The sequence below is a fragment of the Manis pentadactyla genome, chromosome 4 (genome assembly GCF_030020395.1).
Source record: "Manis pentadactyla isolate mManPen7 chromosome 4, mManPen7.hap1, whole genome shotgun sequence".
NCBI classification, from domain to species: Eukaryota; Metazoa; Chordata; class Mammalia; order Pholidota; family Manidae; genus Manis; species Manis pentadactyla.
This window is the reverse complement of record NC_080022.1, coordinates 6,714,994-6,786,209: the sequence shown is the minus strand read 5'-3', so window position 1 is coordinate 6,786,209 and position 71,216 is coordinate 6,714,994. Positions and strand designations below refer to the sequence as shown.

At 49.6% G+C, this 71,216-nt stretch overlaps 3 long non-coding RNA genes across 3 annotated transcripts; 1 reads left to right on the top strand and 2 right to left on the bottom strand.

The window, feature by feature from the left end:
• Positions 1-23,623: 23,623 nt before the first annotated feature.
• On the bottom strand, positions 23,624-28,308 carry LOC130683299 (uncharacterized). The gene is made up of 3 exons (XR_008996879.1): positions 28,231-28,308; positions 27,613-27,816; positions 23,624-25,904 (listed from the first exon to the last, which is right to left on the bottom strand). It is a non-coding gene; the product is annotated as an uncharacterized LOC130683299 (long non-coding RNA).
• Positions 28,309-30,786: 2,478 nt separating this feature from the next.
• Positions 30,787-34,785, top strand: LOC130683297 (uncharacterized). Its single transcript, XR_008996877.1, has 3 exons — positions 30,787-30,900; positions 31,478-31,638; positions 31,829-34,785. It is a non-coding gene; the product is annotated as an uncharacterized LOC130683297 (long non-coding RNA).
• A 3,226-nt stretch (positions 34,786-38,011) lies between these two features.
• On the bottom strand, positions 38,012-51,914 carry LOC130683298 (uncharacterized). Its single transcript, XR_008996878.1, has 3 exons — positions 51,557-51,914; positions 41,638-41,809; positions 38,012-41,163 (listed from the first exon to the last, which is right to left on the bottom strand). It is a non-coding gene; the product is annotated as an uncharacterized LOC130683298 (long non-coding RNA).
• Positions 51,915-71,216: the final 19,302 nt, after the last annotated feature.

The window sequence follows — 71,216 nt, the reverse complement described above, 5'->3', positions numbered from 1 at the left end:
AACGCCTTGTTCTTGAAAATAGTTAACGTTTAATTCTTTAAAATAGTCTGTGAATTTTAGGGCAGGTCTCCCTTCAGAATGCGGGTGTCAGTGTCCCAGTCTTGTTTCAAACGGAGGTTCGGTCTGGGTGTGCGTGGGGCCGGCGTGGTGCTGTTTCTCCTCCTTCTGCGTGCCCGTCCCTGGGAGATGGCTTGGCCTGGCAGGGCCCCTGGGAACTTGCGTACTGAGGGAGCACTGAGATGTCTCCTTTGTCTTGCTCCTTCTACTTCAAGGGCTTTCCCTGGGGGGAGGATGGGGTCCAGCTGATGCTCTGGGACAAGCCGGGGTTGCCAGCACTGCTCAGGCAACTACAGGGAGAGGCCAATCCTTCAACCGAGGAGCCTAGCTGACACTTCCACCCTGGTTGTTAAGGACACTGTACAGGGACTTGGCCCCATCTATGTCCTCACAGGCAGCCCCGACTGTCACAGATCACATTTCCATTCCCGGAACTTTTTAGAAGCTTTTGTTCCTGAACAGCAGATTCAATTATAAGTCACAAGTCTTGAGCAAGGCGTAAACTTGGAAGGGGACTCTGAGTGGGTGTTTTCATTCCAGGATCAACTCCCCAGGAGTGGCTCAAAGGGGGGGACGTCTCCCTTGCAGACAACCCCATCTCAACCTTAATTTTCACAGCTCACGTTTGACATCAGGAATCTTATCTGCCAGCAAGGAGTGAAACAAAGAAAAACCGATGAATCAGTTAAACTCAGGGTTGTTTTATTATAACTCTGGCTTGGTGGATTTTTTTTTTTGGAATAAGAATCATCAAACCACAGCCTGTAGACCTGCTTGTAGGTGGCCTGGAAGGTAAGAATGGTTTTTACATTTTTTAGTAGTTGGGAAAAAAGTACAAGAACAGTTGTGTTCTTGACATGTGAGAAGTCCCGAAATTCTAATTTCTGTGTCCTTAAATAAATTGTATTGGGGCACAGCCATGCCTATTCGTTTACATAGTGTCTGTGGCTGCATTCCCTACACAGGCAGAGCTGAGTGCTATAGACTGAGATCAGATGGCTGCAAAGCTGAAAAATAGTTACTGCTCGGTGCTTTACGGGAAGTAAAGCCTTGGATTAGAATGTTGGTGATAAAGCAGTTAATGATGCCACCCGTTTGCAGCACCTGGCAAAATGCTGGCCAATTCCATACATATCTGATAAACGAATGAATGAAGTGAACAAGGTCACTTGGCCTGACACGGAAGTTTAAATGCTATTGTTCTCAGATCCAGGCTGCACCAATGCTAAGGCCTGAAAGGGGAGGTGGTGGTCATGGATGGCCCCTGTAAACCTGATGTGATGAGACTTGGGGCATCACGAAACTGCTCCCTGGACAGCCACCTGGCTGGCTCTGCTCAGGAACACACCTGTCCCAGGTGTAAATGCCGTTCCCTTGTCTCAGAGCTAGGAATATCTGGTCACCTAATGTCTCAATTTACTCAGGCTGCCTTACAAAGGACCACAGACTGAGTGGCTTAAACCACAGAAATTTATTGTTTCACAGTCTGGAGGCCGGAAGTCTGCGATCAAGGTGGTGGCCAGGCTGGTTGCTGCTGAGGCCTGTCCCCTGGGTTTGCAGACGGCTGTCTTCTCCCGTGTCCTCACATGCTCTTCTCTCTGTGTGCACATCCCTGGTGTCTCTCTCTTCTTAGCAGGACATCAGTCCTATTGGATTAGGGCCCTGCCCTTATGACCTCAGTCATTTATTTGTACCAGTATGGACTCATGTATATTTATTTTACACTGAGTTGTTACCAAATACTACATCATTTATTTTGTTGTTCAAATTGTCCCAACATTAGTCACTGGGGGGCTCTTTCCACTGGCTTTGCTTTCCTCTGACAGCCCCATCATTTTGTTTTCCAAGCGCTTCCTTACTTTCTGGATTTACAAGATCCTTCAGGCACCTCTGGTGAATTGCCTCCCCCAGGCTGGAATCAGCCATTTCCTCAGGGAGCCGTGGTCCTGAGGAGCCGTGTTACGAAGACAGCAGCATCAGGGACGCAGACCTGAGCACTGCGCTAGCTTGTCTCCCCTTGGGTGTCGTTTCTTCTGGCCTCTCCCGGGACAAAACTGGGAATATATGTGTAAATACAACCAACCTGTGGATAACAAATGCGTGATTTCTATAGTCATCCATATGTATTTACATTAAGCTAAACATGAATGCATGCCGATATCTCCAACTCTGAACCAGTATCAATCACATGGTTCATCCCAACCTGCATGCTTTGCTCACCTGTAAATCCCCTCTCTGCATGAGAAACCTGGCTCCTGTCGCCCACCAGCAACTCACTTGTTATTCAGTCCCAGTGTACATATGGCGTAGTTCAGAACTGTGGTTCAGAACTGTGGGCCCAAAGACTCTGCCTTTAGTTACAGTCTCGGCTCACTGCCCAAGTTGCTCAGGCACCAAGAGATCAGCACGTTTTCTCGCCGCCTCCTTCCGTGGGGTCATGTCACACATCTATAATACGGCTAGGTTCTTCGGTCACAGTCTGCATCCCATCCTGGGAACCCCCAACCTCCTAAGTGATTTTTTAAAATGTGCCCCCATTAAGGCTCACTCTTTGAGCCAGAAAGCTCTAGGGATTTTGAAACGCACAATGTCACACAGAACAGTTTCGCGGCCCCCCAAAATGCCCCGCGCGTCAACAACTCAGCCCCTCTTCCAACCCTTGGTGACTGCGGATCTGTTTTCCATCTCCCTTTTCTGCATTTTAGCTGAGTTTGACCTTCTCCATGGGCTCCTGCACGCCAGCATTAGCATCTTTTGGAGACCTTGGACTTTGGGTGTCCCTCACACCGCTGTCACACGGCTTTTCCCTTTCATAGCCGCACCCTGTATTTGTCCTCAGCCCGACTTTGCCACTGAAACGGCTCCTGCCAAGGTCACCAACGGCTTCCTTGTTGCGAAACCCAGAGGGCCCTCGTCCCCAGCGCGGCCCCCTCCTGCTGCCAGAAGCCTGGGAGCTCCCTTCTCACACCCAGTGCTTCTCCTGGTGACTCCCTCCCTCCCGGGGCGTTAATAAGCACGTGGACACCTCCCGCACAGACTCGTTTGGAAGGCCGGCTCCTTCTGATTTCCGCATGTTCCCACAGTGACTCTAACTCAACAGGACTCAACTGACCTCCTTCTCGTAGTGCCGACGGCAAACTGCAAAGAAGTCATCACAAAGTGGAGAAAGTGAAAACATAAACATTTATAAACATCCAGAAATAAAAAAATATTAAAAAATGAATCAGCTGCTTGGCAGGGTTCTCACGTTCTTTTTCCTACCTTTGGCCTTGCACTGCCCTGGCCACATGGTGAGCTGGGGTGAGCAGCAGAAGCCTTTCTGGAAGTCTTTTCTACAGTAACTTAACAAACACAGACTTGGCTATGAGCCATCTACATATATTCTGCAAAACCCCACTGACCTTCCTTTTACCAGATCCCAAGACATGGCCTGCAGCCACTGGAATGTCCCCTGCCAGCAGGGGCAGTGAGCTGGAGGGGCAGTCAGAATGGCAAGAAGCAATATTCGGCTGATTGCAGTTATCTCACTTCTGCGAGTTTTGCAAAAACATTTAACCACGATGGAACCATTGTTAGGGTCCCTGATGCTTAAGCTGCACCCACCTGGAGTCACAGCCCAAGCTCTCCCAGGGGTGCAGTGTGCACAGTTCTCTTGAGGATGTCTGTACATTTCTGGCTGGTGATTCTGAGGAAAAGCAATTATTTTAAAACTCGCTTATCAGAATATTCCTAACAGCATTATTCATAATAGCTAAACAGCATAACAACCCGAATGTCCATCAACTGATGAATGGATAAACAAAATGTGCTCCATCCACATGATGGAAAATTACTCAGCATAAACAAAGCAAGGAACATACCACAGCACAGATGCACCTTGAAAACATCTCATGAAGTCAAAGAAGCCAGACACAAAAGGACACATACACAATACCACTTGTATGAAATGTCCAGAATAGGTAAATCTATAGAGACAGGAAGAAAGTAGATCAATGGTAGTTAGGGGCTGAGGGGAGGCAGAATTTGGGGTTGATGGCTAAGGGGCATGGGGTTTCTTTTTGGGGTAAAAATGTTCTAAAATTGTTTGTGGTAGTGGTTGCACCTTTCTGTGAATATCCTAAAAGCAAATTGTACACTTTAAACAGGTGAATTGTATGGTATGTGAATTACAGCTCAAGAAAGCAGAAATCAAACCAAACCAGACCCTTACCAATGCTTTAAGGCAGTATTGTATTCATTTAGATTAGTAACACTCACAAATGGGAGGCGTCACTGTGTGAATTCCCAGGTTGATTCAGACTTTCAGAGTTGCTTCAGACCCACTCAGGACCAGACAAGAGGCTTATTCAAAGGTGTGCAAAACTGCATTACACGGGGAGTTGGCCATGCACATCTGTGAGGTTTCTTGGGCTGTGTGGTCCTGGAAGTTGAGCCCAAATAAAAAGGAATCAGGTCATGTACTCAGGAAAAATAGTCATGCTCTTTTCAGCTCCCCATTGTTCTCTCTCTACTCTAGGACACCAGTGTGGGATTGGAACCTGGGACAGTTTTGCAAGTGACAGAATTTTAGCCCCGTCTATAGGGCTGTCGCCCTGCCTCAGAGGGAGGCCACTTTCTGATGCCAGATCAAATGCAGACGTGATGACAGCAGCAGAGTTAGGAAATAGCTGCAAAGCAACCAAAGAAATTGATTCCAGAAGCTAATCTGAAAACGAGTCACACGCAGTCTTGTGTCCGTCGTTCTCATCAAGAGTGGCTGTCAAAGGGGGATGCAGAGGAAGGCCAGGTGGGTGTTCAAAGCAGTTAAAGGAGAATTCACTTCCTCTCAAGTTCCAGCTGTCCCTGCAGAACTCTGGACCCTCAGCACGTTGGTGGTGAATCTGGACATGCCATGGTTCCTGGTGCCTGGTTCTCCCTGTCTGCCCCTCGTGGATGCCCAAGGAGCTGGTTTCAGCTTCACCATTAACTCACCAGGGCATTGGGCCCTGCACTGGATTGAAAGGTGGCCCCCCAAAATATGTCTACTCAGAAGCTATGAATGTGACCCTATCGGGAAAAAGGGTCTTTGTAGATATAGTTAAGGATTTTTAGATAAGATCATCTGGGATTAACCAGGTGGCGCTAAACCTAGTGACTGGTGTCCTTATAAAAGAACAGAACAGAATGCACACACGGAAGAGCAGCCATGTGACGACAGGCGGGGGCTGGAGAGGGGCTGCCCCACTGCAGGCCAAGACGCTGGAGGAAGTGCAGAAGGGTCCTCTCCTCAGAGACTCCGGAAGAACCAGGCCCTGCCCATGCCTGGCTTTCTGATTTCTGGCCTCTTAATTGTGAGGAAGTACATTTCTGTTTTTTTTTTATTTTGGTATCATTAATCTACAATTACATGAAGAACATTATGTTTATTAGGCTCCCCCCTTCACCAAGTCCCCCCCGACATACCTTCACATTTCTGTTGTTGTAAGACTCCTGGTTGGTGGTCATTTGTTATGGCAACTCCAGGAAATTAATACAGCCCTTGTGAGACTCTGTGCCTCATCTATAATACATATTTTAAATTAAAACAGCAGGCACTGTATGCCAGGAAGCATGTAGGCTAATCATTACCCTACTTAGACCACAGAATCCTTGGAACACCGGCACGGTGGATGCTGTAATATCCCCATTTTGCTGGTGTGGGCGGGAGGAGCAGCCTGGTGGGGAGAGTTGGCTGCCTGGGCCGGGCCCTGCTGTGCTGGCCCTCCAAGGGCTCTTGCCCTTGACCATCTCATACTGGAGCACAGGGTTCTAAAGCCTACAGCTGCTGCCTGAGATCTTTGATCTTGGATTCTTTGCACCAGCTAGCAGGGACCTGAAGGGCCATAGGGGGATTAAAGGGCCAAGTCCAAGCCCTAAATGGCTAGGCCTGGAAATGACCCTGGGGATCTCCTACTGTCCTGCCCAGAAGGGACCCCAGAGAGCACCCTCTCCTCATACAGGCGAGATGCTGAGTCTGACTGAGAAGGAAGATGCCCCTTGGCCCACACAGTGTTTGGTTCGTGTAGGCAGGAGGGGTGGCAGAGTCAATTGAAGGCTTGGCAGGGCACAGACAGAGCCCTGACAGAAGCGACAGTGGTCACGAACAGTGTATGGGGGTGAGCGGGCTCACCGAGGAACCCAGAGTGGGGACCCCTTGTCCCTGCACACAGCCCCAGTGTTTAAGGGCGGTTGGCTCTCAGGCAGCCCAGGTGCACCCTCATCTCTTATCTTTTTGCCTGAGAAGAAAGCAGCATTGCTTGTTAAAAAACATTTAATGATAAAGTAAACAAGTTCCTGGGGCAGGTCTCACAGGGACACTCATTGGAGGCAAGTGACATTAGCCCTGTGACCTTTCCCACACTGCCAGGAGCTCGTCCATTGGTTAGGCCAGAGCAAGAGCACCCACCAAAGTTATCCGAGCCGCCGTCCCCCCTTCCTCCCTCCAAGCTGCCTCCTCCCCTTGCAGCAAACAACAGCCGCTGATGCCGTGGGGGACGCTGATGCCAAGGGGGACACTGTGCCGCGGCCGAACTGTGCACATGAGCTCCTCTGGGGCCAGGCACAGCGTGGTTATTTATAAGCCCCGGCTGCTGGCAGCGCTCCTGGATCAGACCGGTTTGTTTGATTCTCCGGTGCCAAGTTTCCCCCCCACCACCCCAATTCAGAGTCCGAATCTGAACACAGCTGGTTAACCCAGAATCAATTCACTGGATCAATACTTGCTCACTACCTGCCTTCAAGGCCTGGGAGGTTCAAATGTGCAGTTTGTCATCCACTCTTCCCGGGGAACTAATCCTTTCATGGTGGGAAGGAAACAGTCGGGCTGTGGGGGGTCGGGGAGGGTGTTCCCCCAAGAGCTTTGGCCTAGAATCTGTCCTTGACTGTGTCCTTCACAGAGAGGGACATATCAGAACATCATTGTTATTTACAATGTAGACTGAAGTCCCCAGAGAGATGTATGCTGTAGGGCTCAGGGCTGTGCTGTGACTTCCACGGGCCCTGGGCTCTTCTGCTTTTTGGGTCTTTTCCTCCATAAAAAAATAATAAAAATTACATTTTATAACTGTTGGTATAAAGACAACCATAATTCAGGTTGGACTGGCTATTATATATTTATTATTAATATTTTCATTTTCCCTTCTGATTTTATAAAGTGATTATAACATCTCTGAGGGCTCCTGAAAGTATCAGGGCCTGGTGCTTCCCGGGCCCCAAGGCCGAGTCCATCCTGGGGCTGCTGGGGCCTCCCTCCCTCTGTTCTTTTATTCTTTTAACGGTTGCCCAGTAGCCAGGTTTACTGTACTAAGCAATTTACATGCAAAGTCATATTTCTTCTTCACAACAGGCTATGGGATGGGCACTCTTGCTACCCCCAACCCGCAGATCTGGAAGCTGAGAAATTAGGTAACTTGTCCGAGGTCACGCACAGCCAGGGCTGAACGTGTGGCTTGTCACTCTCCACAAACCTGTTCTTAACCTCTAGGCTAGATGCCCTGTACCCCACATTTGACTTTGAAAAGTTTACATGCCCACAGTTCATTGCAGAAACCATACACAATTGCCTGGAGGCCTCTGTTAATCAGGAGCTGCTTGCACCTGGCCCAGTGGGCATTACCAGGAACAGAAAGTACAGAGAGGATGATGGGGCTGCGGCTGCATCTGGAGCCACGCTCTGTCCACCCACCTCCCTCACCCTCGCAGGGCCCAGCATCCTCAGTGTTGTCCAGGGCACCAGGCAGCTGGTTCCCTCCAGCGTCAGCTATCTCAGGTCCAGGGCCATCGCCCTATGAGGATCAGTGAGGGCATCCCTTCCTCAAGACACCTGACTGTCAGGAAAGTAGGGCAATAAACATATACATCTATAATGTTCACCATGTCCACGATGTGCTCCCTTTGATGTGTGTTCCCCCCAAAGCGCCCCAGTGCCACTGCCTGCTTTCAAGGAGTTTCTAATCTAAGTGATGATAGGCCAGTCCTAGGAAAGGGCTGGCAATTGAAGTGTTCACAGCAGAAAGGAGGGGCACAGTGGGAAAATTCTCAAGTGGGCACCAGAGGGAGGACTGGGGTGGATGCAGCTGGAGCTGAAAACAGAAACCCAGGCTGCCTGGTGGGACTTGGTGGCCACACAGGGACACTAGGGACCAGCAATACACCATTCCAGGGAGTTGTACTTGGGGTCAGGAACATCCAGCACAGTGTGCACTGAAGGTGTGGCTTGGAACTTGCACCAAGTGCTGCAAAAGCAAAGATGAAAAGGTCATTTATTCTGCTTGGGTGGAAGAACATAACCAAGGAAGGTTTCATGGAAGAGGGAACATATGAGCTGGGCTTTGCAGGATGAATAGAAGTTTGCTGTGCCAAGAATCCAGGAAGAACCTTTTAAAAGGAGTATAGAAGAAAAGGAACAGAGAGGCCAGAGACCACAGAGCTTCCAAGGCAAATGTGCCACCCTATTCTGGCACTGACTCCCCTGTGTTAACAGTGATTTTGTGAGTGTGTTTACTCACATCTCTTCCCCACTGCATCGTAGGTTCCTGAGGGCAGAGATGAGGTCCAGTTTGCCTTTATCCAGAACCAGGTTTAGGGTCTGGACAAAGGGTTCTCAGTAAATATTTGCAGGATGAATGAACCACCTTGATTTGTTGTCTGTTGTAGCCAGAGTTCAAGGGGTTAGGAGCTGGAGTGAGGAGGTTAGAGGAAGTGTCTGAAAGGCCAGCTGGAGATGTTGTGTGGACCTGGGGGCTCTTCCACAGAGCCTGGGTTTCACCATGTGGGGAATGTAGAGTAAACAGAAGGGTGATCCGGATCTGCCTAGGGCCACGCTCTGTTGCATAAGGTCTGGGGTGGCCCCAACTTCAGTGGGCAGAACCCTGAGATAGCAGAGGAGAGAGGAAGAAAGTGTTAGTATTGTGGGTGCCCAGCCATGTCTACCTGTTCTGAAATGATGGAAACAGTCCCACTGAGGGGAGGAGGGAGTTCTTCAAATTAGAGGCCTGAGTCAAGAAGAGCATCACCATCTCCTGGGTCAGTTTTGTTGGGGATGGGTGAGTGTGGCATATGGGACATACGGGACATAACCTGTCACAGGGCTAGTGCATACAGTCATTCACTCAGCACCATGACCACATGGGATTTATCTCAAGTATGTAAAGCTAGTTCAACATTCAAAAATCAATGAATGTAATCCATTGCATCAACAGGCTAAGGAAGAAAAATCACAAGAATGTATCAATAGATGCAGGAAAAGCATTTGACAAGGTCCAATACTCTCAAGATGGAACTCTCAGCAAACTAGGAATAGAGAGGAACTCTTCAACTTAATAAAAAACATCTATAAAAAAAACTGTAGCTTACATTATGCTTATTAGTGAGAAACTTGAAGGTTTTTTGCTAAGATCAGGAATAAGGCTAGGATGTAGCCCCTCACTGCTCCTGGCTACCAGAAGAAGATAAGAAAAAGAAATAAAATGCATACACACTGGGAAGGAATAAATAAAACTGTCTTTATTCACAGATGACATGATAGTCTATGTAGAAAATCTGAAATGATCAACAAAAAAGCTTCTGGAACCAATAAACAATTTAAGTAAGGTTGCAGGATACAGAGTAAGTATACAAAAGTCAATTGCTTTTCTGTATACCAGCAATGAACAAGTAGAATTTGAAATTAAAAACATAGTACCATTTACATTAGCACCCCCCAAAAAAACCCACTTAGGTATAAATCAAACCCAGACCCATGTGAGGAGAACTACAAAACTCTGAGGAAAGAAACCAAAGAACCTAATAAATGGAGAGATTTCCATGTTCATGAACAGGGAAACTCAATATTGTGAAGATGTCAGTTATTCTCAACTTAATCTATAGATTCAATGCAATCCCAATAAAAATTCCACTAGTTATTTTGCAGATATGGATAAGCTGATTCTAAAGTTTACATGGAGAGGCAAAAGACCCAGAAAAGCCCACTCAATATCAAAGCAGAAAAACAAAATTGGAGGACTAACACTATCTGATTTTAAGATTTACTATAAAGATATAGTAATCAAGGCAGTGCAGTATTGGTGAAAGAAAAGAAAAACGGATCAATGGAACAGAATATAGAGCCCAGATATAGACCCACATAAAAATAGTTAACTGATCTTTGACAAAGGAACAAAGGCAATACAATGGAACAAAATCGTTTCAACAAATGGTGCTGGAACTGAACATCCACATGCAAAATAAATAAATACAAGAATCTAGACACAGATCTTATACTCTTCCAAAAATTAACTCAAGATGGACAAAAGACCTAAATGTAAAATGCAAAACTATAAAACCCCTAGAAGACAACACAGAAGAAAAATCTAGGTGACCTTGGGTATAGTGATTACTTTTTAGATATAATGCCAAAGGCATTATCCATGAAAGAATTGATAAGCTCGACTTCATTAAAATCGAAAACTTATGCTCTGTGAAAAATGATAATGTCAATAGAATGAGGAGACAAGCCACAAACTGGGAGGAAATGTTTGCAAAAGACATACCTGATAAAGGATTGTTATCCAAAACATACAAAGAACTCTTAAAATGCAACAGTAAGAAAACAAACAACTTGATTAAAAGCTGGCCAAGAGATTTGAGCAAATGCCTCACCGAAGGAGATATACATATGGCAAATAATTGTATGATAACATGTTCAATGTCATATATCATTTGGGGTTTGCCAATTAAAATGACAAGACGAAACTGCACAGGTACTGGAATGGTCAAAATCCAGACCACTGACACCACCAAATGCTGGTGAGAATGTACAGCAGGAACTCCCTCATTGCTGGTGGGGTGCAACATGGTTCGGCCACTTTGGAAGACAGTTTGGCAGTTTCTTACAAAACTAAACATACTCTTGACACACAATCCAGCAATTGTACTCCTTGTCCACATAATGTCCGCACAAAAACCTGCACACAGATGTTCACAGCAGCTCTATTCATAACTGCCAAAACTTGGAAGCAACCAAGATATCCTTCAGTGGGTGAATGGATAAAACTGTGGAACATCCAGACATTGGAATGTTACTCAGAGTTAAAAGAAATGAGCTATGAAGCCATGAAAAGACATAGAAGAAACTTAAATGCATATTACTAAGTGAAAGAAGGTAATGTGAAGAGGTTACACACTATATGATTCCAGCTATATGACATCCTGGAAAAGGCAAGACTATGGAGAGAGTAAAAGCATCAGTGTTTGCCAGGGGTTAGTGGGGAGCAAGGGATGAAGAGGCCAAGCACAGAGGATTTTTAGGGCAGTGAAACTGCTCTATATGATATACTGTGGATACATGACATTATTTATTTGTCTAAACCCATAGAATGCACCACACCAAGTGAACCCCAATGTGAAGTAAGGACTTGGGGTGGCGATGTGTCCATGTAGGTTCACTGATTGCAACAAAGGTCCCACTCTGGTGGGGCATGCGCACAGTGAGGGAGGCTAGTGCAGGCAGGCAGGGGGTCCATGGAAAATCTCTGTACCTTCTGCTTGATTTTGTTGTGAACCTAAACTGCTCTAAAAAATACTTTTGATTAAAAAATATTAATCACTCAATCAAAAATCCTTCCGTGAGTCCCGCGTTCCCCCATCAGCCCCAGAGCTGGGAGTGCAAGGCAGGTGGGGTTCCCAGGGCTCCTGGGCCTCTGGGAGCAGCTGCCTAAAGAGGCAGAGGACCACAGCTGTCCCACATCCAGGCCTGCTCGGGTCGTCCTCACATCCCCAGGCCTCGTCAGCCTGGAAGGGGGCCCGTAGTGACTGAAGAGCAAGGCCTGAGTGAGCTCTGTCCTCTGAGCAGACTACATCTGGCGCTTCCATCCTGCTTCCGCCACCTTCCAGCTGGGAAACTGGGCAAGTTAGTGGCCGTGTGAAGTGGGGTAGTTATTACATGTCCCTTGGGCGCGGGGGAAGGTTGTCCTGGTGACACAGAGGGATGGCTCAGAGTGGATGGCTGGGTAGTGGTCCCTGGAGCGAGTTGTGCCCCCCACCCCGCGTTCCTGCTGCCGCCGCTGCGCCCCCTGGTGGCCGCCTGGGCCGGCTGCGGCGGGCTGGGCCACCCTCTCCCTGCAGGTGCCTCCGAGGGCTTTGCCAGGGGTGGGCACTACAATCTCCTATTCAGGGGACCGCAAAAGGGACCATGCTGTTTTCTGCCAGGCTCCTCTCTCTCGGTCCTGGCCATCCCCAGGACAGGGCTGGTGGATGCTTGGGGGTCAACATGCAGGACTGGGCTCCAAACCCCTTCACCCACCAGCCTTACCTGAGCTGAAGACCCCTTCCCCTTGTCCCCTATCTCCCTCCACCCCATGTCCCAGGTTGGGGGGCTTTCCCAGGATATATCTCCAGAGGAGGGAACCAATTCCCCTCCCCTCTGGAAAGCCCACTTGGGCCTGGGCAGCCCACCCCACTAAGCCAGACTGCTAGGTTGAGAATACAGAGGGTCCTCTCTGGGGTCCCACCCTCAAGGGTCAGGGAAGGGCCCTGACAACCTGGTTTTTGAGGGAGGCTGAGTGCCAAGACTTGGAAGGTGAGGCCAAGGAGAGACTAGTGGGGCTCTATGCACCCCCATCTCCAGCAACCTCAAATAACGATAAAAAAGTTGCCAATGTGTTTCAAATTCCCAATTGATGATACTACCAATGAGTTCATGAAAAGAAGAAATTAAGAGAAAACAATGATCTACTGGTCAAATAATTGACCATTAAGGGAAAACTCTAGATTCCATTAAAAAAAAAACCCCCAAACCAATCCATTAGCTAAGCTTGTTTGTGAGAATATTTATTAATAACATTTTTCTGGATTATTTTCTGATGCTGTCCTCAGATGGCTGATGACATCTTTCATGTAAATACGCCCTCAACCCCAGCCCAGCTAAACAGGCACCTGGAGCCCTCTGCTGAGGGAGCCCTGGAGCCTGCCCACCCACCCAGGCTTTGATCTTATTTAGGGTATAATCTCAGGACATCCGGAGTGTCACTGGATTCTGGAGGAAACTGGCAAATGGCACAGGTCTGCTGACTAGAGCCAATGCCCGCAGATCGGAGGGCAGAGTGGGAACCATGGGGCGGTGGACAGGAAGGAGGCATTGTGTGTCTGGGCTTTCAGTCTAGCCCTGAGCTGGTTGTGAAATAGGGCATTTGAGCCAAGTTTGTTTAAATTTCAAAGGGCCAACTTGGCCCAAAGCAGCATCACAGTCAGTCACCATATCTAATATCATTGATGTCGCCTTGGGAGTTGAGGAGCTGCCAGCCCACAGGCAATACGATGACACCATCGGGGCTTGCAGATGGCAGACTGTTCTGGAAGGAGAGGAGGGCATACGAGTAGGGAAGAGGGGCAGCTGAGAGAGAGGGGTCAAGGGCTCCTCGTGTAGACTGTAGGCAAGCTAGGGAGCCTAGTGGGGCCTCACCTGCTCAAGCTTGCGCTGAGCTCTCATAGTTCCTGACATAGTTCACACCACCTTCTTCAGAGACAGAATCATTCTCCTTCACATGCTCACGAATCTCAGAAGGACTTCAACAAATTTTAGGTCCTGGACATTTGAAAGAGATCCATCCTGCAGTTGTTTTCAGTTTTTCCTGACAGTGTCTCTGGTGCATTTGCTGTTTTAAAAATAGCTTTTCTACGATAAAAGTAATAGAACCACAGAATGCTGGGGAAACTAGGAGAAAGGCAAGTAAAACCCATGTAGCCCCAATCACAAAACACGGCTAGCATGTGCTTGGCTTCCTCTGTGTGTTAACAGAGTTGCAATGCCAGGCCACTTGCAGATCTAAATTCTGTGTTAAAATAGGAAACACAAATAGAGTAGATCTTAAGTGTTCTTACTGCAGACCCCCAACACACACACACAAAGGCAACTATGTGAAGTGGTGGATGTATTAATTATCTAGATTGTGGTAATCATTTCTCAATGTATACATATCTCAAATCTTCACATTGTACACTTTAAATATATGCAATTTTTGTCAATTATACTTCAATAAAGCTGGAAAAAATAAATTTTCTTACACCTAAAATTTAAATGCATTTTAAACAGGAGGAACAAACATAGCAAGCATCATGTTAAACCTCATACAAACCAAGTGATGAATATTTGAAATCTCTGAATTTCAAGCCATTTGATATAGGAAAAAATAATTTCCTCAACAATCAAATTGCAAGATGAACAGGGAACCTATAGATAAAAAGAATTTAAATGGAAGATCAACTAATCTCATAGATCTTGACTCAAACTATCAAAAAAAAAACATCGTTGGCACTGATGAGACTATTAATAACATGGCACTGATAATTTAAGGATGCTGGAGAATTTATTTTTAGGTGTGATTATAGTATTATGGGGATGTTAGAAAGAGTTCTTATTTTTTATGCATTTGTAAATATTTACATATGGAATAATACGCTAGCTGGGATTTGCACGGATGGATGTCAGGATGAAATGGGAATGAGACTGGCCACAGGTTGGTAATTGTTGAAGCAGAGTGGTGAGGACGTGGAGAGGGGGTGTCATTAGACTATTTCTCTATTTTTTTATATGTTTGACATTCTCCATAATAAATGCCCCATAATAAAAATGTTTTAAAAATTAAAAAGGGAGCCACACTGGGGCTGGGACTGACCTTCTTTGGGTGCAAAGGAACGTGGTCACTGAGTAGCACCCCTGTGGGTTGGGAGAGAGCGCCAGGCTAGCCAGTCTGGTCCAGCCACCAGCTCCCTCCAGATGCTCCTGCAATGGCTCTGTCCCCAGTGCCCGCCAGGGGGCGGCCGAGACCACACTAACGGACCCAGGGCCGGAGGGCTGGCCAGGGCCTATCCGCCCACTCTGAAATCTTGAGATGTCAAACTCCTGCACTTGGGAAGTCTGGGCACAAACCTAAGGGATGTGTGTGAGGTGAGCGCAAGGGCCAAGGTGGCAGGAATGGTGCTGAAAACTTGCAGATGAAAGCTGGATTTTCCTACCCTTTTCTTACCCTGGTATCATTTTGGGGAACGTTATTTCTTTGGTTTCTACCCCAGAGTTTCTCTAGTCTCCCCTTTTTTATTTTTCTTTAATGTTTTCAGGGGCTATAACTCACATTATCCTACAATTTACCCATTTAAAGTGTTCAATCATTTTTAGTATAATCACAGTTATGAAACTATCACCTCCATCAAGGTTACAATTTTTTATCCCCTCAAAAGGAGGCTGTCCTGCGCTCATCACCTATCTATCTTCCTGCCCCCTACCCGAGCCTTAAGTAACCAAAAATCTACATTTTGTCTCTGGACTTCTGGACATCCCCAGCGGTTTCAGGGAGCAGGCATCTTTCTCTCCCATCTGGGAAGTGAGAGCATTATGGAAGCCCCCTGTGCCTCCTGCCCCTTTCCCCAGTGAACTGGGTCCAGAACACACAAGTTGCAGATTGCCATGATCACCTCCAGGTTGTCTGATGTAACTGGCTTTTCCAAAATTAGAGTCTAAGGAATTGCGGTCCTCGGCAGTGGGTCACAGCCTCCCAGTGCACATACATGCACACATACGCACACACACAAGGAAGGAGTCCAGGGTGAGGAACAGTTAACAGTTCAAAAAGGCCCCAACCACCGTCATACATGGTTGGGAGGATTATAAAATGGTGCACCTGCTATGAAGAACAGTCTGGCCTTTCCTGTCTACTATAGCATTACATGGGTCACTTTCAACAACATGTGTGTTTGTTCCTTAGTTGCCATGTTCTTGGAGGGGAGAAGGTGGTCTCTGATGGCCAAGGCCAGGTACTACAGGTAAGCCTCAAAACACAGCATTTAAAGCCTGATTTGCACATGCACACAGAAAAGACTGGGAAAGATGGAGCAAAAACACGAGCAGAGGTGGTCTCCAGGTGGTGGGATTGTAGATGACTGCTACAGTCCTAACTTTTCTACATTGTCAACATTTTCTACAGAAACTTAAAAAATACCATGTTCATTTTTTATTATAAAAAATGTAAGCATATACCAAAGTGGGCAGAATATGATAGCCCATCTCTATGTCCCTGTCAGCCAGCTCCCATGGTGACCAGCTCACAGCCAGTCTTGCTTCACCTGCATCCCCGCCCACTCCCCTATGCCCCCTTCCTGGTATTATTTTGAGGCGTAGCTCGGACATCATACTCTCCACAAATGCCAGGACCCCCTGGTCTAACTCCATTTCGTTCCAAACGCCAAGTTTCCATCATATCCTGCAGGGCAAGATGGGCAGTGGGCTGGGTGAGTCCACATAGGGTTCCCTCCCAGCCATGTCACCCAGGAAGGGTGGCTGAGGTGTTGCATCAGCCTAGGAGGGGTCTGCAAGGACTGACTGGAGCCCTATTTAATTTTTTTTAAATTGTGGTAAAATGCCCATTACATAAAACTTACCACTTTATTTTAGAGTGTACACTTCAGTGGCATTAAGTACACTCACAACATGGTGCAACCATCACTATTTTGTTCCAGAACTTTTTTATCATTCCAAAAGGAAACCCCCACCCATTAAGCAGTCACTTCCCACTCCTTCTTCCCCCACCCCCAAGGCCCTGCAAATCAATCACCAGTCTGCTTTCTACCTCAAGGGATTTGCCTATTCTGGACATTTCATGGAATAAAAAAACATGCAACCTTTTGCATTTGACCTCTTTCACTCAGTGTAATGTTTTCAAGGCTCCTCCATGTTGTAGCATGGGTCAGAATTCCATTCCTTTTTGTGGCTGGGTAATATTCCATCATATGGATATGTCACATTGTGTTTATTCCTTTATCTATCTATGGAAAGTTGGGCTATTTCCTTTTTGTGAATAGTGCCGTTATTTTGTTTTCTTTGACATACTTCATTTTAAAGGGTTCCATGTAAAATCCTACCTGGAAAAACAAACTATCAATTGGCCACGTCTAGGATAGGGAAGCTCTGGGACCACAGTCTGGAACTTTTGGTCATTCTCATCCCATCTTAGCAGAACCATGGTGAGATGCAGCCCCTGGGGGAGGAGATAAAAGAATGTAGTCAATGGAGTATAATTTGCTCAGCTTGGACCAGAGACCAGAACCCCACTGGCTGCTTACTGCTGGAGGTAGGGGAGATTGGAGTGGAGGTCCCTCATTACCAGAAGTATCGGCCCCATGTGTCCTGTGATGTTCAGGCATGAGCACTGGAACGTGCAGTCCCATGGGAAAGGCAAGGGCCTGGGGTCCAGCCCCAGGCCTGCTACTGCCTGACAGCACCGCTGTGTTTGGTCACCTAACCTGCCCAGACCAGGCATCTTCTCCCTGCAATGGGAACCATGCAGCCTCCTGGGGTGATCGTTTCACATGGAACAAGACGGCGTGGCACAACCCTCTGGTAGTACCTGGCACATGGAAGATGCTCCACTGATGTCTGCAGGGCCCTGGGATGCTGGAATAACCAGCAGAGGTGGGCAGCATGGGCCCGAGGCGCAGGCATTATGCTGCGCCCCATGGCTTTGCTCCTCATGCTGAAGACACTTTAGGCAGAAATGGAGACTGTGATGTTAAGCAGTTTCCTCTCATGAGTGGGTGAGGAGGGTCCAGGAAAGGAGAAAGGCAGGCCAGGAGAGGGGAGCACCCCACACTCAGCAGAAAACCATACACATCCCCAAAACACCCAATCCTGCAAAACTCATGCCTGTAGTCAGGCTGATAAGTACTTGCACCAAAATAGCACCTTTGGAAATAAGAGGATGTTTCTCTCTTCTTTTGGAGCTTCACATACAGAGTTCAGTTTGTAGACTTTGGAGGGAATTTTTGAGAAGAAAAGGCAATAAAAGTGATGAAGGGGCTGGCGGCCTGACGAGGGAGAAGGAAGGGGCACCTTGGCTGCACACAGGTTCTGGGAGACGGGGCCTCTGTCCGGCAGGTGTTAAGGGTCCCAGATGGAAGGAAAAGTTCGGGAGCATCTGAGAGGATGTGAGGAGGTGTAAAGACATATTATGAAAAGGAAGTGATAAGCTGAGGATCCAGACCATGTCTGGGCAAAAAGCCCGTTTAGAGATAATGTCACCCCTGGGGCCGTGGACGTGCTCCATGGCCTGATATTGCTAAGAATAAAGTCTTAGGAACTGTTCCCGGTGGGGGAGCCACCTCCTTTCAACTTGATGTTTCATCCCAGGCTTCTTGCCTTTCACAGGCTTGACTGGAAACGCCATTGCCAGTTTGCAGCCCAGCTCTTAGGGCTGTGGACGGGGCTCTGGCCCACGAACCAGGGCTGGGAGGAGAGCTTGGTAACGCGGAGTCACTGGATGGAGCAGCTTCATCCCCCAGAGGAAGGGGTGCTCCCTGAAGACGGCCTCTGGCTTCTGGTCTGAGCAGAGCAAACATTCGCTGCTTCCTTCCAGACCAGACTCGTGGACTTCTGCGCCCCCTCTGTCCACTGGGCCGTGGCCCTCAGTATTTCCGGCTGACAAGACAGTTCCATGCCCATTGCCTCCTTCAGCTACTCATCGTTACTCGCTGAAGCTGACCTTAACAGGGCACAAACATTCACTTCATCTTCTCTGGCCCCCCGTTTGTTGGAGAGGAAGCTGAAGCCCCTGAAGGACAGGTGACTTGGCCGAAGGCAGCCAGCATGTCAGACCTCATGTGTGGGACACTGGACCGCAGTGGGGATGCCGTGCCTCCGACACATGCTAGGGCAGCACTTCAGCAGCTCAAAGGTGTCCGGAGTCACTAGGGGAATGGACGAGGTGCAGATTTTGATAGAGGAGAGCCTGAGATGCTGGGTTTCCAACAGGTTTCTGCGTGTTTCCAGCACAGCAGGTCCGTGGGCCCCGCTGTGAGAGGCCAGGGTGTGGGCCCTGTGCTGCCCACTCTGGAGCAGGCAGAACTGACAGCAGTCGCAGAGCGAAACCTTACTAAAGCCCCCTGTGCTGCAGGCTCCCTTTCATGGCTGCTACCTGGTGCTGCTGGGAGCTGGTGAGACTAGAGGGATGAAGACAGAGGGAACTCCTCGAGCCTCCTGGAGCGGGAGACCCTGCAGGGCCCCTCAGCAGCCAGCCGCCCTTCTGGACTCCTGTGCATCAGAATCACCTGGGCCGGGCGGCGTTTTTAAAGCCCAAAGATGCTCAGGCTTCACTCCCTAGAGAGAAGGCTTCAGTTGGTTTGGGGCAGGGCCCAGTCCCCTTGTTTTCAGAAGCTCCCAGCGGACTCTCAAGTGCTGCCAGGGTGAGAACCACTGCTCTTGGCAGTAGGTTTTGTTAACCTTAAACATGAAACAGTTATTTTACCAGGAGAGATGGGGTTATTCAGGAGTAGCAGAGAATTACAATCTGGGACATGCAAGCTATGGAGAAACCACAGGCCTGCCTAGAGAAGGAAGAAGATGAAGCTCTTTCTATAGAGGTTGATTGACTTGGGAGGGCTGTTTTAAGCAAAAAGTCCACTGGAGGAAACTGGGATGTCCACGTATTGTGGCTTCTCATTGGTTGAGTTGTGACCATCTCTCATTGGCTGGGTTGTTGCTGGGGGGAGGAGGAAACCTTCCTTTTTCCTGTAGGCCTAAAAGAGCTAAAACAATATGGCAGCTGGATCTGAGATTTAGGAACAGTGGGCATGAGAGCTCCCCCTGCAGACCTCCTGAGGCTTCCCTTTACTGATTTTCACAGTTTGATACTTAGCATTCATTCCTTCATATCGTTAACATTTTACTCCTCCCCAGTATTTACTGAGCTCCTACTAAGTGTCAAGCACTGATTCAGGCCCTGCGGATACAACTGTGAATAAAACTAGCCTCTGAACAGGAAGTGATAAGAGCCACGGAGAAGATAAGGTAGGGAAGGGAATCAGATTTGGGGGGGATTCTTTTATATGTGGGCAGGGGCAGTTCTCTAAAAAGGTGACCTTTGAGCTGAGACCAAAGAAGGTGAGTGAGGGAGCCATGGGTATGTCCAGAAGAACAGAGACAGATGTGTGCAAAGGGCCTGAGGTACAGTGTGCCTGGTGTGTTCAAAAGGCAAGGGGAGAAAAAGATACATAGCTTAGCAAAGTGCAGAGCAGTGCATTCTAAACTTGGCATGTGCTCTCTCTCTCTCTCAATTTATATCTATTGTGTGACCTTGTGTAGCTTGACATATATTCCTATTTTTAAATGAACTCTGAAGGTTGCCTCTGGGAGAAGTGGGTGGCTGGGGACCGGTTGGAGAGACTTACCATAATCTTCTTGCATACCTTTTAAATTCCTGGCCATATGCATGTATTACTTATTTAAAAATAAATATGATTTAAAAGAAAGAAAGAAACAAGGAGGGGACTAGCGTGCCTGGAAAAGGGGGCAATTCTCGTGTGGAGGAGAGGTCGGTGTGTGATCGGGCAGTCTGCTGTAAGGAAATCGAGCTTCATCGCTGCTAGCTGTGTGACCTTGGGCAAGCTACCTAACCTCTCTGTGCCTCTGGTTCTCAGACCCTAGCCCACGTCTATTGTGAGGGGTATTAAGTGCTTCAGAGTAACCTGGCAAGAGACTCGGAGCGCCTGCTTTTCTTAAGATGCTGAGCTTCTCCATGTGAGATGGGAGCCACACACAGCTGAGGTGTGACTTGATCTGGAGATTATGCTTAACAGTCCTTCAGGCCGCTGTGTGAAGAGATGTGGGGGGAGAAGCAGAGACCCACATACAGAGGACCAGTTAAGAAGCCTCTGCATCCCTCTGGGTGAGAGGCTGGTGGCTGGGGCCAGCGGGAGAGTGAAGGTGCTGAATCTGCTTTGCAAGTGGGGCTGATAGGGTTTCCTAAAGGATCAGATCAGGGCTGTGAGGGGAAGAGAGGGCTCCAGGGACTTTGCCTCAGGGCCCGGGTGCTGAAGCCTGCAATGCGCAGGTGTGGGACGTGGAAGGCTCAAGATACTTGGTCCTTATCCACGTGGAGAAGGGAGTGGGCAGCTGGGTGTCTGGATCTGGGGTCCATGGAAAAGCCAGGACTGGGGACAGACACAGACGGCCTTGAAGCCCTACGCGGGGTGAGCTCAGGTAGGATGAGAGTGTGGGTGGAGTGAAGAAGACCCCAGGCCTGAGCCCTGGGGTCCACTAACTTTAGGGGCTGGGAGAGGACGGGGAGGAACCCGAGGGAGGAAGGATAAATTATCCCTCAAGTGTTTGTTGAGCACCTACCTTGTTCCAAGCACAGGGATAGGGGATGAAACACCCAGGCCTTCGGCTCAGCGAGCTTCCCAGCTGACGACGAGGCGGAGGAGCAAACTGCGGTCATCAGACCCGGCCACCAGCGCACGCAGGCCTGGTTTTTGGGCTGGAGCATGTTAACCTTAAAAATAAAGCTGTCAGTTATTTTACCAGCAAAATGGGTTTATTGGGGAACCGCAGAGAATTGCAACTCAGGACAAGCAAACTATGACGAAAGCCTGGCAAGCCCAGAGAACAAAGGGAGGAGGATCCCTTATACAGAAGGGAGCGTTTTGGGGTATTGTTCTAAGCAAAAAGGTCCGCAGGAGGAAACCGGGCGTACCGCGTGCTGTGCCTGCTCCTTGGCTGAGCCCTAACAATCGGACTGTTGCTGGGCTGTTGCTGAGGGAGGCGGAAACTCTTCCCTCCTCCTACCGGGGGGTAAAGTAGCCAAAATAGTGCAGTAGCCAAAACGTGCCCGTCATTCCTGCGGCGTCTGCAATTGACCAGGAGTGGTGGGTGAGAGCGCCCCCTGCAGGCCTCCCTCTGCCATGTCAGAGAGGCTTCTCTAACCAATTTTCACATTCAAACCCAGCAGAGTATCAAGAGAGGCAGTGGGACCCTTGAACTGAGTCTTAAAAAACAAGTGTTGCAAAGGGAGGAAGAATGTTTCGGAAGAACCCGCAAGAGTGGCATGAACTGAGAACTGCAGAGGTTGGGTGGGGGCCTGCGGAGCCCTGGGGACCCTGGTGGGTGGCGCGTGAGGAGCCTCATGTCTGGATTTGGTCCCAGCGCTGCGGCCACCACATCGGCCAGTGACAGCCCGCAGGGCAAATACTGCCCGCTGCTTGTTTTTGTACAGTCTGCAAGCTAAGAATGTTTTTCACGTTTTTAAATAGAGGAAGAAAGTCAAAAGAAAAATAATATTTTATGACATCTGAAGATGATATGGAATTAAAATTTCGGCGTCCATAAATACAATGTGAGTGGGACGAGCCATGCCATTCCTTCCATACGGAATTAGGCTGCCTTCCCTCGGCCATGGCAGCGTGGAGCAGGCTCGATGGGGGCGTGTGGCCTGCAGACTTACTCTGCTGACTATGCCCTTTAAAGGAAAACCGTGGAGCTCTGTGACACGGTGTGTTAGGCAGACACAGCAGCGGCTGAGATGGAAATGGGGGCCGTGCAGAGTTCCATTCTGCTGGGGGTGCCCTGCTCCAAAGTTGCCTCTTTCTGAGGGCAGAGACCATTTGGAACGTGATCTCCTCCTGCTTCTAGAATCTCACCAGTTCTTGTCCCAGCAGCAGAGTCGGCTGTCTCGAGGGAGCCAGTGGCCTCCAAGGGCTCCCCTCGACCTGGGCTGTGGGCCAGGGGGCCCTCCAGACTGTTCTCCCTGGCATGGTGCTGATGACGTCATTCCTCAAGAAGCTGCCCTTCCCTGCAGTGCTCCCCGTTTCCCTGGGAGAATGAGAGCAACCTTAGCCAGAATCAGGTTTCAGAGTTTTGTTTTTCCTTCAGAAACAAACTATTCATTCAAGGCAAGTGTATAATCTACTTTTCTGGAGCAGGGAGGCCACCGCTGGCTGCTCCATTGCAGGGACCCGTGTGGCTGCTGGAGTTCACCCCTGAAGGCTTGAGGACAGACAGAGCTGTCCAGCCAGGGAGTCCCACAGCTCCCCTCGGAGCCCCTCGGCCCACCTGACCTCTGACCTCAGAGTTGGCTGGATGAGCAGGGTGGGCCCCTGGCTCCCAGTGTAATTTTAGATGGAAAAATGTGACTGTGCCTGGCCAACAGAGCAGGAAAGGCATTTGCTCCCCAAGCGGCTGGCAGCTGGTGTAAGCTTGCCCAGAGACCCCCTGCATTAGCAGAGGCAGCCTGAACAGTGGCTCAGGGCTGGGACCTGGAGCCAGACCGCTGAGGTACAAGTGACTCTCTGCCACTAGTAGCTGTGTGACATTGGGCAGCTTACTCAGCCTCTCTGTGCCCCTGTTTCCCCAGTTTCTGTAAAATGTGGTAATAACAGTATCCATGTCATAAAGCTGTTACGAGAATTAATTGGCTTAGCATTTGTTTTTAGAACAATGCCCGGCACAGAATGTCCTGTAAATTCTTGTCCCATCAGGTAAACAAAGGAGGGCAATCCTCAGAGGGACCCTGGCTCTCTTGTTTTCACTTCACTGATGTGCTCTCCCAGCTGTTTTTCACTCTTTTTATTGTTTTTGAGTCCAGGGCAGGCACGACTTTAAATATTTGTGCTTTACGCATTACCTAGCACACCACCTGGCTCACAGTGTGGGCTCTGGATGAGAGTTTGGTGATGAATGATACACTCCCATCTTCACAAATTAATGGACTGTTCCTGCAAAAATGAATCCCTGAGAAGCAGCTTTTTTTATTACAATTTTTTATTAAGGTATTATTGATACAGACTCTTATGAAGGTTTCACATGAAAAACAATGTGGTTACTACATTCCCCCATATAATCGAGTCCCCCCCACCCATACCTCATTGCAGTCATTGTCCATCAGTGCCTGAGAAGCAACTTGTGAAGGTCATTTCCAAAACTTTCAAAGCTGGGTCTGGTGCTCTTCCGCCAGGGTGGGTGGGTCTGGTTGGGAACTTGTAGGGTTACTGAGTGACACCCTCAGGAGAGCATGGCAGGGTGGGAAGTGTAGATGCTTAGAAACAGAGGCAGGTGAAAGGCAAGCAGTCTCAGATGACAAGGCTTCCAACTAGCCTGGCCCTGTCCTGCTGACCCCAGGAGAGAAGCCAGGACTAGCTGATACTCAGCCAATTGTGGGTCCCCCCAGCACAGCCTGGAACAGCGGAGCCCATCTTGATTGAGTCATAGGATGGACTAGGTTGTTCTAATTCCAGGACTGGGTGTGTAGGCCCTCCAGGAATGTTAAACCTGATAACTGGCCTAGAAGCCCAGCAGCTCCATGAGGCACGGGGGATGCAGACAGACAGCTTTTGCTCCCTGACAAATAAATGGAGGGACTGGCAAGGGGAGGATGGTCATTTCCCACCCTGGGAACCATAACTAATTTTGACCCATCATCTGTGTCAAGGCATCTAGAAGTCTTCATCCTTTGGCTCAGGCACTCTTTGGGTAGCTGGTGCCCCAGCAGTCTGAGTCTCCCAGTTCAGCCCCATCCATCTGTTCATAGCTTCGCTGGCATCCAGAGGGACCTCCGGGAGCAAAGAAGAATATGCCTAGGAAGCTCCTTGCCCCGCCCCTGCCAAAGTACCTCCTGAGCACCTTTCTGCTCATGGGGACCCAGACAGTGAATCAAAGTGCACGGAGCCAGCTGGTGAGAGGTGGGCAGAGGCCTGACTTCAATGTTTTGGCTGGTCTGCAGATCAGAATCCCCCAGTGAGGAAGGGAGGTGATGGATGACCCCTTCTGACAGCTTCTGGGTGTTCATATTTAAAAGCATGTATGTGACCACTACCAGAAGCTTTAGAACAGGATATGGACAGTGTCTGAAGGTTTGCTCACCATCATTCTGGGCTGGGGGAGAGGTCTCTCTACTCTCTGTCATCAACAGTGGGTGTCAGAGGCCTCCATGTGAGCCACTGCTGGCAAGCGGGCCCCATCTTTCCCTGTCACTCCACTCAGGAAGGGAGCGGGGTTGGACTCCAGGGAGGGGAGGGCCCCACAGTCCAATCTCAGCCAAGGCAAAAACCAATTGCTGAAATCCTAGAAACTGCATCCTTAAAAAGAGGACAGAATGGAGCTGACATGGCCTGCTTGACGGCTGCTGGCATAAATCTAAACTTTATATCTTTGGGAAAACTTGGAAAATAAGCTCCCTTACAAAACAGTGTTCCAAAGCATGTTTTCATTCATTCATTCAACAGACAAGTATTGAGACCTTACAATGGCCCAAACATTGTGCTGGTCGGCAGTGAGCCAGGCACAGACTTGGCCCTAAGGGATCCCCACTTGGGTGTGTGAGGGGCGGAGAGGAGACATGGACAGATAATTAAAAACAATGTGTAGGCAAGTGTTGTGACCAAACCACACACAGGGCTGTGGGGAGCCCAGGGGACAGTCTTCCAGTCAGAGGAGAGGTGGGGCACTGAGTCAGGGAAGGCTTTTTGGAGGAGGTAATGCCTGAATTGAGTGATAATGGATGAGTAAGCATTTGGGGGTCAGGGTGGGGGTGATGAGAGCATTCTGGGCATAGGAGACAGCCAGAGTAGATACCCAAAGGCTGGAAAACACACTGTGTGTGTATGTGAATTATGTGGCCGGTGTATTAAATAAGAAGCAGGGGTGGGGGTGTCGAAGGATGAAGAGGGAGGGGGGGAGGCACTGGATCAGGAAGGCTGTGTGGTCCTTGCTGAGGAGTTGTATTTTATTCCATAGTGATGGGAACATGTGAAGGCAGGTGAGGGGAATGGAGTCACCTTTGGTTTCTTTTTGTTGTTTATTTACAGAAACCCAGTTCCAGCTAGCTTGAGCACAGTAAGTTGTTTTTAAAAATGAGAAATTCAGGGACAGCTGTGCCTTCAGGCTTTCAGGAAGAGCTGGATCCAGGTACTCGGACAACATTGGTAAGAACGGACCTCGGCCTATGTCTCTGCTTCCCTCCGAGTGGGCTTCATTCTCCTTTGGGAGCTCCCTGCATGGCGGCAAAGGTGGCTGCCCGAGATTCCAGTCTCCCATTCTGTAGAGAAGCAGACAGGGATGCTTGTTCTTGAAAAAGTTGAAAAAGTCCTGTGGTTGCTCCCATTGGCTGGAGTTGGGTTACAGGCCCATCCCTGAACCAATCAGGGTGGTTGATTTGCAAAGCTTGTGTCATGAGCTCACCCCTGCAAGCAGGGTTGGAGCAGCCATACGGACTGAGGGGAGGGGTGTGGGAAGGGGAAATGAGGTATGGGGCAGGTAAAAACACCGGATGTCCAGTCACACAGTGTATGACTCCATTGATATAAATGTCCAGAAGAGGTAAATTCAGAGAGACAGAACGCAGCTGGGTGGTTGCCAGGGGCTGGGAGGAGGGGGCAGGGTTTGGGGAGTGACTCTTTAGTGGGCAGTGGGTTTCCTTTTGGGCGATGAAAATGTTTTGGAACCAGAGAGAGGTGGTGATTACACAACACTAAAATGTGCTCACTTCCACCACTGAATTGTTCACCTTACATTGGTTAATTTTACATTATTTGAATCTCACCTCAATAAAAAACAAAAACACAGTAGGTGTCTACCGCCTAGGTATCCTGGGACCCTCCCTCGTCCCACGAGGCCGGCTAGCTGGTGTGACTCTCTCTTTCCATCCCTTCCTTCCTGCTTTCTCCCTCCTTAAACCACAAAGGGTCGGGGACCTGCAGCGGACTGCAAGCCAGAGATAACTGAGCGTGGTCACTGGCACAGCCTCTGCTCACTGCAGAGGCCACGGAAAGCTGGTGGCTGGTCCAGAAGCTGAGCTCATGTGTTTTCATGAGACCTGGTAGAGTGAGCTCCAGTGAGATGCCAAGGACATCTTGTCCATCACTGGGACCTGTTTTCCTCCTGGCTTTGGTGGTGGGAGGGTGCTGTACTTGGTACCGTGCAAGGCTGCAGCCCCCCCCCCGGCCGGGAGGACTTGGAGTGCTGGGTTTCCGTCGCTGCTTGGCACTGAGGGTGTGCACACACGACGCCCCCTGAGAAAGGGCTGGGCTTGGGGAAAAGCTGTTCATCCTGGCATTGTAAAGGGGAAAGAGGGTTTGGCCCACTCTCTGGGCCTTGCCAGACCCTCCATGCTGGTGTTGGGGCAGAGCCCGCAGTGGCCTTGGGGCTTCCTCAGAGAGCCTGAACTGGCTCCTTCAGGAACCAGAGTTCGAATCAAAACCCCTCCCTGGATTGCTTAGCCCAAGCTGGCTGTGGCGGGACAAGGACTTCTGGTTCTCTGCAGGCCTGGCGCTGGGCTTAGTGGGTGTGGACATGGAGACTGGTCCCTCTGGTGGGACTGTGCTCTCTGCTCCTACCTCGAGCTGAGATGGGCTGCTGTCCTGTGGGTCTGGGCCCCATGGGTGCTTCCGGGATTCTCACGATGTGGTCTTGGACCCTCCAGCACTGAGTTGTATGGGGTTCAAAGCCTCGTTACCAATGCAGATCCTGGCTCTCCACCCTGCCAGCTCCTCCACCCCGAACTGACTGGGTCAGAACTTCTAAGAGGATATAAGCTCCTTTCGGGGATTCGTCCACAACTGAAGTTAGAGAATAGCTGGAGTTTGGGAGCGTGATTTGCTTCTGAAGGCCAAGGACTTTCCTCCTGTTTCCCTTCCTGCTTGGATGAGCAGGGTAGGAATTCTTGCAGATGTCGGCTTCTGGCAGAGATAGGATGGCGGGCCCAAGGACCGCTTGGCATGGGTTTGAATCCTGACCCCACCACTTACCTTAGGGACTCTGAACCAAGCATTTCACTTCACTGGTCCCCACTTTCCTCATCCGTAAAAAGGGGATTCCGAATTCATGTCCGCCTAGACGCTCAGAATGTGACCTTATTTGGAAACAGGGTCTTTGCTGATATAGTTGGTTATGGATGTCCAGATTAGATCATCCTGGATTAGGGTGTACCCTAAATCTGGTGACCGGTATCTCTGCAAGAAGAAGAGAGACACACAAAGAGGAGAGAAGGCCTTGTGAAGACAAGGCAGAGGGTGGAGGGAAGGGATGCGGCCACTAACCAAAGAAGAGCTGAGCCCCTGGGAGCTGGAGGGGCCCCAAGGATCCTGCCCTAGAGCCTCCAGGAGTGTGGACCTGCCAACACTGTGATTTTCACTTAGGCCTCCTGAACTGTGGGTGGACTAATTACTGTTTAAAGCCACTCAGGGAAGCCAAAGAAAATAAATCACCCCCTCAAAGGACAGCTATCACCTAAAGCATTTAGTAGGTGCTCAACAAACTCCGCTTATTATCATGTGCTGTCAGTGGCCCCAAGAGGGTCACCATGGCAAAAGGAGCATCCCCGGGGTCCCAGCCCCTGCTGGTGCAGTGTCTTGCCCCACACCCACCTGGCTATGTGGTGCGGAGCCCTGGGCGGACAGAGCCGGGAGGGAGAGAAAAGAAGGAGGCGGCAGGGAAGGGCAGCCTCGGGCTGAGGACTGCGGATGAAGGCTCAGGCCCTAAAATCATGGTGTGCAGGCCAATCGCTGCACGCTGACACATCACGCCCAGGGGGAGGACAGCGTGACCTAATGCTGGTTGTCACACCCTCAGGGCCCCTCCCAGCACCGCCCAGTGCTTCAGCGTTGCTCAGAGGGAGCCGTCCCCACCCCACCCCTGCCCCAGTTTGTACACTCTCCCCCCTCTGCACACACAGCGGGACAAGCAGATCTTCTCAGCCAAGACTTCAGTGGAGGCTTATGGCTTGGATGCTTTTGGAACGGGCAACAGTTTCCACTTCCCCGAGGGCAGCGGAATCGTAAACCCTGGACTTCGCGCTGCACATCTGCTGCAGCCGCATGGGGAGAGGGTGCTGGCATGAGCTTGGAAGGGCTTGTTCCCAGGGCCAGAGTCCGTTCTCTCCTGCCTCCGTCTGTAAAGAGAATGGCTTACAGATGGGGAAACTGAGGCCCAGATGAGTTAAGGACTTACTATATACCTCCAAGTCAGAGAGCTTCTTGGCCAGAGAGCCAGGACTGGAATTGAGAATTTATCTTGGGCAAAGCTCTGTTTAACTTCCTGGACCAGAGTCCTCATCGGCTCAGCCGCCGCTGCAAATGTCAACTGCCCTGCTCCCAGGTCCTGGAGGTGCCTCCCAAGTCAGGGCATCATGACTCCTGGCTTCTAGAAACGGCTGTTTCTGTGCCCTTGCCTTTTGAAAGTGAACATGGCTCCTGACAGCAGTGATACTGGGTCTCTGAACTCCCTCTCTGCCCACTCTCTGTTTAGAGATGGAGAACATTTCCCCCAGGCTCTGAATCTGGGTTCTTGGCCACTATGTTGCCAGACCACTGTGAGCAAGAATTTTAGGGGACTCTATTGAGATGGGACATCGAGCCCTGAGGACAGGTCCCTGAGCATCCTGGGCCATGCAGCTTCTAACCTGTCCTCGGTCCTACCAGACAGCTGCAGGCTTTACTGCCCATGAGGCAATTTGGTGTATGGCTTTGACTGGAATCTGCAGCAAGGCGCAGGGCCACTGTGAGCTCCCCAAGGCTCCTGCTTATTTCTTTTACCATCATAACTTGAAGCCAATATTTAAGCATTACCAAGGCAACAGCCCAAATCTCAGCCCTTGGCCTCTATCCAGCCCCACATGGTGGAGATGAAGGCAGGAGGGGGAGCAAGGAAAATGAATCAGCCACCCCGCCGCCCCCCACCACCTGGGAAAACAGTGACCAAAAAAACAGACCCCTGCTCCTCCTTCAGGGCAGTTGTTCTTCTTTGCGGTCCTAAGACTCAGCGCTTTTCACGCAAGCTGAACAACATCTAGCAAGACCTCTGCCCCCAAATGTTATTTTATTTTTGCCGTTTGTGGTTGAACCAATAGGTTTCCAAACTTCTTATTGAAATGTAATATACATGAAGAAAGCATACAAACCGTACATGCACAATTTTTTGTCACATACTGATTGCATCCTTTCACCAGCGCTCAGGCCAAGAAACAGCACATGAACAGCCCCCTCAAGGCCCCCACATCCCCACCCCTCATTGGCATAGCCCCAGGGTCACCATTATCCTAGCTGCTCACAGCATAGCTTGGTTTTGCCTTGTTTTATACTTTGTACAAATGGAATCACAGACTATGTTCTCTTCCAGGTTGAAGCCAACAGCATTTTTAGGTACTGAGGGACTTGAATGGTTCTTCTTACTGCCCGCTCCTGGGAGGAGAGAACACAGAACAGAAGGCCGTTTCCCTGTCCCACGGGCCACGTGGGTGTCAGGACAGCAAATGGAAAGCCCATACAGGGGGTGGTGTTGGCTTGATTTAAAAAAAAGAAGGCACAGCCTCCTTACTCCTGTGCTGTGTAACTCGGGTTTCCACCTGAGGTACCAGGAAGATTCGAGGGGAACAGCAGTCACAGCAAGCCCACTCAGGGGGGGTGCTCCAGAACCATGGCCCCAGCAGTCCTCATGTCTCCTGGCAGGATGGCAGGAGGACCTCTCTACTGCAGGGCTGGCTCTGGGCAGCCATGTATTTATGCCTGGTCTGTGCAGGGCCGGGAGTCCGGCAGCTGCAGCCTGAGGGTCCCTGTGGTGTGGGCAGGGCTGGGCTCCTGGCTGCCTGGTCCATGCTCCCCTGCGGCCCCTGGGGTGTTCACTTCCTATGCCAGGGTTGGGGCGGGGGATGCAGCTCTTGGTGCTTCACATCCCTCGGGCCAGCCAGTGCATCTCCAGCTATCTGCAGAAGGACCAGCTTTTAAAACTTCCAACCCATTGCAGAGTGTTGCCGTTGTGAAATGCAATAACCATGACATAGGCGGGGAAAATGAAATGGAAAAAACAAAAGCCATACAAAACACAAGTCCCCATCTCTTTTCTATTATTAGATCCAAGCGTCACAAAATTTCATTTCACAAAATACAACGGGACAAACTGACAAGGGGAAAAGCATGTAGAAGTTTCTCGTGCTCACTCTTGATTTCTGTTCTTATTTGGTTAGGGCTGTGGGCCACGCTTGGACCAGCACATTCTTACACCCTCTGTCGCACCCGGAGCTGACCTGGACCGCGTCTGTGGTTTGTATCTTCCCGTGGCCCCTCTCGTCTCCTCACCGGCCCATCTTCCCATTTCCATAAATGTTGCTGTAGCTGAAGTAGAAGAGACTGAACCTGTGCGCCCACCCCATCTTGCATAGGACCCCGAGCATGTGGGCCTCCCTGGCTTCAGTGTCTACAGACCCTAAGGAATCACACTCCGCTTCTCTCCCACACGTGGGACATTCCCTCTGGTGCTGGGTTGGAATATGAGACAAGGAGGCAGTGCAGCACCCGTCCTCTGGGCTTCTTCCCCCAGGGAGATGCTGCGGTGCGGGCAGGGGGTCCCCAGAGTGTGTAGTAGCGGCTGTGCCCCCTTCCTGCTGAGTCTCTGTCCTGCGGGTCAGTCCTAGGTCCACTGGTCCCGGGCTTGCCCTCTCAGGGAGGCTCTCAGGACCGAGCGGACTAGCAGTTTTGTTCGGCTCAGGTCACCACCAGGTTCCTGTCCAAGCCCCCGCCCCCTGCCAAGCGCTCTCTGTCCCCATGGGAAATCCGTGGTCTTGGCTCCTCTTACTCCGGGGACATCTCTGAGGTTGCTTGGCCTCCCTCCCCTGTACAGCCGTCTTCTCCATGGCCACTGACTGTGCCACTGGCCTCCCCGAATGACAGCCCATTGTGCCTCCTCTGACCCCAAGTGCCACCGCGTCATCTGATCACGATCACAACGGCTCCAGTATGTGCAGGACAATTTTCAGGAAGGGGGATGGCGAGGAGGTCAGAGTGAGTTTTCTACACGAGATCAGTATTGCTGGGGCTTCTTTGGGGTCGGCGGGGCTGGACTAACCCCAACCGGAGACTCACGCTGGGCAAGGGCGGGGGATTTACGAGCTGCCGCTGTTCCCGCTCTACACAACCTTCCTGCGTCTCCCTTTCCTCTCCTCATTCTTCTGCTTGCTTTTTCCTTTTTCAGAACCCCGGCTGCATATTTCCCTAAACCAAACCATCTGTTTATTAGCTCTATAAGCAGTAATAAAGACAGCAAGGACCCAAGAGCCTTTGGGTCCTGGCGGCCCGAGGAAGAAGTTAAGTGACGTAGTGGGGACCTGGGGGGGATGTGTCTGCAGGGTCCCTTTCTCCTGCCTGACATCGCCTGTTCAAAGCAGCGTCTCCTTGGGGAGGAGCGGGGCCGCCTTTCCACTGCTCCCCTGCCTGCAGCTGTATGGTGGCTTTGGAGTCACCTGCCTGCTGCAAGCTGCTGGATGAGGAGGGGCTGGGAAATGAGCTGGCTGGTGATGGTGCTTACGGGGTGCCAAGAGAGCGCTCCTGGGGAATGTACTGAGCTGTGAGAACGGGCGAACCTGGGAAAACAGTCAGACAACAATACCGAGTGCCTAGGTGACAGGAAAAAAAAGAGGAATCTGTTTGGGAACAGATTTCAGCCTCGATGTCCAAGGCATTAGTAATTCAAGCAGCAGGGTGGGTAATATTTGGGAAACTATGAAAAGTCATATAACAATGTTCTTTTCACAGCTTTCATCATCGGCTTGCCTGGGTCCCAGTGCAGTCAGCCCCCTAATCATAAACAGAGGAGCATGCTGCCAACTGGCAGCGAGGTGTCAGCACGCTGCCTCAGCTGGGCCCCGGGCCTGTTCGAGGGCCAGGCGTCCTCCACCACCAGGCCCCGTGTCAGAGGCCGGGCCCCGGGAAGCTCAGAATGCTGAGTCCCACCCAGAAACTGGGGACAGTGGAGCTGACAAGTACAGTGGTCAACCAGCAGGCGGGAGAAAAGATGAAATAGTAGATCAACAAAGCCCTGCTTTAAAAGTTAAAAAATTCAACTCAATTATTTTATTTTTTGCTTCTTTTCTGGTGGGGAAAGAGGGTTGGGGGGAGAGAGGTAGGGTGGTTTGTCTGGGACCAAGGGGGTTTCTGGGCTATAGTAGGACTTTATGTTCTAAAACCAGAGAAGTCCCAAGCAAACCAGGAGTTGGTCACCCTGGTGGGAGAGGAAGTTTGCATAGGAAAAATCACATGATTCACTGTCTGCATTCACCGTTTGCCTAACTCACTGTTGAGACCAAGAGAGTCAGGTAACCTCCCAGGGCTTCCCTATAAAAGGGATAGGTTGGAGCATTGCGGGGAGGTGTAAATTCACCTGTCTGTGAGCTGGGCAGGTAACCTGAACGGCATAGGTATGAGGGCACAGATGCCCTGGGGGCTGGGGGTGGGGACTGGGTCCAAGGAGCCCTGGAGAAGAGGCTTCTGTCCTCATCCAGCATATCACCACCAAGTGAGATGTGGGCTCTGGGCTGCCAGACGTCTGATTTTTAAAAGAATTTTCTGTGAAAGCTCCCAGATTTTGAAATGTTGGCTCACATGCTAAGGACATCCTGTGTAGGCCACACAAACACATCTGATTGCCAACTGGCCTCTGGGCAACCACTCTGCAACCTCTTGACTACACAATTTCTAAGTTGCCTGTCAGTTCTAAAGTTCAATAATTTTACAAACTCCAGCCAGCCATCCCCTCAGTTCAGTGGAAATTAATCACATGGGTTACTTTGAGGAAGGATAAACAAATATGTATATTTCGGCAGTTGATTTCAGCCACTTAATTCTAAAAAAGTGGTTTCTGCAGTATCCCAGGCTGGTATATCTATCTATCTAGTAGCTGTAGACTCAATACTGTTAAGATGTCTGCTACAACCTGGAGGAACCTTGAAAACATCATGTCGAGTGAAAGAAGCCAGACGCAGAAGGTCATATGTTGTATAATTCCATTTACATGAACTGTCCAGAATAGGCAAATTTATAAACATAAAGTAGATGAGTGGTTGCCTAGGGACTGGGGCAAGGAGGATGGGAGTAACTGCTAATGGGCTTGGGGTTTCTTTTTGGGGTGATGAAAATGTTCTGGAACTTAATAGTGATAATGGCTATACAGCCTTGTGAATATGCAGTTGATCCTTGAATAACATGGGTTTGAACTGAACAGGTCCACTTATGCATGGATTTTTCCCAGTAAATACAGTACAGTACTGTAAATGTATTTTCTCTTCTTTATGATTTTCTTAACATTCTTTTTTCTATAGCTTATTTTATTGTAAGAATACAATATATAATACATATACAAAATACATATTAATCTACTGTTTGTTATCCATAGGCTTCCAGTGAACATAGGTTATTAGTAGGTAAGTTTTGGGAGAGTCAAAAATTATATGAGTCAAAGGTTTTGACTGCATGGAGGGTCACAACCCCTAACCTCTGTGTTGTCCAAGGGTCAACTGTACTAGACACCACTGAACAGTATACTCTTAAATGGTGAATTTTATGGTATTTGAATTATATCTCCATTTAAACATATATTGTTAAAGTGTCGATTCTCCTCAAATTGGCCTATAGATTTTATGTAATCCCAGTCAAAATTCAAGCAGGCTTTTGGGTAGAAATTGATAAACTGATTATAAAATTCAAAGGGAAGTTCAATAGACATAGAATTTCCAAAACAATTTTGAAAAAGAAGAGAAAAGAAGGAGGTCTCATACCATTTGATTTCAAGACTTATAAAGCTCCAGTAATCAATCTAGTGTGGTATGGGTATAAAGAGAGCTAAATAGATAAATGGAACAGAAGAGAGGATCCAGAAATAGACTCACAGAAATACGGACAACAGATTTTCAACAAAGGTTCAAAAGTCATTCAGTGGAAAAAGAATTCTTCCCTGCAAAAACTGTTCTGGGAGAACTGAATATCCATGTGCAGAAAAAACCCTAAAAAACAAAACCAGAGCCTTGATGTATACCTTGCATCATATAAAAATATCAACCCAAAACAGACTTAAATGTAAAACTTAAAAAGTATAGAACTTCTAGAAGAAAATACAGGAGAAAACCTTGTAACCTGGGGGTAGGCAAAGATTTCTTAGATACAGCACCAAAAGCACAATCCATAAAAGAACAAATTGATCAGCTGGACTTCATCAAAACTTTTTTTCTTTCGAAAGACACTGTTATGAGACTAAAGACAAGCCTCCGAATATATTTACAGATCATAAATCTGATAAAAGATTTATATTAAAATATACAAGGAATTCTCAAAAGTTTATAATAAAACAACCCACTTAAGAATAGGGAAAATATTTGAACAAACAAATGTTTATTTTGCTTAATAAGCTTATATTTTCCTTATTGAATGGCCATTAAGCATTTGAGAAAATGCCAAAGTTGTTAGTCATTAGAGAAATGTGAGTTAAAACCACAATGAGATATTGCCACATATTTATTAGAATGGCTAAAATTAAAAAGACTGACCAACCACAGCAAGTGTTGACAAAGATGTGGAGCAGCTTGAGCTCTCATGTATTGCTTGCTGGTAGGAATGTAAAACAATACAACCACTCTGGAAAACAGTTTGGCAGTTCTTTAAAAAGTTAAGCATACAACTGCTATATGGTCTAGACATTCTACTCCTATTTACCATAAGTAGTTACTAAGTAAATATTTCTAAGTATTTACTCAAAAGAAAAGGAAATATATGTCATAAAAAGACTTGTAAATGAGTACTCATTGCAGCATTATTTATAAAAGGCAAAAACTGGAAACAACCTGAATGCCTGTCAGCAGGTGAATGGATAAATGGTGGTATATCCATATAATGGAATATTACTCAACAATAAAAAGAAATGAACTACTGATACATACAAAAACACAGAGGAATCCAAAATAATTATGCTGAATGAAAGAAGTCAGACAAAAAATCGCATACTTGTACTAGTCTGCTAGGGCTGCCATAACAGAGTACCCCACACTGGGTGGCTTAAACAACAGAAATTTAGTTTATCCCAGTTCTGGAGACTGAAAGTCTAAGATCAAGGCATTGGAGAGCTGTTTGTTTTTCTTGAGGCTTCCCTCCTCAGCTTGTAGATGGGTTTTCTTCTGATGTCTTCACACGGTCATCCATCTGTGTGTGCCTGTGTCCCAATCTCTTCTTATGAGGACACCAATCACATTGGATCTGGGCCCACTCTAATGACTAAATTTTAACTTAACTACCTCTATAAAGACCCTGTTTCCAAATATAATCATATTCTGCGGGGCGTATTAGGACTTCAAAATACGAATTTTGGAGAGGATACAATTCATCCCATAACAACACTGCATGATGGTCTTTATATAAAAGTCTAGAACCATTACAGGAAGCAGATCAATAGCTGCTTAGGGGAAAGGAGGAACAGGTGACAAAGGGCATGGGGAAACTTTTGGGAGTGATGGATATGCTCATTATCTTGATGGTGGAATGTTTTCATGAATTGAAACATGTCAAAAGTTACTGAATTGTACACTTCAAATATGTCCTGTATGTTGAATGACAATTATAGATTATATCTCAATCAGTCTATTTAAGAAACATCTTCAGTGGTTGAATTCTAAAAGGTGTCCTGGGCCTGGCATGCTTCCGGCTCCATCCTGTTAACAGCTGTCTTCAAAGACCCTGATGGTTGCAGGGGTGTCCCCCTCTTGCTCCCCTCCTCGCAGACCATGCTCCACAGCCTGAGCATGGAGCTGCACGGCGCTGACCCTTCAGTGTCCCCCACACACCAACTTCTTCCTCCCCCAGAGAGGATGCTGCTTCCTCTGTCTGGGATACTGCATGCCTCCCACCACATCCTCACCTCCTCCTCATGCGGCAGGTCCCCCACCCCTTCTACGTCCTCATCCCTGAAACCTATGAGTGTAATGAAACATCAGTCCTGTGGTTGTGTTATGTCAGATGGCACAGTTGACCTTAAGACAGGAAGACAGGAGCCCTTAAAATCATTTGCTCTCTCTGGCTGGCGGCAGAAGTCGAGAGACGCAAAGCATGAGAATGGCTGGATGTTCCGCCGCTGCTCTGGAGATGGAGGGGCCGTGTGAGGAGGAAGGAGGGTGCCCTGAGGGCTGAGGGCACCCCCCCGACAGCCAGCAAGAAGGCGGGCCTCTCAGTCCTTGTTATCAACTGAAGGGTTGCATCCCCCTCAAGTTTATATGTTGAGACCTAACCCTCAATGTGATGGTGTTTGGGGAGGGGGCTTAAGGAGGTGAGAAGGTCACAGACATGGAGCCCTCATGAATGGTGTTAGTGTCCTTATAAACGAGACCCCAGAGAGTTCTTTCACCCCCTTCTGCCATCCGAGGACACAGTGAGAGGATGGCTCTCTGTGAACCAGTAAGCAGGCCCTCACCAGACACAGAATCCACTGGCCTTGGTCTCGAACTGCCCAGCCTTCAGATCTGTGGGAAATAAGTGTCTGTTGTTTAAGCCCCCTGGTCTCTGTTACTCTGTTGTAGCAGCCCAAACGGACTAAGGCAGTCCTAGAACTGCAAGAAACTGGACTCTGAACAACTGGGATGAGCTTGGAAGTGGATTCCTTCTGAGAGCTTCTGGATGTGAGCCCAGCCCGGCTAACACCTTGATTTTGCCCATGTAACACCCTGAGCCTAGAATCCAGCTGAGCCCACCCAGGCTGCTGACCTAGAGAACTGTACCCTAATAACTGGGTGTTGTTTTAATCGGCTGAGTTTGTGGTAACTTGTTATGACAGCAAAACTGATACACCTCCTCACAGCAGACTTCCCTGACCATCATATCTAAAGCAGCCCCCAAACACCTTTGTGATTTTCTCAGTCCCTCTGTTACCAGCAGAGCAATACTTTTGGGTTTTGCCTTTCGCCCATGTTAGAACCTAGCATGCGGAGGCTGAGCCAGTGTCTGTCTTGTTCATCTGTGGTTCCTGAGTACCTAGGCCTAGGCCTGACCTGCCAGAGGCCCTGAATAGATGTCGGTGAATGGATGACTGATCCCTGAAGACCGTGAATCCTAACTGCCTAAACTCAAATGATTTTTCCCTGCTCCCTTCTTTCTAAGGGATGCAACTACAGCATGCTGATTTGAATTAGAAGACTTTTCAACAAATGTTAAAACAAAATAGGATTTAAAAAAAATTATTATTAATTCCATCTAACCAAAACAGCTGGTTAGCCAACTTACTCAGCTAAAATTGAGATTTAACGTAGTACTTATTTAGACTCTTTCTGGGAAGATCCAGTGATACCGTTATTTTATTTTTTTTTGTCAAACATAATGACCAATTCTTAGGATTCCTGAAAAGTAGATAAGGGTGGAAAATGGTCTGGCAGTTCTTGGAAAGGTTACACAAGGACTTCCCATATAATCTGACAAATTTCACTTCTTGGTATTAAACAAGAGAAACGAAAACATGTGTGTAAACAAAATCGTATTCACAAATGGTCGTAGCAGCGGTATTCATAACAGCAAGAGGTGGAAATAACCCAAATGGCCATAAAATGGTGAATGGATAAATAAAATGTGGTACATCCCTGCAATGGGAAATTATGCCAACATAAAAAGAAATGAAGTAAGGACATATGCTACATCATGGATGAACCCTGAAAACATTATTCTAAGTGAAAGAAGCCAGACATGAAAGATGAGCTATTGTATGACTCCACCTACATGAAATGTCCAGAATAGGCGAATCTACAGACAAAGTAGGTTGGTGGTTGCCCAGGGCTGAGAGGGTATGAGGAGATGGCGGATGATGGCTGATGTATATGGGGTTCCTTCTGGGGTGATAACAATGTTCTAAAATGGATTGTGTTGATGGCTGTGTTAGTCGGCAAATATGCTAAAGCCCACTGCCTTGTATACTTTAAAAGGGCGAATGGTCCCGTATGTGAATTCTGTCTCAATAAAAAGCATTATTTGACACAAAAGTAAGAAGAAAAAAGGGAACAGGGCTGAAAGCTGTAGGCACTGTGAAGATGAAGAACTGGGAATAAAAACCCTCAGCTCTTTTCCCCATTCCTGTGTCCCTCCCTGGGGGCTGCCTCCCTCCCAACACCACCAGCAAGACTCTGAACCTAGCAAAGTTTTTACTATTCTGCTCCATTGAAAATGCAAGGATGCTTTCCAAGTTTGATCATTGCTGTTCTTGTACTTCCAAAAAAAAAAAAAACCCAAACAAGCAAACCTATGTAAAATTGGGCATTTTAAAGCCAGAGAGTAGATGCAATCTTCAGACCTTCTCAAGTGGGATTGTGGGATTGATGATGTTATGAAGGAATCTTCTGAATTTCTTTCTCAGGGTCCCTGCTGGGCCATCTGAGCACCAGCTTCAGGGACCTTCAAACCCTCTGCAGGAGATGGGCGTGCAGGCCTCCTCCAGGGGTCGGGATGCATTCAAGTCCTTCTTGTCTAATTTCAACAATGTGTGGTTGATCCCTCCCTGGAATTTCGGAATGCCTGGAAGGAACCCACCACCTGAATAACACATATGGTGGGGAGAGGAATTCCTCTTGGATCCCCGGGGAACCTGGTTCACGCCCAGAGTGCTCCTTATTAACACTACTCGGAGACAGATGTAATTTATGGGAATCAAATCATCTGGCCTTGGACGGAATCACAGTTTGGAACCTGGAAACTTCAGGCTTGTAAGTACGAGCCTGGAGAGAATCTTACAGCATCAGGTCAGCATCCAGAACTCACTCCCTATAACTTCCTCTTGGCTTCAAGTCAGGACCTGGGAAGGACAGAATTCATCTTCTTTGGCCTTTCACAAGCTTTTCCACTTAACCCAGAAGGCAAGTCCTGGTGCTGGGCTGTTCTGAGACCATGTCCTTTTACAAGCATGTGGCATTTGTGTTTCCTGGGACTTTCTATAACCAGATCTGACAAACTACTTTTATCCCAGATGGACAGGGCTGCTTGGTTCAACTTGAAGACTTCCTGATGGCTGCCCAGTCCTTACCCTGGAGGAACCGCACCCTCCAACCTGCTGCGGCAGCAGCGATGGCTGCCCAAGATAGCGTATGGCCTCCTTCCCTGGGGCCTGCTCGGCTGACTGGCTCTCTGTGATGTCAGCCCTTCCCTAATCTGTGCATCCCCTGCTGAGACAAACATCTCTTCCCCACTCGGCCAAAATCTACATTAGGTCTTGTGAGATTGAAGCATGTCAGCTCCGCACTGAAGGGCCCTGTGCAAAGCTACTAATCCTGGGTTTTGCACAAAGGAGGACGATGTTTAGGCCACTGGAAACCCTGAGCTACGGCCACTGCAGGTGGAGGTCACCTGGGTGTGCCCAACAGCTCTCACCAGGGGGCGCCACACTCCTTCATCACCGTCCTGGCCCTGCTTCCAAATTTCAAAGGCACAGGAAGGCGGACGGAGCGCCTTCCAGATTCTCACGACCGCACCGCTTGGCAAGCGGCTTATAGGCATCGCCGTTTCCTACTGGGCGGCGGGATGATTTTATGAGAGAAGACATAGCTGGCCTCACACAGGCTTTTTTGATAAAACAACCAATTTTCGTATCGAGCAAAACAGACTACACACTAGTTTCCATTCCGTTTTATGACTCAAAAGTACGTCCCCCCTTTTCCAGGTCCAGCAGCAATCCCTTTGGGGTCTTTAGTGGTGAAGAGATCCTCAGAAAGCAGCTCTGACAAAATGGAGCCTTTCTCTGAAAAGAGTCCATCCAAACAGGCGCTGGTCACCCAGGGTGCCGCTGTAGCCACGACACTGCAGCAAGACCTTTTTCTTCCTGCGGCTGTTGGTCGTTTCAAGGAGGCCAGGGTGGGCCAGGACCCCCGAGGCCGGGCCACGCGCCTCTGCCCGCCACCGCAGGACGCCTCCCACCAGGGCCGTTGGCAAACCGGGCGGTGCGGAGGTGCCAACTCAAGCCCTGGATAACCCTCAAGTTCATGGCTTCCTAAGCCAGCCATTTTTTTCTCCTGTTTAATTGGAAGCACTTACTTGATGTTTCCAACTTCTCATTTTGCCAAATGAGAACTTTAAGGCCAGTGGCACATACTACTCTGATCATTTTCTAAAAAGAAAGCTCTTCCCACGGGATTACTTCATCTCAGAATGAATGACCAATGGATGGCCTTTGAATGGAATATATTTCGCCTTGTGAAACACTTGCTGCCTTTGCCCTGTGTTTTCTGACTCGCTGCTCCGTGGCTGTATCCTCAGACCCGGCGTGCCCTGCAGACCTGGGGCCGCTCATCCCCTCCCCTCCTTCACCTCGGATCTGTGTGGGCCTGTGACACTGCCTTTTCACAGGGACCCTCGCACAGCAGCCTTCCACTAGTCTCTGCATGCTTGGGATCGTGCAGCTTGCTTGCACCAAGTTGGCCTCAGCACCCTCTGTGTCATGGTGGGTGCGGGGCTGCTCGGCGCGGCTGAGCCCAGGGACATCCAGCTCTCTTGTTTCCAGGCTTCTTTCACTGACCCCCGGCCATGCTGAATAGATATGGGACAGAAATACACAAGTGACGGGGGAAACGTCTGGATTACATTGGAAACCTCTGAAGCATTCCGAGAAGAAACCCAGTAATTGTAGCAAACACCTAAGGGTGGGAAACGCACTGGGGCTTTGGGCAAGTTCCCGATCCCTGCAGCGAGACAAGGTCTGCTGAGGTTTGGGGCCGAGGACCGGGGTCTCTGCCTGTGCAAACACTCTGGGTGGGGGCACGGCCCACGCCTGCCGGTCTCAAGAGCTCTCCCGGGCCCTGGCGTTGGCACGGCCCACTCTTGTTCACAGCTCAGAAAAACCACCTCAGCCCAGTGGGTGCCTCTCAGCTTCTGTCTCCTCCTACTCAAAATACTGAAAACTCACATTTTCACAGCTTCTCTTTCCAACTTCCTCATTTGTCACTGCCCTCTCCAACCCTCCTCAGCCCCTGAGGCTTAACCAGTGAACCCCTCGTCTCTTACCTCTCTCATCGGTGGCTCCCAAACCCTGTTAGGTGCCCCGGACTGTTAATTCTCGCCTTATAAGGTCATCTGGAAGAGCTCTCTTCCTGTCCTAGCTGCCACCGGCCCACACAGCCGGTTCATCTCAGTGATCAGATACCAAGCTGCATCGCTCTGGGTTAAGTCTTCCCTCCTGTCAAAGCAAGATGATTCAACTGACACCTGCTGAAGATGGTAAGCCGGGCTTTATTCAGGTGGTCACGGCTGCAGGGGCTCAGTAAGAGGAAGAAGCACTGGGGTAAGGGGTTTCTTGCTTCCTGCAGGCCAGGTGGCTATACTTGACCTGGGGGCTGGTGGGGGTGAGGAACCTGGCCAGGTATGCAGGGTGGCGGTCTTTGCTGAACTGACTTAGCAGGATTCTTGCCAATTCTGGATTTTACAAGGAAGGGCACAGAGAAGTCTAGGAGAAGGTTCAGGAGCCTGAACACATCTAGTCAAGCAAAGAATTTTGTCCTCCCACATTTGCCTCAAGGAGTATCTCTTTTCTCATCCCCTCTGGTGCTGAGAATAACACACAGCTGCCCCATAATGCTGCGGTGTGGGGAAAATGACTTTCCTACCTTATGGAACCAGCATTCTTCTTAGGGAACAAAAGGTCTTTGTTTACAGAAATATCCAGCTAAGGGGTGCCAGGCGAGGCCCGCAGAATTAGGAGAAAGGGAGACCAAAAAGCAAAACCAAGCCCCCCAACCACCTGGAACTGTAAACCAAAAGAACAGGTATTTGGGAAGAAAGAGAGGAGGAAGGGGAGGAACCTGAGGGAGGGAAAGGAGGCAAGAAGCAGGGTGAAGCCAGGACTGAGATGGCAGAAATGGCCTTTGGATGCTTCAGAGCACCTTTAGGTTGTTTGCATTTGCCAACTTGCTCCATCTCCCCAAACCTTCAGCAAGAATACATGGAAACATATTTTGTTGAGATTTGTATAATTATTTATTACTGCATTATTATTTGGTTTGCAAATCAAAGGAATGGGCTACACCTGTATTGGCATGACGCTGAGGAGGTAAAGCACCTGGTGGAGCAGAACAGAGGGCAGGGCAGAGCAGGGTTTCAGGGCAAGCAGGAGCCAGGAGAAGCACAGTAGCAAGATGCTGGGGAGCACGTGGAGCTGCCCAAGGGCTGGAGTGAGATGGTGTCGGCAGCAGGCATCTGACTGTCAGTAGGTTAGTCTGGACTCATCTCATGGATGGCCTGCCTGCTGCCTCCACACGGGGCTGTAACTCCACGAATCTGCTCTTCAATAGGCATTAATGGAGCACTGACTGTGTGCCAGGCATGGTGCCACAGGATACTGGAGATGCAGGAGGAAATTGCTCACAGATCCACAGTTTGCGTGGCTCTTGGGAACAGCCATCACTTCTCTCCTTAAAAGCTTTGCTGGCTCCTCCTGCCTGAAGGCCAGGTCTGCCTAAGTGCATATTCAAGAGTGGAGCGTGGAGGAAGACCCTTTCCAGCTCTGCTCACCTGTCCAGCCTCCTCCGCTGAAATCCCTGAGGAGGCCCCTCTGCCCCCAGCCCACGCAGTTCCTGGATGCTCTGGGAACGCATTGGCCAGGCTGCGAAACCCACACACCTTGAATTCCATTCCTGCTTTCTTGATGCCTTCTCACTTGGACCTTTCTTGCTCATCCATCCAAGCCAAGTGTATGGTCGCTGGCCTCGTGGACCTCCCTGACCCCCTCTCCTTCCTCCAAGGCCAGCAGCCCCCATCACGTTGGTAGCTGGGTTCTCATGGTACTGTCAGCTGGCAGTGACAGACTGCACCCTCACAGTTAGCTGTCATGATATCTCCCCTCCTGAACCACAACGAGGAGAGGGGCCTGTCTCCATCTCAGAGCCCACCCAGTGTCTGGCACGCAGTCAGCGTCTACTGCATTGAGCTGTCTAGGGAAGGAGGGCGAGAAGTACTTTCACCTAAGGATTTGGAGAACTTTTCCCAGGGTCAGGACAGGAGCCTGGGGAACGATAGCTGCAGCCTCCCCTCTGACTGAATTCCATTCACACCCAGGATAAGTGGCTCCCTTTCCCCCATCAGAAAACATCTGCTCCCACGAGCTGCCCCATCCTGTACCAGCACCACCCTGGCTGGACCTAGCCTGCTCTGCACAGGGACTGAGAGAACTTGGACAAAGTGGACACCAGGCGAGATGAAGCAGCAGGGGTGAAGAAGCCCACGTTGCCCCATCTCCCTCTTCCTGCACCTCCAGGCGCAGGCTGACGATGCTTCCCACATGGGCCAGGAAACCCCCCGCTTTATTCCTGGGAAGTCAGCGGAGACAGATAAGCGTTAGCTACTCCTGGTCTGGTGGTTTTCAACACACTGTCTGGAGCAAGACCCAGCTCATTTCTCACCAGCTGAGATGCAGCTTGAACTCCCTCGAGCCAGCACTCCCAGTTCCTGCAGGATTCTTGCGGGAGGGGAAATGATATGCCTTTGAAAAGAGTTGCCTTTCATGTGCATTTAAAGAGGAATCATATAATTCTATGCTCCTTGAAGCTACTTTTAATACTTAATTAAACCAAAGGGCTAAACCCCACATAGTATTGTGTTCTAGAGAGCAATCTAGAGATTTCCAAGGAGAAAAAAATCTGAAAATCTAGAGATTTCCAAGGAGGAAAACAGAAGTGTAGTGTTTGGAAGAAGGGACCTGGGAAATATTTAGGTTCCATCTAAAAACACCAACTGCACGCATCAGATGCCATGGCCGTGAACCCAGGGTGTGGTGCAGGTGGGGCTTGTGGACACACCAGACCAAAACCCTCTTCAACCCTCAATCGGGCAGCTCTGCCAGCACCCCCACCCCCACCCCCCACCCCTGGTGAACTCTTGGCAGCCCTGTGATCTTCCAGTGGCTGTTGGATAACAAAAAGTCCACTAGTCACTTCAGGTCTACAGGGTCTCTGTGCAACAGGATTCACTGAAGTTAAATTTCTTCCCAACGAATGAAGAAGTTTGTTGCTCACGACCAGTAGCCTGTGGTGGGAAATGGGGAGGGGGTGCTTCTCAAAGGGTATATACACCCTCTAAATGTGAATCTGTGTTCTCCAGAGAAACAGACCTGATAGGAGATATATACACACACGCATTAATTTTATATCTATCATACATATTAAAATATATTTATAATATTTACTATATATAAGGAATGTATATGTATCCATATGTATCTGTATATGTATATAACACATACATTGTTCTGACTCTCCTTGAATGGACTTTAGGGCTTCTTGCCATTAAGATTTCTTAGGCACACAAAGGACACCAGCTGTCTGGTCCACCAAGCTCCTGCATATGTGTGTCAGCTCTGAATGGCCTCCTTGAAATCCTTTTCACTAGGCGCCCTCCGTTCATCCCTGGGGGGAGAGGGGAGGACAGGGCAAGTGCCACAGCACCCAACAGCTCTTCAAAGAAATCCTCTGACTCCCAGTCTCTCCCTCTTGGCCTCCCCACCCTCCAGCCTGTGGGTGGTCCCAGACTCTCAGACGGGCACTGCTGCGCTAGTCTAGCGCCTCACTGTGGAGGAAGGGAGCATTGGCACCTACCCCTCTGTTCTCTGCTTCAGAACCTTTGCCAACACTGAGACAGTTCTAACATCTTGCTCTGTGTGCATTGGCTGCGGGTAGCAGGCCAGCAGTTGGTTTTGATAGGACAGCTTGTCTTCTTTGGCTTAATGGTGTCCCAAGCATTCATTTCCAGGGTCCCACGATCACCATAGGTACACTGGGAGAGGGGAGGATGGCAACTGGAGCAGCCCTTGTGCGCCAGGCTTTAGAAAAAGTTGATTAATCACCTCATGGTCATAAATGGCTGCTGCGGTTCCAGGAATCATTCCCACAGTCATGAAAGGAAGAAGAGGAAGGGGCATTGTCTGCTTGCTGCTTGTAGAAAGAAAGTGGAACCTCTTCCAGAGGGCCTCCAGAAGACATCCTCGCATGCATCCTCTGGTGGAACAGGGCCTGGCCTATTTGTCTCTCCCAGCTGAGTGGAGATGGGCAAGGGAGGAAGGGAGAGTCCCAACATGCCAGTCATGGTGACAGTCACCATCTCTCTTGCCGAGCAGCTCACCTCCACCGAGGTGGTGACTGTGCTCGGGAAACTTCCCCGTCCCCAGTCCCCAGGCTCTCCTCATTAGCAGATATTAATGGGCTCTCCTGTACACGAGACACTACATCTAGAAAAATTAGGTTCTGTTATCAAGGGGTTCATTCAGTTCTTGTATAGTCCCTACACAGATGAGTTAAAACTTTTTACTCTCACTGGCACTATTAATAAGTTGTGGTACTCTTTCAACTTTGGCTCAAGAAAATTCAGGTGTTACAAAGTGACCCGGATGTATGGGACGGACTTCAAAGGGTGAAAATGTGTATCGACCACTGAGACAGAAGAGAGGGCAGTTCTTTGCAACCTCTGACAAAAAATTGGGTGTGGTCTTAATATCTGCTTTTGTTTTATGGCAAGTGTAGTTTGATACAGTTTCTTTGCAGGCCTTTCTGGGTAGAACTGTTGTTCAGGCTGTAGGTAGCTGAATTTCTGGTCTAAAATCAGTTTTTCAGTCAGATTTTTCTAAGGGCTCCAGTGATGCCCTGAAAGGAGGCTGGCTACACTTCCAGACTAGTTCAGAGCTTTTACTGTGTTTAAAGGAATGTTACTCCTTCAGTCCACTAAGTCTTGTCTTTCAGGCCTAAAATAGCTTCAAAGTTACCAGACCCAATGCTGGTAGAGACATTTAGGCACCAGAGAGAAGCTGGCTGGTAATGCGATGGGAGCCTTTTAAAAGCTATTTATGATGGTATTAGGTTTGGGACGGGGTGTCCTCCCTATTTCAGTCAGGATGACCCATCAGATGCAGGAGACAGAGAGAACCGAGACTGGTGCGTTACTGTCATTATTTTTATGAAGTTGTTCGTAGGACACGGCTTAGATCTGTGGGCAAGTGGGCTCGCTGATGCTGTATTCCTGAATCCTGTGTGCTGCTCTGTCCTGTCTGACTGACAGCTGCCCAGCTGCCCAGTGTGCTCTTTGCAGCCAGGATGGTCCCGGAAGGGAGAGAGAATAGTCTGAGCATGCCCGGCTCCTCCCCATCTGCCCAGCTGGGAAGGGGGCTCCTCCTGCTTGGGACAGGACTGGGTGAGAGGAGCCCATGTTAACCGGGAGGGAGAGAAGCAAGGAGTGTTACTCTAAAGAACTGCCTTTGCGTGGCAACATGAGGAGCTGAGCAAAACTGTCCACCCCCTTCCTGTATATGTAAACTTAGAACATTACCAACCTAAGCCAGTGCATTATGCTCTGATCTGTGATAGAGCAAATGGCTGGGATTCTAGACTCTTCTGTTCCTTTTATGGATCTCCCCCCACTGACTTATCTGCCATGTGTAAGTCAGGGCCTCTCTGGGCTTCAGTTTACTTATTAAAACAGGATAATAACAGGGCTGATTCTAATTAAGCCAAATACTGCTTTTACCTTATCATAGATTTTACTATACTAGTTATGAATAAATTATATTACTTCCATCTTATATATATATATATGAAAATGGCTACATCCAGACAATGGGACATTATGTAGCACTAAGAAAAAATGAGTTATCACACCTGATAAAGACATGGAGGAAACTTAAATGCATATTAATAAGGCAAAGAAGCCAATCTGAAATGACTATCCATCATGCGATCCCAACTATGTGACATTCTAGAATGGGCAGAGTTATGGGGACAGTAAACGGATCGGTGGTTGCTAGGGGCTGTAGGGAGGGATGGATAACGGGGAGCACAGGGGATTTGGGGGCAATGAAGTTGCTCTGTGTGACGCTATAAGGGCGGACCCATGGAGTCACACATGTATCAAAATTCATAAATGTGCCGCACTCAGAGTGAACCCCAGTGTGAAGTGTGGACTTTGGGTGGATTTTGCTTTCAAAACTAAAGTCTATTAAATATGTATCTATGAAAATAGTTAGTAGAGAGGCCTAGTGATTCTTAGAAGTCCAGCCTATTTCATTCCAAAGGTCTGGCCAACAAATTCTTCCCCCATATTTGAAATGGTCATCACGTCAGGCAGAGGTGGAATGACCCCCATGTTCTTCCAGCGAAGACACTTGCTCGGGCAACTTCATCTTCCTCTGCTTACGTCTCCCTCCAGGCCGCCGTGGGCTCCCTGCGCTCACCCTGCACGCCCAGAACATCGCCAGGCCAGCAGTAGACACCGTCCCGTAGACACAAGGAGTATTATTTAGTCTAGGAACTCTCAAAGGAAATATCCGCTTGCACGTGAAAAATCTCTGGAATTTCTCTGTTCCTCTCTGTCCAACGTCCCTGTATCTGTGAAACCGCCTCGAAAAGCTTCTACACACAAGTGATGCCTTGTTCGAGGCTGATGACCACGGGCCCCGTGCCAGCACACTTCTGTCCCTGCCAGTGTCATTCCGAGCTGCTCCTGCCACTCGACACTGGCTGTGCCCAGGAGGAAGAGGAGGAAGGAGGCGGCGGGGAGGCCCCTCTGGAGATCAGAGGTGAGAAGTTTTACATAATCGGGGAAATAAATAGAGGAACAAAATCCACAGTGTTCAATCTCCCATCCTGGAGTATCTGAGCCTCACTGCTTTCCACCCCATAATTAAGGCAAGAAAGAGTTTGGACCTAGACCATAATAAGAACTATGTGCTCATTTGAGTCTCCTCCCCATCTCAGCAACTGGCACTGATAGATGTGGAGTTTATGTAGATTAGGCGCCATGGGACCCAGGGACATCCAAGGGCCTTCCAGAGCAGTGTGGGAGGCACATGGTATTGAGAGTCTTTCTGCCTTTGCTACAGGGAAACACTCCTCCTTCCCTGTGTCTGGGGCCCCCTCCACCCCTCAGTCCCGACCGCGGCTCCTAGGACTGTCCTGTTTCCATCTGAGTCCGGTGTCAGCCGCAAAGACAGAAGAGCAACCCCCCCCACCTCCTTGTAACCTGCTTTTACAGTTGCCTTTTCCTGCATGCTTAGCAGGATGGGTTAAACCAGACTAACACAGAAAAGGGAAGGTGGAAAAGAATCTGAGGGGAAGAAGGCACCCTTTGGAAAACAAGAAATATCCAAGTACCAGGTGTGAAGGTTTTAAATAGAACCCTGCTTACACTGCACTTGGAATAACAGCAGCTGGTGCTCGGAGGTCCCCATTCTTTACAGAAGACTAATATCTAACTTCTAGACAGTTCTGGGACAGTCTCAATGTCACATGAATTCACTGTAGCCTGTGCTACAGTGTGGTGGCCCAGTCTGTGCACCTCCAATTCAAAGCTTAGCAGTTTATTTTCTAAGTTATATGCTCGACCTCTCAGATTCCAACACACACACAATGACTCTTTTTCAAAATGCAGTTGTACATGGGAATTTTATGACATCAAACCCTTAAAAATGTGGAAACTTGGGTTTCAAAACACTTCATGGGGGAAAATAATAAGCCTCTTGATTTGCAATTTCTTTGCTCTGCCCGTGGTTCGCTTCTGAACCTGTGGCCGGCCCACGTTTGGGGAACTAGGCTTGGGGGGCATAACCCAGTATTCCCAGGTGCCTGGTGCTGGCACAGCAGACTGCTCCCTGTGACCTGGAAATATTTCCCCTTCATTCAGGAACAGAGAAGTTACTTTTGGGGGTCACTCCCAATCCCACAAAAGGCTTTTCAGACAAGGTGAAAGGAGAGAAGTTCTGATTTGTTGGGCGTGACGAGGGAGCTTTCAAATTAGAAAACTGCGCGAGAGCGGGAAGGGCCTCTCCCCACAGTGGGCACCCTGAGTGCCTGACAGAAGTAAACTCCTGGGGTCGCCAGGAGGAGGAGGCGCTGCAGGGCCTGCTTCCTCCAGGTGGCCCTTACCCACACTTTCCAGTCAGGCTGTTGGCAGCAGGCTGCTGTCCTGTTTCCTGTGGCTTGGGCATCAGCTTTCCAGCTCCCCCTGGAAGGCCTGGGTAACGGCTGCCTGCCTGGGCTGCCTTGCCCACAGCTCTGCCAGTCAAACTGCTCTGTTCCAAGCAGGGGAGGGTGACAGCATCTCAGATGTATTTCCTCCTGGGAGCTCATACAAAGGCAGGACCAACTAGCCCCAGTGGAGCAAACACCTGAGTCCCTAAATCAGAGAAGGCTCTGTCTCCCCTCTAGAATGACCCCACTTTCCTATGTCTGTTGGGAAAGCAGATAGACAGAAGCAAAAGGGTAGCAAGGAGGAGGGAGAGAGACAGAGCATGAGTCCAGCTCCTTGATTCTCCAAGGAAGCAGGGCACATGCAGCTCCCCTCAGCTTCAAGAATTTACTTAGAATTCCTCAATTGCTACAGAAATCTTTGCAAAAATATTCAGCACCTAGACTCCTCTGGCCGTGCGGTGAGCACTTGATAAATATTGAGTGCAACGCTGGGCTCGTGCTAGGTGGTGACAGTACACACAAGAGTAAGATACTCCTTGCCCACGTGCAACTGGTGTTCCAACGCGAGGCCGGTAAGGAACACGATGAGTAACGTGGGCTGGTTCAGGTAGCGCTAAGAGCTTGGGGGTAATCACTTGTGAAGGGGACAGTCAGGAAGGCCTTGCTGATTAGCAGCCATGTGGGCAAGGACCCAAAGGGAGAGAGGGAGCCGTGGGGAAGACAGAAAGTGTTCCAGGCAGAGGAACCAGTCCGTGCCAAGGCCCCGAGGTGGATGTGGGTCCAGTGCATTCAAGCATCAGCAGAGTGGCCAGCGTGGTGATGGCCAAGTGGGCAAAGAGCACAGGCCCTGAGGCCAGAAAGGGTGAAGGAATAAACTGTGTTGTGGGCCCCATCTTCACAAACTTCCAGAAGCACGTTCAAGGGAAAAGACCATTTAGATTGTAAGCTGACATGACTGTGACAGTGACGGATACAACAGGCTACAGGGCTGATGGCAGGTGCTGGGTGTCTCGGTGAGTAATGGCAACGGGGAGACAGAGTGTCCTGGGTCTGAGACAGGCTGTGCTCCTGAGGAAGGTGTGCAAGAGAACTGGTCTGAACTGCACCCCGTCAGGCTGTTTGGACCCTCCAGCGGCAGAGATGCTCTGACATCTCCCGTGGCTGCTGGTCCCCCGCTTTAGATAAGAGAGAGTGGAGTCTTTATCCTACAGCGGCTCCTGCGGAAGCCAGGGGAAGAGAGAGCTCACCTCCTTACAGCTGGGCCCAGGTCCCCGCCTGTTGTCCCCGTGCTGGGCCCGCCTCCGTAGCTCTGGCCCCACTGTTCCATTAGGAGGTGACAGCGTGGCCCTTGGCCCGTGCTCTGCATCCTCCATGTGGACAGGGAAGAAGCTTCCTGACAATCTGCCTTTGCATCCAGGCCTAAACCACCTCCTACTCCAGATTTTTCCTCCTAGGTTTTGTTAGACAAAACTGTTCCTGCAGACAGTGCTCACAGTCATTCTGGGGTCCAAACCAAAGCGCCGTTTTCAAGCTTCCTACGATCTTACGTGCTAAGATAAAGAAATGGCTCCCGAGCTGAGAGGGGCACTTTGGACCTGGACCACACGCTTTATCACTGCAGTGGTGAGGCGCTTAGGTGAACGGTCCGGGGCCTTAAGGCCCTTGCTGCTCTGACGTCCTCTGGAGTGGGGCCTGTCGCTGAGGACGGTCACCTTTCCTTTCTGCTCTCAGCAGTTTTCCCAATAACCTCCGTAAACTTAAGAGAACACCATTCCATAAATGTGTGTGCTTAAAATGAGTGTTTTGAGCTCTTGTGAGCTTTTGTTTTTGTTTTCACCAGTGTGGGGAGCTGGCCTAAGGGACATTCTGGCCTGTGGGACAGTTACCTTTGGAGGTGGCTTCCAAGGCACTCTGAGTCACCCCTCACTACACAAGTGCAGCCATCCTGGAATAAATGATTAAAAAATCAACAAACCACCTACCCTGTTTCCTGGCAGTCCTGAAGCTCCTAAGGGGTGAGATGTCGCCATAGCAAGGGTGCAGGGTGGAGAGCAAAGCAGTGTGCCGTGGGAACCCGGTCGCAGGCCCGCCGTGTGCCAGCTGCGGCTCCTGTGCTCCCACAGGGGAGCGTTGGCAGGGCGGTGAGGAGAGCCAGGCCCCAGAAAGTGCCAGAGAGAGTGGCGAGCCTGGGTAAACTATGAGAACGTCGTCCTGGCAACGCCGACAACTCCGGTCAGATTCTAGTGGGAATGCTGTCTGCTGACCAGCAGCTCTGATTCCTTTGCTAAAACCCCAGCTGTGCTGGGAACTGACCTCATTCATGAAGTAAACACTGAATCAGATACCAGCAGGCCGAGCCCTGGTTGAGTGGAAATAACACGGACGTTTCCATAATTATGAAGCTGCCAATTGGATTTGGCAGGAGAATCTGTAAATATGTCAATCGGAATGAGTTCATTACCTTTTCCTGCCAACTTCATCGGAAGCCAATTGCCATGTTGTGGTTGAAATTATTTATATTAAAATGCTTTTCTTACATTTTAGCTTTTATATTCCAAATAATGTACTGGAAAGCAGCATAGTCTGGCAACTGGAAGACAGTATCAGGAATCCGTCGGTTGGCGCCCAGTCCTGGCCGGGTCTGTGGTCCATCGAGCGTGTCAGCACTTACCGCACCCGGCCTTGTAATCCTGTTATTGGAAGACGGGGGCTGTTGAGCAGGTCCTTTCTCATGATATGGGCTTGGCCATAACCTGGGGACCTGATGTTCACCTGTTCTCCCCCGTGGTCACACTCACTGTCAGTTGACGCTGTCCACTCCAGATCACACAGAGGCTGTGCAACCAAGTTACAGGTGGTTCATGCCCTTGACTTCCCGCGTCCACCTGCTCCTCCTTCCCTTTCACGCAGTTTGCTCAGGAGTGAGAGAGTTGGCTGTTACTCCACAGTGGCTGAGACCCGTTTGCAAAGCAGTTTCATCGATCTGGGAGAAGTGCTTTCCCATAGCTGTTTTTCCTTATCCTGGTTTCCTCATGGAGGCCGCAGAGCCTGCCTTGTGGAGCCTGCCTGCCTGAGTCCCAAGCCCAGCTTTAGCCCCTTACAAGCAGGGTGACCTCGGGTAGCTCCTTAAACTCTCCTCTGGGCCTCTGCCTCGTCATCTGTAAAAAGCGGAGAACAGCACCAGCCCTGCAGGAGCGCTGAGAGGATGGGGGGCTAATTCATGTGAAGCCCTTGGAACAGCCCCTGGCCCACAGGGCAGCTGAGAATCAGCCTTTATTACCATGGCTGCTATTAGCATGAGTCCTAATGGGCAATACAGACAATGCAGAACGGCCACATTTGTACGCAGTTTGGTAATAACATATACCAGGTGTCAATCAACAACTGCATTCCAGGCATGGTGTTGAAAAACCAGGTGGCCAGAGTTCTGACTGATGCACTATGTCACTTACATCAGTCACCTCATTTCTCTTTTAGTGTCTCAGTCAGGTGGGGTTAATGTTTACTGTTCCTGCCTCAGAATAGTCTTGTCTGATCTTTGATACCAAAATAACTCAAAGATAGGTGCCTAATGGGATTATTATTCCACTTGAAGACGATTCTGTTAATGCTTATTTTCTTCTTCATGCCTGGAGATGAATAACCTGGGGTCCCCCACACGTTCCGTGGGAGCTGTTTTTTCAGCTAACTGGCAGCAACTGGCATCTGTCTCTCACAAGACCCCCTTTCCCCCCAGTTGAAGCCATTCAACCTGTTTCCTTCTGATGCTGTTGAAGTAGATAGAGTAGGGCCACGGGACAAGCATCATGGTTACTTTTTCCTGCCTATGGTGAAAAGTGCCAAGATGTAAGTACTGTAGTAAGAACGGGAGGGACTCCATCTTAAGGCTAAGGTTCCATTTTAAAAACCGGGGAGTTAGGAGGTAAGATTCCTCACATACTTTATGGTGATTAGCATCAACAATCAACCCTATCTTAAGGCAGAGCAAGCAGCCTAAATGGGTCACCACTATCTTGGAGAAGAACAGGATCAAGAAATTCTCTGTGTTACGTTTATCTTACAGAATATCTAGAGGTCTGACTATGGGTGGTGACATAATGTCTCACCAGAGATAGACATAGGGAGACCACATGTCCAGCCTACGCACCCCTGCCGGCCCTTTGCCCCAGTCTTGAAATCCTTAAAAGACACGAATCCTAAGCTTTAAATGCACCTCTTCCCTGAGGCTGCCCACACTTCCCTTTCTTGAGTGTGTACCTTGCCTTAAATAAAGCCTTCTCACCACTCAACTTACTGCATTTTGTGTCTGCTCTCTTTCAGTGGTAAATGTCTTTGTTATTTTGCTATTTCATTCAATTTTCTAGACTTAAGCATTAGTCTTCTCTCTCTCTCTCTCTGTTCTACTTCAGACAAGGGAAGAAGGGCTGCTGAGAGCTCTGATTTGGGCCTGCAAATTCCCATCGCCTGGGTGACCCAGACAGGACTGCAGCTGTGCGATCATGCTCTTTAGCAGCCTGCCTGAAGATCTCCTTTCTTTGTTTTGGGAAGTTCTCAGAACATAGTCTCGCTCTATCCAGTGCTCTGTGGCTCCCCCAAATCTTGGGGTGGTAGGGGCTTAGTTCTGTGCCATGCAGATTCAAGTGGACACTGGGTGCCAGGTGACTTTGGCTTTGGGAGCTGGCAAGGGATTTGTCCTGTACTGAACGGGAGTTCAATGGCCTTCCCTCTTCTCCCTCTGTTCTTCCTTGCTCTCTGCTACCTGCAGGCTTCTGGCATTTGCTTCTCCTCTCATTTTGATGAATTCCTACCTGGTTGAGAATTCTTTCTCTATCAGAATCAAGAACCCTCCCCATCCAGGTTAAGGTTTCATCTAGTGCGCAGGGAGCGACCTCCCCAGACGTAACTGCCCAACAGCACTGTTGCTGCTATTTATGAACTCTTCTTCCAACACCCTGGGTCCTCTGCCCCTGCTGGGAGGGAAGGAGGCAATCCAGTGACTTGCTCCTTCATGATGTGAAAGGAAACCAGACCAGGGTGGCAGGAGGGACAAGCCTTGGCAGGGGGCGCTGAGCACTTCCCGTGTCTCAGGGTATGTTGAGGAACCATGGAGAACTGACACAAATGCCCTACATGTTTACAAATCATGAATTGGATAAACTGAAAGCCAATGGACTTCGTTTTGATTGTGGGCAAAACTCTGGAGCAGATAGTTGAATGAATGGTTGACCAGCATTTAGAAGAGGTGATCATAAGGGTCACTATTAGTTAATTTAGCAGTGTCTTTCACTAGATGAGTAAATCGGGTGTGCACTACACCAGGATGGCGATGACTTTTAACAGGAGTTTGACAGCTTCTCACGAAATCTTTATGGACAAAATAAGGACAAAAAGGTTGCTAGTTTGAAGGGACATTAGATAATCATGTGGCACATCTCCATTTAAGGGGACACCACTGGCTCAAGGTCACACAGCTAATTAGTGTCAGGGCTGGAATCTGTGCCTGGCCCTGCACCCCAGTGATGGGTCCTCCCACCGCCCATGGTTCCTGCTCACGGTGAGGTGCAGTGTCAACAGCAGATGCTCAGTGTCCTCCTGTGGTGTTCCCTGCGGCATGCCGAACAGTTCTGTCCTTGGCCCTAAACTCTATCAACAACTTGGATAAAGCCAAAGATAACTGCTTATCAACTGGGCTAATAACACAAGCCTGGGAGGGGAGGCCAACATGTTGGAATTACAGAATCAGGATCCAAATGATCTCAACAGGAAGGAATGACTGGTGGAACCCAACAAGATAAAATTTAACTGGGATACATGTAAGGTCCTGCATTTAGCTCCAAATCTTGACTGCAAAAGGGTAGGATGTGGTTGGAAAACGTCCAACCTCACTGGTAATCAAAGACATGCAAATTAAAGCAACCAAGAGATAATCATTTCTCCTATCAGACTGGCAACTATTCAAAGTGAAAATCCCCCCATGTTTGGTGGTGGCAGATAGTAGGGTGTAGGGAAGTAGTTCTCTTATAAACCCCTGGGGGGCATATACACAAAATCACCTTTTCTGGAGGGTGATCTGAAATGATAGAACAAAAGCTGTAAAATGTCCAATTTGACCCGGCAGTTTTCATTTGTGGAAACATATCCACAAACCAGAATGCAAAGGATGTTTATGTTCAAGGATGTTTGTAAAGCACTTTCAATAAAAGAACACTTTTTATGTGGGGGGTGTTGAGTTTTGGAACAGAAGTCATCTTGGAGATCGCAGAAGGCACTAAAGAGCTATTGGTAATACTTGATGCTAGAAACAGGAGCTGGGTCTGTGTCGCTTCCAAAGGTCAGACCAGGACTTACAAGGGAAAGATGTGGCTTAATATTACATAGCAGATTCTAACGATTAATTCTGTCCAAAATTAGGATGAGCTGGCCGTCATGTGCATTCCCAGTGATGTGCAGATGGCCCTCTGTCTAGGGTGTCAAAGAGGAAATCATTTTTCTTTAGCTGTTAGAATGAAATGCTCATCTTGTTTCCTGCCAACATGAGGAGACAATGAGTCTTTGCTTCATTAAATCATCATTGGGTAGAGTCACCACCCAGGTTGACGGTGGTGACAGGTCCCACCATATTCCACTTCCTGACACTGAATTCTAGAAATGAGAAATTGTGCTGTCGCCCAGCACCACTCTTACTGAGAATCTGCAGGAGATAAGGACCCTCTTCACCCCTTCAAATATTTTGGGAGCACCTGCTGTGGATCAGTTTCCCGAAGGTAAACCTAAGGGGAGCTTTTAGCTGAACCTTGAAGAAAAGAAATAAAAGCTAAGTGCTCCTTCTCACCAAGTCATTTCCACGGTATTTTGGTTTTCAGTAGGCAGACTTATGGGTAAATGATCAACTGCTCTATCTATACCTTTTCTCTTTTGCATTAATTTCATCTAAAGCTTTCAGTTTTAATCACACGTCACATCTGTCTAAATTATATTATATCCAGAACCCCCAAATATGGGGATTATGTACTTTTGGATGTTTATCTTTAGTGTGTTCTCACATTTGTTGATCACTTCAGTTTATTAAGTCCCTTTCTGGCTTCTTTTTCATTCAATCTGCTCATCAACTGCCTTGGGCAGGCATTATTAAAAAATACTGTGAGTTAGCCCTTGACTGTTAGGCACTCAGCACACTATCAGGTGGTTCTCACCATCACACAATTCTGGAATGGGGAGTTGTCTGCCTCCAACCCATTTGTGATCAGAGTGATCTTTTCATAAAGAAACTTTTATCACATCACCAACAACAGACCCAGGGGCCCCCAAGGCCCTGAATGGACTGCCACTGCCTCTACAGTGTGTCGCCTCCTGCCAAGACCCCTCACTCTGAGCTCAAGCCACATTGGTCTGTCATTTCCTGCAACTTGTCACACTCCTTCCAGCCATAGGAGTTTTACACATATTCTGCCCTCAGCCTGGAAGCTTCCTCTGCTCTCATCTCTCCTTCCTATGCAGCCTTTGGATCTTAATTTATGTTGGGGACTGAGTTGTGCTCTCCCCTCCCCCCTGTTCATATAGTGAAGGCTTTACCCCCAGGACCTCAGAATGTGGCTCATTTGGAGGCAGGGCCTTTAACGAGGTAATTACGTTAAAAGGGGTCTGTTAGGGTGGGCCTTAATTCAATCTGACTGGCGTCTACAAAAAGAAATTAGGACACCTGGAGACACCAAGGAATGACAGCCTGGGGGCATAGTGAGGAGGGAGGATGCGGCCTTGCGTGAGCCAAGGAGAGCAGACTCAGAGGAAACCAAGCCTGCCGACACCTTGATCTTGGACTTCTACCCTCCAGGACTGTGAGAAAATAAATCTCTGTTGTTTAAACTGCCCAGTCTGTGGTATTTTGTTATGGCAGCTGGAGCTGACTAATACAATTAAGAAGTCATTCCCTCAGGGGAGCTCTTTCCCAGCCCTCCCCATGTCATCACTATACTGCTTTCCCCGTCACACCTGTCACACAGTGTGAATAATCGTTTTTTTGGATGACCATATGGCTATTGTCTGTACCCTTTCCTCAGGATATAGACTCCAGGGGAGTGAGGAAACATGTACATTTAGGTTCTCCACTGTGTCTGCAGCAAATAGCACCCTGCTTGCTGGTCATTTGTGTGTGTGTGTGTGTGTGTGTGTGTGTGTGTGTGTGTGTGTGTGTGTGTTCCATTTTGTTCAGAGAAAGGCTGATGCATGATTTCACCAACATAAAAAATGAGGAACTCGAGGCTCAGAAAGTTTAAACTTCCTAAAGGTCACAGCTAAGTGGCAGAGGGGGACTGGAACCCAAGGCCGTCCAGCTCTGGCTCTTAACCACTACCTAACCCTCTGGTTTTGAAGTGTATCCATTCATTCAACAGATAGATGGAGAGCATCTACCACATTACAGCTTTTATCTAGGAACTGGGAATACAGCAATAGCCAAAGAGACAAAGTTGCTGTCTTTGGGTGGAGAAGGATAGCAAATAAGATGAACAAATATATGGTATATTGGAAGGTGTCAAATACAATGGAGCCTATGGAATGTGGGTTGGGGAGTCAAATGTGTAGTTGGAAATCAGGAGGTTAGACAAGGCTTTACTCTCTGAGTAAGGAATGCTTGAGCTAATCCTTGAGGGAAGTGAGGGAGGGAGTCCTGGGGATATTTTGGGAAAAGTTCTTTGCAGAGGTAAAAGCAAGCTCAGTGTCCCAGAGGCAGAGGTAAGCCTGGCAAATGCTCTATGTGGCTGGAGTAAAGTGCACAAGGGAGTCAAAATTAGGAGAGAGGCTCTGTGACGTTCCAGGAGCCTGGTGGTGCAGGGCATTTCTGGCCATGGTAAAACTTTGGCTTTTACTCTGAGTGAGAGTGGAGTCTTTGGAAGGTTTTATGCAGAGGAGCCACATGATATGACTTATAACAGAATTATTCAAGATAGTACATGAACATAGACTGAGGAGAGGAGTGAAGGTAGAATCTGGGAGACCAGTTAGGATGCAATTACAATAACCCAGGTGAGAGATGATGGGGCCTTGGCCCAAGATGGTGTCGGTGGAGGCAGGGTTCTGGATGTATTTTGAAGAAAAAGTCAATAGGATTTGCTGACAGATTGAGTATGGGGTGCAGGAGAACTCAAGGTTTGGGGCCTGAGAAGCAGGAAGGATGGAGGAAGAGCACAGGCGGAGCGCCTTTGGGTGGACAAGCTCAAGAGCTTCCTTTTGGATATGAGTTTGAGCTGCTTACCAGGCTATCCAAGTTTTGATGCCAGACAGGTAGTTGTATATTCAGGTATAGAGTTTCCGGGAGGAGGTCCAGGCTCTCATCAGAAAATAGGCGGGCTTTAAATTCATGAAACTAAATGAGATCATCCAGATATTAAGTGAAAAGAGAGAGAAGTCCAAGGAGCCAGTCTGAGGGCATTGCTACATTTAAGGGAATAGGAGGAACCAGCAAATGAGTCGGAGAAATAGGAGTCGGGATGGAGGAAAGAAACCAAGAGTGTGCAGTTCCCTAAGTCCAAGGGAGAAAGTGTTTCATGGACAAGAGGGTGATAAACTGTTTCAAATGTTGCTGATAGAGCAAGTAAGTCGACCACTGGGAAGAAACGAGTGTGCCCAGGAGGCTTCAGCAGAGAGCGGGAAGGCGCTGAAGACGCTCACAAGGCCCTCCTTCAAGGACCTTTGATACTCAGAAAAAGGAAGAAAGAGAGGAGGTGGGAGCTGGAGGGAGGAGCAGAGTAACAAGAAAGTTTTCTTAGGAAGGAAGAAAGAATATATTTATATGCTATGGAAAGATCTCGTCTGGAAGAAACTGAAGCTCCCAAAGGTTAGGTTACCAGTTTTTTCATTTTGCTTGGGCCGGAGGTACATCCCATACTCACTACCTTAGGTCAAGACGTCCCTTACAATGAATTTTGGGCTTTCACGCCTATAGCTTTGGCGGTTCCTGGGTTATCACCCAGCCGACAGCGCGAGGGCGTCCGCGTTGCCAGGGGAACCTATGTAGACGGAGCCTCCCGCGGTCTCCCGCGATCTTTCAGAAGTCCACCACTGTCAGCTGATCAGTTCTCCTCCAATCCTGTCTTGGAGGCGGGGCTCGCCGCTCCGTCTCCACAGCAACACCTCCGCTGTCCGAGCCTCGGGCTTCTGCGACGCTGAAGGCGCGATCGGGTGACGCCACTCACCCGCAACACCAGCCGGACTTCAGCCCAGGCTCCTGAACTAGGGCTCCGCGGACACACAGATATGAAAGCACGCGCAGCCTCGGCACCGCGCACGTGTCATCGCGGGTTGGCTGACCTGTAGCAAGTCTTGGGCTAGCGTAACTGAGGACAACCCGCCCTCACTGTCGCGCTCTTAACCTTCGCCAGATATCTCACCGGAGTCGCGGCAGCCCAGTCTGTTTTGCTCTGAGCTACCTTGAGGGCAGCTGTCCGAGAATCAGACAGTTCATCCACTTCCGTCTCCTCAGCCTCGTACCTCTCCTGGAGCATGTCTCGGTGCATCCATAATGGCATCTTCCGGTCCGAAAGAGCTAGTTGAAGTCCCAAGTGCTGCCAGCAAGCTCCCTCTAGCAGGACATCTCCCTTCTAAAGGGATGCTTGTAAGATCAGCAGCAAACATTTTAGCGCTAGTTGTCAAGTAAGGGTAATCAGACTCAGACTGAGGGCCTGAGAAGTTCTCTGGGTCAAGTACGGGAACCTTAAGGGCTTGTCACTTCTGTTGGCTTCTAGTGGTTCTTTCTACTTCTTTCATTTTTAGCCAGGATCCGGTGGACCTGGCTAAGAGAATGACCTCTAGGTAAATGAAACGTCCCTGATCTTAAACATACAAAGTACCCACTGATGCTGGGCACTGTACTGAGTCCTGGGGATACAGAGACGATGACAGTCCCTCCTGTCTGTGATGGCTCATCTCATTGATTAATTCAAGGAACATTTATTGAACACCAACTGTGTGCTGGGCATGGCTCAGATGGTTACTGTTCATTAGAAGGATGAGGTATGGTCTTCTAGGATCTAGCATGTGACTAAGTCAGATTTGATTTTGAACCTTGGCCTTGCTGCTTACTTGCCATGTGACCTGGAGTGAGTTATGAACTCCCCTCTGCACCTCAATGTCATGATTTGTAGAAATGGGAATACTAACACCTACCTCCTCAAGGTGACTGATAGAGTTAAACGTCGTGTTACAGTTTGGGGAGCTTTTCTACTTCCTTACGTTCCCTTCTCAGGGCACCTTTCTCAGGCTTTACATAGAGGACACCACTAGTGGGAAAATAGCCCCTGACCAACACCCAGCCCCAGAGGTTTATCCACAGATTCTTCTCATATTGGTTTGAAAACACTTCCCTCCAGACACTGCTTTTTGTGGGTCTGTATGCTGAGACCAAGTTATGTTTAAGCAGAGCCCTCCCATCTCATCCTCAAACAAGCTCTTCTAAAACCACCCAAATCCAAAGGGAAAAAAACCCTCCTTCAAGTGCATGGTGATTTGAAGCTAACCATGTGCTGGGTGTTGGAGGGTAGCCTGTGAGATTGAGTCAGATCCTCAGTCACTGTCTGAGGAGGGACAAGGCAGTATAAGGGCTGGGGAGAGGGTGTCTGGCTCTCTTGTCACCACAAGGCTTGTGGTTTCCAACCTTGTCTGCATCCGTGTCCCACTAAACAACAGTGGGAGAGAAAAAAGACGTGCATACAGGCAGACACACACACAGACACAGACACACACACACACACACACACACAGACTTGCACAGCCTTCAGAGGAAGTGGAGCACCAGATGTTCTGGGTTTCCTGTTCGATGCTTCCACAGCTGGTCGAGTCTGTGGTTGTGGTTTGTCTGTCTCGGGCTCATGTGAGAGACAAAAGCTGGGCTGACGGGAAACCTCCTCCTGTTGGCCCCCCTTCCTCAGCTCTAACTGATCAGTCACACGGAAACCTGGCAGGTCAGACGTTTCCTGAAACACCCTGAGCTTGGATTCTCCCAGGAGGAGGCTGAACCCCCTGTCCTGGAAAAGCAGCCCCTGAGCTGATGTCTGCCCTCTTGGAGTCTGGGGACGGTAGAAACCTCTTCAAATATACAATTAATATAGGCCTGCATCCCTGCTGAATGGAATGAAGCTGAGGCCAGGTCGTTGCAGTCATGAATCCAGTAATAGGCACAGAACAGCCACTCAGAAACACTCAACACATGAAGGAATGAACAAGGAACAGGCACTTCATCTTTGGGGGTTGGATCTAGGAACCCTGGCTGCCCATCACATCTTACATGTGGCTTTGGATTCAGACAGGCAAGCGTTTGAGGCAGCAGTGTGTTCCTGATTCGCTGCAAGTAATGTAACCTCTCGGGGCCAGCTTTCTCAATGTTTTCTATTTCACAAGGTTGCGAGGGTCCAATGAGACGGGGATTTGCTTGATATGGAGCCTTGCCCAGAGTAACTGCTCAGTAAATGCTGGTTCTCTCTTCCCTTTGCAGCCCTGCTGTTTATTTAAGGAGATGCACTAAGAAAGCAAATGAGACAAAACAAACGACAACCAAAGCCTTGAACTCGGAACAACCGCAAGAGTAGAGCAGAGCAGGAGTGCCCATTTTGCAGGGGATGCTGGGAGAAGGGGAGGGGCCATCCCAGTGCCTTCCTCTGGGTGTGGAGTACGGCTGTGCTTTGGCGTTGGAGGGGAGAACAGGCAGAGCGCGCCATCTCCCCTTAGCTCAGTAGTGATAGTGATAATTATGGCCACTGTTCAGTCTGCATTTGGACATGGGCAACAGGGACCCCCACGCTAAGCCCAGCCTTCAACAGCCTCCACTCCAGCCCTCCTCCAGCTTCTGCCTCCCTGTGAGATGAGGCAGCCACAGCTAAGTGGAGTCATTAGGGTCATTGCCTCTGAAGTCTGACTGACTAGGTTCAAATGTTGGCTTGGATACTTGAAAGTTCTGGAGCTTTGGGGCAAGTGACTTTGCCTGTCTGGGCCTCTGTTTCCTCATTTACAAAATGGGTACAATGATTATCACATCTTAGTGTACTTGTGATGATTAAATGAGTGAGTTAGGTAGAACACTTGGAACAGCTGCTGGCACATGGCAAAAGGTACTGATACATATTAACTGTTAGATGCACAGATGCATTGATTCTCACAACCACCTAACTACAGGTAGGGTCTGTGATTGGTTCCATTTCACAGATGAGAAAACTGAAGCTCAGAGAGATGAAGTAACTGGTAAGTTCACACAAGTGGTTAGTAGTAAGGCTGAGACTTTAGCCAGTTCTTTCTGACTCTTCCTCGTGCATGAGGTTTTAATCACCTCCCCCAGTTGCATTTTTCCTTCTCTTAGGAGCCCTCCCCTGACCCCCACTCTGTGATGCCCAATTTCTGAATCCAGGACCTCACCCCCTGCAGCCTTCAGCTGGATTTGTGCCTTCAGATCAAGGTCTTGACTCTGGACTAACATTTCTCTGCAGAAACTTAACCCTGCACAGTGACTTCTTATAAATAATTATTCTTAGCTGAGGATAATCTGACTTAATTTATGAGATGATCTCAAGTATTTCTAGGACAATTTGCATTTTAACCCAAAGAAATGGCTCTTTGGGGAGAATTTCACAATGAGCAGTCAGGCAAGGGAGACGTTTTGCCATTTGAGTCGAGAGCCCACCCTCTGCCGCACCCCTCAGATGCCCTCTCTCTGGTGGTGGCTTTGTCTGATGGAAGAGATGGCACAGTGGGATTCAGGGGTTCTCAACCTTAGCATAATTATTGCCTGCTTTTAAAATGCAGGTTCCCAGGCCCCACCTCCAAGGCTGTGAACTCCGTTTTGAGAAATACTGGTATTATGGCAAGGGACACAAGCCCTAGGTACAAGTTCTTTAATTACCTGTGGGACCATGTCAGGACATTAAATCCTTCTGAGCTTCAATGATCACATCTTTAAAATAGGAATTAAACCTATCCCACTGCCTCGTGGGGTACCACCAGGGAAAGTGCTTTGTGCCCTATTAAATGCCTTGGAATATGAGAAAGGACCATTTTTATGCCAGTGCTCAACCAGGCACTGTAGAGACATTTGAAGGCAGTGTAGACCCAGGCCTGAGCCTCAGAGAAGTTCCTTAAATCTTTAGTGAGATAGGGAAGCATGGGCTCCTGAATGTAAGCTCACAAGCAGTCCTTTGGGTGAAGGCTGTTGGCCAGAGCAGAAGGAAGCATTTCTACCTCTTACACGCTCATCTGTCCTAGTGAGCACCGTGGCAGAGTATATCAGCTGGGCCGGGAGCCCAAATCAGTTCGGGCATACCAGGCATGCTGCAGTAGCCGACAAGCTGGGCCTTAGTGGTGGAACACAGCAGTGATGTCTTGCTCATGCTACGTCCCAGCAGGTCGGCCTGCAGTTCTGCTCCACAGACGTCACTCAGGGACCCAGGTAGACAGAAGCTCCATCTCACAGCCGCACCATCTGGAGCACAGCTTCCATTGTTGCAGCGGCTGGGAAAGAGAGAGACCAGAGAATGGGCTGTGGGCTCTGTACTGCCTCGGCCTGGCAACGGAATACATTACTTCTGCCAGTTTCACTGCCCAAAACTAGTCACACGGCACAGCTGGGAAATGCAGGGGAACACATGGCATATATGGTGAGCATATTACTGTTTCTGAGACAGGAAAATTGCAGGAGTTGGGAGATCTGAATACTCTTGGTCCAGATTTCCAGCTTGGGCACAAAGACTGATGTGAGAAGGAAGGAAGATACCTCTCTTGAGTGGCTGCTGTGCCCGCTTTCTCAGAAGCTCAGCTTTCCTGCCTGGTGGAGCTGAATTTCAGTTGTTTGAGAGTGTGGTATTTTTTCTTTGTTCCTTTTTCTCCTTTGGGCCTACCCTCAAAACATGGGGAGAAAAGCAGTCTAATTCAAACAGTCTGGCCCGGCCCCGTAGGATGGAGAGGAGCCACTTCCCAACAGGCCAAGAAATGCCCCCAGGAGCTTGCAGGGTCCTGTGGGCGCTGGGTAGGAGGGTGACACAGCCAAGAGGCCATGTGCCCAGCCCCCGACTCCACCACCGTCCCTGGTGCTCCATGCAGAGCAGAGCCAAAAGCAAAGCAAATATCTTTGGAGATGGAGAACCCTGGACTGGAACCCAAATTTGGGGCAGCAGTTTTTCTGGAGCACAGAGCTTGGGAATTTACCGTAAGAACTCTGTCACTCCTAGCGTGTTGGTGGATAAATGGCACTTGTTGGTTTAACCTCAGATCAAGCCACAGTGCCCATTTCGGGGCTCCTTTGAAAGGGTTGCTTTAAAATAGCTGAACGAGCTGAAAATCATGGGTCTAAGTTGCTGGAATGGCTTTACAGAAAGCAGCTGGCTCAGTAGAATATGACTTGGGGGCGGGGGTGCAGAGCCTGGGCCCTTCTGGAAGCTGCAGAGTGGCCGGATTGCCTGCAGCGGGCTCAGTGTCCCCTTGGGGGTTTCAGGTGTGGAAGGAAACCTGGGAGATTCCTTTCTGACATCTACACTAGGCAGCTTTGCACTTAGCAGAGTGGAATTCCTCTGTCATTTCCGTCTGACCAGCCTCTACGTCCCCTCTTCTGGTAACGGCGGGAAGTCTCTTTCCTCAGGAGCACCTGTTTCACTGGTTGAGGCAGGGCTGACTCAGTGGTGTGTATCAGTGTTTCACAGCCGGCATCGGGGGTGGGGTGGAGGAGGGAAGCCCTGATTTGCAGTGTTTGCCAATTTCCACGGTGTAATTCTCCCACCATGGCCAATTTTCAACTGCAGACATGATTTCCCTGAGCCTGTATGCTCAGCTCTCACAAGCCCATCAGCTGGTGCTGATTCTACCCTATCCAGACACATGACCGAGAGACACCCTCTCAGAATTCTTCAGGGCTTTCAGAGAAGACCATTTTTTTCTTTTTGGCATTGCTAAATAGATAGGATATTAGTCTGGGGCTGCCAACAGCTGTCTTGCCCCTTATAAAGAGAGACTTTGTTTGAGAGAGAAAGCATCCTCATGGTGTCATTTGAATTCCTGGATCCAACCATACCTGAAGCTGATCCATTTCCAAACACTCCAGTTGTATCAGTATTCCCCCTTTTTTGCCACCTTCCAATGAAAATGCCATGAATCACACAGACGGGTCACTCACAGGAAGCGATAAAGTAGATTTGGTGTTTGTCTCCTGATTGTGGTGGTAATTTCACAGGGGTATATATCTGTCCAAACCCATTGCACTGTGCAGCTTATTGTTAAGTAAATTCTATCTCAATTACAATGTTCAAAATAAAAATACAGAGTTGGAGTGTGTCTGTGGGAGCTGGGGGTGGGGGGGGGTGGCTTTTCTGTATCTGATTCCTGCAGGAAAAGAAAATGAAACTGGAATTGTCTTACCACTCAGGCCAACCAGTTCCTGCTTTAACCTGTTTGGTGATTCTTTTCCACCTGCCCATTAACCACCTGAGATTTCTTGGAGACCTGAGTGGAGAAAAAAGGAAGGAAGGAAAGCCCTCTCTTGGAAGTGGGAGAAGCAGAATTCTCCCAAGCTGAGGCTGGGTGTTCTCTCCCTGCTGCAAGCCCTGGAAACCAGCCAGAGATACTATTATTCTTCCACCCCAGCGGAAACAGGCCTGCAGAGCAGCCACGTTGGCAGAAGAAAACGGGGCAGCCCGGCAGTGCTTTGCTGGTGTCCCTTTGAGAAGGAGCTGGGACAAACCGGGTGTGAACCTGTTCTCCATTTCTGTGTTTTGGGGTCAGGAGAGGGTGGGCTCCAGGTCACAAAGAAGGGGAGAGCCCACATCAAACCTAATATCCACGTCCCAGCACCCAGTCCTGCCTTATGGTGACTCCTGCCCTCTCCCCCCAGTTGCTTAGGGGTGCACCTTGGCCCCTGGGACACCTTGTCCTCTATACAGCCAGCTTAGTTGAAAATGGAATTGAGAAATAATACGGACAACAGCAGCCATGTCTACTTCTATGAGACCATTTGAGTGCCCTCCCTGTCCCTGGCTTTACAAGCATGAGCTGATTTAAAACAAGCTTAGAGGTAAATTCTAGGATAATTGCTGATATACAGAAGAGGAAACAGATACTCAGAGAGATTAAGTAACCTGTCTGGGGTCACACAGTTACAAAGAGGCATTGCTAGGTCTCAAATTCAGGTCTGTCTGGCCTCAAACCTGGTTTCCATGACTACAGAGTGCAAAGCAGAGAGAAGTGCATTTGTCTTTCTAACCTGGTGACCCTGAATTCATAATAATCAGCCCCAAAGTGAGCCATCCCAGGTAAGATGAATTTCAAAAGCCCAGTCCCAGTGTGAGAGCGCCCTGGGCACCAAGACCGGTGGAATCATCCCAGCCAGTGCGCTGATCCCCACCTGCCCTCCCCTCTCCTGAGGAATCCCTGGGGGGCCTGCCTAGGGGCAGCATGGGGTCACCCAGCTGCCATGGATCAGCTCAGCTCAGGACTGCTCGCGACTCTGCAGGAGTGGCGGGGTGCTCGTGCCCTCCCTGGCCATGGGCATTTCCTCAGGTGTGGCAGAGGCACCATTCCAGGTTGGGAGGGGGCCTCAATCCAGTCTGTCCCCATACACACCTCTCAGATGACCGCCTGGCCCCAGAGAGAGGGAGGGCAGGGCTGTGGACATCCACAGCCATTTGGGTCTCCTGGGGGGTGGACACATGTGTGGCACTTTGTGCCCAGTTCCCTCTGGTCACTTCCAGTTCTGGGCCCCTGAAGCTCCCTCCCCCACCACACCCCTTGTCCGCAGACAGACCGCTCCAAGGACAGCACCCTCTCTGGCTGATGCTTCACGCGGGTCCAGAATGCTGGCTTGGTGTGACTGGGTGGTGTGGATGGACAGAATGGCAGGAGAGGAGGACGGAGCAGGGGCGGAGACACAGGAAGAGAGCTCAGGGGTGGAGGGAGGTAACAGGAGGGGAGGTGGAGGGGGGAGGGGTGTGCGCTGGTGAGGTGTCAGGGGGTGGGATGTAGACGGAGAGAACAGGTGGCGGGAAAGGTGGGGCAGAAAGTGCAGGGACGCAGGGAGAGGGAAGTGTGCACCCGTGGCTGGAGAGAGGACGAGGGTGAAGGGAAGGCGCAGAGGAGGGTAGTGCACGGTTATACTCCATTCCTGACCAGTCTGCGGGGGGGGGGGGGGGGGGGCTGAGGGGTCCCTGGGATGGGGAGGGTGCAGCTGCCCCAGCTTGGGGATGAGTGTCTGCTGTTTGGTGGCTGAGATGCCACTGTCTGGGCACGATGGTGATGGCAGGAAGCTGGGCGGGGCCTCAGCCTGGGTTTGACATTTGTTGTTGATGGGGTGCGGAGGGCAGCTGGCACTCAGACCCCGGGGCCCAGAAGCCGTCTGGGGAGCTGCCGTCTGAAGCATTCTAATGTGATGGTATCTAAGCTCTTCCACTAGAGAAGCGTTAACAGTTGGTGTGACCAGCATAACACTTAGTCTGCTCAGCTTTTAGCATGTATTACATCATTTAATCTCCCAATCCTCCTGGAAGGAGGTGCTACAACTGCAGATGGGGAAACTAAGGCTCCGAGTCCGGTTTTATATGAGGAATTGAGAGGTGGACCCGGGTTTGGACCCATCATGCCTCTGGTACCCTGCCTCCATGCAGCGAGGAGGGAGTTGAAGCAGGGTGGCAGCCCTGGGGACCTTGGGTGCCGTAGGGCCTCACCTTTGATCCTGGGCAGCTGCTGCCTCTCTAGGGAGGCCCTGGGCCCTTCACCACCCAGCTTCTCCTGGCAGACCAGGAGTCTCTCTGCCACTCCTCTGTGTTGGTCAGCAAGAGCGAGAAGTGAGTGGGTGAGAGCGTGGGGTACATGGGAATGTGTGTGAGGAGAGCGAAGCCAAGGGTGTATGACGTGAGTGCAACTGCTTAGTGTGCAGGTGAGTGTGCAGTGTGCAGGTGGGTGTGCAGTGTGCAGGTAAGCGTGCAGGTGAGTGTACAGCATGCAGGCAAGCCTTCAGGTGAGTGTGCAGCGTGCAGGTGAGTGTGCAGTGTGTGTGTGTGTGTGAGGCTCCGGGCTGGGCCAGCCACGAGACGCAGCCCCCGAGTCTGGCCGTGACAGGAAGGCGCTCACCCCGGGTGTACGGTGAATGTGCAGCCTTCCCCCGGCCAGGACAGGACGCTGTGGTCTCCACAGGAGAAACAGGAACCTGGGAGGGAGCAGAGGAGGCAGTGGCTGAGAGAGGCCCAGGAAGTGGGGCAGGAGGCAGAAGGGAGAGGTGAGGTGGCCTGGGGGCCTGGCGGGTGGGGGGCTGGGTGGGCGAAGGGGAAGACACTTGGAAATGCTCCAAGGCCCTGAAGCATCGGGGCGTGGGGCTTGGCCTCATGCCCCAGAGGTGCCAGGGGTCGAGTGAAGCGTGTGCCCCACGGTGGACTCGCCCCACCTTCAGCCTGGCAGCTCGTTGCCTTGTCTGCTCCTGGCTTCCTTCCCAGGGGTCCCACCCGGCAGCAAGGACCCCAGCGCTCCTGCCCCTGTAGACGCGCCCCACCCTGGTACAGGCCAGGTTTCTCCCTTGTGCTCCAGGAGGCTGGTTGGCACAGTCTTGGCTCCCCAGTGGGACTGGGAAATCTTTAGGTTCCCGCCCCCCTCCACATGTGTGTCGGGTGTGACCGGGCCTGGGCTCACCACTGGCACTGTGGCTAAACATGAAAAACACGTAAGGTGGGGGTGGGGAGGCAGGGAAGTTCCCACCTCTGCCCTGTCCTCAGCGAAGCCTCAGTCCCATTTTTCTTTTAAGATCATTTGTTAGGATTAAAGATGAGGGCTTTGGAGTGGGACTAACTCGGGTTCAAATTCACTTGGTGCCCCACATGTAGCAACCTTTCATGGGTAATTCCACATGTGGAGATTTGAGAATTTGGCCAAAGACAATAATCTCATAAAAAAAAGGCTATTCCATATAAAGATGTTCACAACAGTGTTGTGATAATGAAGAATCAGAAACCACCTATATATACTGAAATGGGAGAATGGCTAAATCAATAACGGTACTGTATTATCTCCTGCATAAATATTAGATAGACATCTTAAACATGGCTGTGATGACTTTGTGGTCATATAGAAAACTTTTGTAACAATGCGAAACGATTATAACTATGTTAGACGAACAACAGCCCTACACCCAAAACGTCTGTGTGGGAGGATCAGCCAAAGAAAACCAGCGAAACGTTAGCATTAGCAGTAGTGTGGGTGATTTCTCATTTCTCCCCTTCATTTTATATAACGAGCATGAATACATCGATCAAGATTAATTTTACTTTGAAAATATCTTTTTTCTTCTTTTGAAAGTCCCATTTGTTTTTGGAAAACAATACCAATACGGAAAAGAAGAACATAAACATGTTACCATTTCATGTATTTCCTTCCAGTCCTTTCTCCATGCATATTTCCACATCTATAAATAGATGCTCGGTTGACTAGGGAAGAAAAATCCCAAGGAATTTTGGAGGCGTTCTCTCTGGGCTGGGAGGTCCCGGCTCCCTGGAAGTTTCTTGCGGCTGTGGGAAGCGGTAGGTGGCTGGCCCAGGCTCACGGGGCAGGAACTGCTAGGAACCTCAGGCCAGGGTGAGCCCACACCCTCAAACCATGAGGTGGCCCTTGGGAACCAGCTCACTGACCGGCTGCCCCCGAGGCCCACCTTCCCCTCCAGGCCCTGTTCCTGCCTCATCCCCTGCCTTTCTCGGGACATTGAAGCCATCACCTTGCTAATTAATCCTGAACTTTCCAAAGTCAGAAGTCTCTAACCAGGGGAGGCTTGCCATTTCCAAGGGGTTTTCTCAGTTGTTGGCTCCCAGTGGGGGGCTTTCCATCTGGGTTCCACAGGCTGGCTGATCAACAGCAGATTTGGCCCTGGAGGTTTGGTGGGACCAGGGCCTGCCAGGCCTTGCCCTGCTTCTCCCTGCTCAGGTGGGCACAGCTGCTCCAGGGCTCTGCCAACGCCCCAGCCGCCTGGGCATCTGCTAGCAGGATTCAGGCATCCCTACAGGGCTGTGGACTCATTTACTCGCATGTGCCGGGCCAGCTCTCCCCTCCCAGGCCTGGCACCATCTCCACACCCCTGACCTAGCGGACAGTGATGAGTCCAGTCGCCTTTGCTCTTCCTAGGAAATGCCCTGAGCTCTGGGAGGGGAGGGGAGGACGGAGGCAGGGGATGAGGAAGCCGGATTTCTGCACAGCCTGTTCTCAGCATAAGACTCCCCCTCCCCACCCCCGCCTTCTCTCCACATCCCATCCTGTGGCCACATCTGCCCCCATGAATAAGATCCTGTGATTCAGAACTTCTCTATTCCCCCAGCTCCCCCCACGCCCCTCCTCCTTGCCCCGGCCCCCACCTCGCCCCAGCACCCCAGCTTCTCAGCCACTGTCAGATAACCGCAGCTGTGTTTCTGTCTTGGTCAGAGCTGAACGTGAATCAAGAGTGACTGGCTCTGCCCAGGGCCGGCTTTCCTCTGCAGCAGCCTGTTTCCACTTAGAAGGCAAAACAGGTCAGGCTGGCCAAGCCCTGCTCGCTGGGTCAGGGCGAGGACAGGGAGGGGAGGCTGGGCGGGCAGCCAGGGCTGGGGGGGCGGGCAGGACCGGGGTGCCGAGGAACTGCTGTCCGCACTGCCCCCAGCGCCCTGTGCACACCAG